The sequence below is a fragment of the Uloborus diversus genome, chromosome 3, assembly GCF_026930045.1.
Source record: "Uloborus diversus isolate 005 chromosome 3, Udiv.v.3.1, whole genome shotgun sequence".
In the NCBI taxonomy this organism is placed as follows: Eukaryota; Metazoa; Arthropoda; class Arachnida; order Araneae; family Uloboridae; genus Uloborus; species Uloborus diversus.
Window position 1 is genome coordinate 82,225,074 of NC_072733.1, and position 60,948 is coordinate 82,286,021.

The 60,948-nt window shown below is 33.4% G+C and overlaps 1 protein-coding gene across 1 annotated transcript; it reads left to right on the plus strand.

The window, feature by feature from the left end:
• The first annotated feature begins 30,914 nt into the window (after positions 1–30,914).
• On the plus strand, positions 30,915–57,978 carry LOC129219227 (apolipoprotein D-like). The gene is made up of 5 exons (XM_054853550.1): positions 30,915–31,081; positions 38,534–38,667; positions 39,388–39,476; positions 55,083–55,178; positions 57,768–57,978. Exons 1-5 carry the CDS (start codon positions 30,977–30,979, stop codon positions 57,905–57,907), a joined length of 564 nt encoding a protein of 187 aa, XP_054709525.1. The 5' UTR covers positions 30,915–30,976; the 3' UTR covers positions 57,908–57,978.
• The last annotated feature ends 2,970 nt before the right edge of the window (positions 57,979–60,948 follow it).

Sequence of the window (60,948 nt, forward strand, 5' to 3'; positions counted from 1 at the left end):
CCTGGCATCTACGACAAATCAGTTTCTGCCAAAAGAGTTGTTTCTGTTGTTGTAGTGTCATAGTAGTGTGTGTTAATAATCAGCAGTGTCACTACGGACGGGGGGGGGGGGGGGAATGCGGCCAGCCCCAGGTTTCACCCATCTGGGAGGAGGCGGGTGACTTTAAAACTTCAATTCTAAAAATTTCCCGCAATGTCTTACACTATATTAACGAGGTCCGCTGGGTGACACCCTCGCCCTCCCCCCCCCTGAGTCTACCAAATTGCATTTAAGTGTTGATACAAAATATAGATACTTCAATTTGGATCTTTTTTGAAACATTTTAAATTATGTTTAATGTCTGAAACGCAGTAGCATCACAACGGGGGGAGCATCACAAAGGGTAACTACTGGCATTTGCGCCAGTAGTTACCCTTTTAGGGTTGACACCTAAAATGCCTTTAAGAGTTTCTGAAAAATAAAAATGCCGAAATCCTGATATATTTTAAAGAATATTTAGGGCCTCATGCAAGTGAAACGTGTGCGGGTTGCGAAGCCGCAATTGACGTCATCTGCGATTTGTGCCATGCAAGCTGTAACAAATTCATCATGCGCCGCCGCAAGTTGCAACTCAACTCTGTGGCAAAAAAAATCTCGCCACAAATATTTGCGAGAGGTTTTAATGGTGGACGCGTTGTTGTGTGTTGCTGTTGTATTTTATGAACGATGTAAAAGATCCAATTCAAATGAGGAATATAGATTTGGTTAGTTGATTTCATTTATCGAAGGAAGCAGCAAGATATATACTTAATTAATTGAGAATTCTGCTCGTGTGCATTCAAACAAAATGGACTGCAAAAAAAATGCTAGTAGTACGTTAAAATCTACATACTCTATTGCTGACCTTTTTTGTTCAATAAAAGTTTAAATTGTGACGACAAGCAGGTAAGAATTGCCCTTCTCCAAGGTATTTATATTTTTTTAAAGTGCTGCTACTGTTAACCTGAGTATTAGCGAGAAATGATCAGAATATCTTCATCTAGTTCTATTTTGGCAAAAAAACTCCATTAAGAAATGAAATAACTTTCCTTTTAGTTACATGTTTTGTTCATTAAAGCCGATGGATTTAATTGGAAATCAAAAACAACCAACTGTACTAGTACGGTAGAACTTCAACTATTCAAAACTCTATGAATCAACATCTTTCTTTCCTTGAATTTTACTTGAGTAAATGTTTATAACAGTCAATAATTCTGGTTTTAAAAGTTCTACTTAATTCGAAAGTTTTCTATTCAAAATGTAAATGTTTTTTTACAATGCTTATCTCTTGTTTTGATTGATGTTTTATCTATATTTTGAATGCTTGTATGCAAAAACTGATTAAAACTCAAGGTACATTTGAATGAAGCGTTTATTGAAAAGAAGCAATTTCCTTTTAAAGTTCTCAATTTTTTTTATAATATCATGAAAAATATTGTAAGGTAGTCTGAGAATATTGATGATTCCAAATTTAAGTGAATTTCATTGCTGAAATAGTTTTATTTCAATTTTAAAATGAACTAAGAAATTTAAACAGTTTCATGCACAAAATCTGAAACTATCGGGCTAGGGAAAACGCTTTCTCCTTCTCCCGCTGGTACAGAACTAGTGTACACTAAGGTTCTTCAATTGCCTTGCATCTAGCAATGCATCTTTACAGTTACAAGTCCAATGCTTTATCGATCAGGAACCTTGTTCAAACTAAAGCCCTCACAGGGAGGAATTTTTGTGGACAAGACTGATATTGGGCCCCTTGTTTATGCACGTAAGTACTGTAGATTTAAGAATTAAAAATCAGTTAAGTAGTGTAGATGTAATAATCAGGTTTCAACTTCTTAGGCTTCAGTGACCATGTGAAGTTTGATGTTATTGGAAGGGTTTGTGAAGGAATAAATTGGAATGTCTAAAAATAGATTGCATTTGTTAAGTCAAAATGCATGCTTTTATCTAATTTCAGTCGAACATCTGATTTTTTTTTCAAGTTGAAAAGGCCGTTACATAATAGGTGCTGCCAATAGTTAGTAGTTTATTATACAGTCAGACCCCGAATTAACTGGGACCTAAACTTTTATGTTAAATCAGGGTTATTCGAAATATCCGGGTTTGAAAATTAAAAAAAAAAGCACTTACCTTGCCTAAACCCCTAATAAGCAACTGCGAAAAAATATCCATAATTAGAAAGCGTACACATTTTATTCAGCATTCAACGACTTTTTACATGCTAGTTAATTTGAAATTTTAAACTATCGAGCAATATATGTTTGACAATTTCCTTTATACTTGACTCGAAAGAGTTCTCTTTCGACTTTATGGAGAGAAGAAAATACTTTTGCAGCCTGCTGCATGTGATACATGTTTTTACAGTTTCCGGGCCATGTAAAGCATTTGAAATATAAGTTTTAATGGGATTTTCAGTATTTCTTTCTGTGTCAGAATCACTATTCCTTGGTTGCCACCTCGCCCTAATCGTCAGAAATTGGTGATTCCATGAAGCCTTCTGCTTCGAACAATATGGATTTAGTGTTTGGAAAACAATCCGATATTTACTAGTGCAAATTAACAAAGAAAATTTTTTTCGGATGTGAAAAGAATTCGTTATTTCGGGGATTATTATTCGGTAAAAATGGGTTTTTGCCTTTATATTAGTCAGGGGAAGAGAAAAATTTGTTAAAATAAATTTCATTAAATTGGGGTTCGACTGTATATATATAGTTTGTTCTAAAACCACCCTCCCTCTTCTTGGGCGCACTTGCGAATGAATCTCTTGAAGAGCAAACCACTCTAGAGATTTATTCAATTACGCAATAACCTCCTGCACCTGAAACTTTTGTACATCGCAATTCCCTGCTCCAACTCCGAAAAAACCGGTTCGCATGTAAAAAGAATTTCTTCCTGAAAAAGCAGCTATAACCATCAAGTAAAAACTCGATCCTTGTCATGCATTCTGGGAAACACCTAACATTTACTCTGGTAGGAAGCAGAGGAAGAAAGTTCCAGATTTACATGGAAATAACCGGAATACAATATAAAGCATGTTTTTTGAAGTTCCATGCAAATGCAGCAAATGGTGCAGTCAAAAAAGAACATAAGTGGAGGGTGTTCTCTCCGATATTTATCTAAAATATTCCCACTTTTTAATTTAAATATTTTTTAAATTTTAATAACTCCGAGTTGAAACCAATTAGAATCCTCCCATCTTTACTTCAAAAACTACCAATGGCGGATTAACCATATCGCAATTGTGAGGGGTTCCCACGGAACAATTCAAATGATAAATGCATTAGATCTATGATAGTTAACAAACCCCCCAACTTGTAAACTAGCACAGGGACACATAACCAATGTCTCTCATAAACCCACTCATATGATAATTCATGGACACCTTTTACTCAAAAGCCTATCATTTAACTGCCATTTACTTTTGCGAGGGCAAATAAAACTCATGGTTAGTTCTTAGTTGATTAACTATATCGTTGTTCCAGTCGAACACTGATTCAACTGCAAAAAGTAGTTTTACAGTAAAACCAAATATACATAAAACAACCGCATACAATGAAACATATTTAAGTTACTGCCCTAGTGGCTGAATGTTGCAAAACAAATCTGTCAATGTTCCTCCATATGAGGTGGCCACGTTTGGACCCAGTGACAATAACTCATTTTCAATTAACTTTGTAGTTACGTCAGTGTTCCACCAGAACAGCGATATGTCAAAGCTTAAAAGGTTCGTCAAATGGTAACTGCGGGGTCTCATTACTGAATAGGCCATGGCCTAGGACCCCTACTTTTTAAGGGCCCCAGATGGCTAAAATTGTAAGGTTTGATAACAGGGGGGGGGGACTTGTCTGGCCTAGGAGCCCTAATATCTTAACCGGGCCAGGTTAATTTGTAGAATGAAAAAGAAAATAAAAAAAATCTGTCAATGAGCGTGATGGGGCCAACTGTCAATAGGTGATTCTAATAAAGATTTTTTGCTAAGTAAAAAGAATATGATACTGGAATACGTTCAATATATTTTCAATCTAGGGACTCATTTCCCAACTCGCACCTATGGATGTAGAATCGTGCCTCGTATAACACGGTTAATTTGTTCTGTGTAGTATCAAAACCGTGTTATACGATACTTTTTTATAAATGTTTTTTACTCATATTTTAACCTAATTAATCATGTACATATCATAAATCATGTCAATATGTACCGTATTATATCAAAACCATGTTCCGTGTTATATCGAAACCGTTTTATACAAGACCTGGAAATAATGTAAATCAAGGAATGTGTACCGTGTTATATCGAAACCAAGTCATAAGGTACAAATTTTATACTAGCTGAAATTTCGGCTCAATAGAACATACAAATGAAAACTGGTAACCGGAACATGCAAAGACCCACTGATTTAGAAACAAAGAGTTGTTATAAACTATAAAACTTAATTATTTTATATATTTCAAATTAAAACTGTTATGCACAACAAGAAAGCAAATTTATAGCATAACAATTGAATTGGTTGATGTTCCTGGTACAGATACTTGCCTTCTTCGACTTTAAATCGGGGTGCAATTTCTTCCTCTTTGTCATATCATTCCTGTATGTATACAGGGGTATCCAAAAACATGGCACATATCAAAATTTTTAAGGGGTATCTTTTTCTTTACAGAGCCTTTGTGGTATTCAAGGATGGACACATAAGAGGGCGGGAGGTATGGTAAGGGATAAAATTCAGTTCACTCTTCCAGAATTTGTTTGAAATGGAGGTTGCACCTCCAAAATAAAAAGCTTAAGACAATCTTTTCTTTTGTGATGTAAAGGGGTGAGTATCTGGGGAATTTTAAATCAATCGCAAGGGTTAATCTAGAAAATGTTCAAGGAGGGAGCGGTTGATTTTTAACTTATCTCTTAGTACGTATCTGACTTACACTAGAGGGGGGGGGAGCACACCAATTTTATTTAACACAACAAAAACATAGAGAGCCAAGCAGGTCTCCAAACTAACTCATTTCCTTCTCCGTTGAAAGAGGTATTTTAAAATTGTGTTTTAGAACTTCAGTTTTGTAGAAATGCTTTGAAATCCCTCCTCGTAATATGATCTAAGGTTGTCTAAAGGCCATGTCACACGTAGCGAAATTCGTTCAACCTGACGATCAACTTCGGTTCGACTCAACCGCGAGAGCGAATTCCGACCGGAAAATCCCCGTGTGCTATGCTTTCCGAGGTTGAATGTATTCCATTCATCTTTTTATCTTCTCGACAAAAAAGTTGGATCAACCTGAACTTTCAGCCAATCAGGAGGAAGCAATCCTCTGACCTGTGACGTCAAAATACAACATGGCCGCTTGTAAAACATCAACAACGCGTGCAAGGAATGGAATAAACTGCTAGAATAACTTCAGGTGAGTTATTGTTACTATTTTTTTTGTTAAAAACAAATATAAAACGTAATATATCATAAACCTACACCTTATTATTGTGTTAAAAGGTCGATTTCTAGTTTAAAGTCGTCGTAAGAATTTCCTTGCCAAATTCGCCAATCTCGTAGTGTGTAATCTTGCCAAATCAATGAATGTTTGTAAACAATCTGAAGCAAGAGCAACGGTAATGGTCAATCCAGTAGAAATCACCCAGGCGATGTTGCTCGGCATTTTTGATTTTCCTAATTTTTTTATTAGTTAATTCTCACTCCTAGGTGAGTTCAAAAGCGTTGAAAGAAAATTTTTTAGGCTCATACTTTTTTTTTTAACCCGCCATTTTAAGTTCGTTTAGTTGCCGTTTTTTGGACCAAAAACAAGTTTTACGTAAATGCATCTAACTCGGTTAATTTTACAGCTATCAGGACAAAACAAAATCTTACATCACCAGAAGGATGCCCTAGATACGTTTTGCTTACAAAATATTATTTAAATGGTGAGAAAGTTGAAGAAAAAAATTAACAATTACAAACTGAAAATTAGCATTAAATACGAGTTTTAGTGCTACAAAATTAGAAAAAGGACGAGAGACTCAGCTATAATGTTTTTCATTGTTTAGATATAATATAGGACTACTTGTTGTAGAAATTTTAAACTTGAGAACTTCGTCCTTTTTTTTTTTTTTTTTTTTTTTGCAAACTTTTTCAAAAATGGAAAAGATCGAATTTTGGCAAAGTTTAAAGTCAAATATCTCAAACGGGACTGAGTGAAAAATTATGAAACTGATACAGGTAACACCTTTGACATGAAAATATGATTACAATTTGATGACTGAGACTGAACTGGTACTAGAGTTATAGGGCATTAAAGTTGGTCAAATATTGCATTTTCGCAAAGTTTAAAGCGAAATATTTCAAGAGGGACCGAGTGGAAAAAAATGAAATAAATACAGGTAGCACCTTTTTATGATATGAACCTGTGATTACAATTTGGTGACTGAGATTCAACTGAGTTACAATGTTACAGTCAGAGTTACAGTGCATCAAAGTTGATATATTGCATTGCACATACAAAAAATTAAAAATTAATTCATAGATAAGCTTCACTTTCCAAACATTTAACAGCAACAAAAGTTCCTCTTCTTTAATAAATCAAATTCATGCAGTAGAAATATGCACAAAAAATAAACAAATGAATAAATGAAATAAATGTTTAGCTCCTGTGTCCGAAACATTTAAGTATATACACATCATAGATCAATTGTTATTAATAATAACACATTTTTTGTGCTACAATTTATCATCTTTTGCTTAAGTTTTCTTCTGCATGTAAAATACCAAACACCCGGTTATCACATCCAGAGACTGGAGGCAGATGTTATCGCTGAGATGACATCTGCCTCCAGCTCGGTTATTCGCTCTTCCGGACTGATGAGTTCTAATAAGAACGAAACTGCAGTCTCTGGATATGATAACCGGGCTGTCTGGTAGATTACATGTGGTTCTGACTTAGATCTGGGTTAGGGGAGGTAACTTACTGCTGATAAGTTTTCTTCTGACTTGAAATGTTTGCTTGATTTTACTTGATGTTCCTAAGAACAGTAATCAGAGAAGAGACTTTTAGTTGAAATTGGTTGAATAGCTACTTATGCTTGAAACAAAACCTTTAAAAAAGCTTTTCAACTAATGTAATACATCTGCATTAATGCTTGTTCTTTAAAATGTAGCTTTTTTTTTTTTTTAACTTGAAGTTATTTCTTTATATCGCAGACACAGTGAGCTGTTATTGCAAATCATCTTTAGAATATTACTTTTAATATTAATTTAGTACATACATTTCCCTCCCCTGCCCCTAGAAAAGGTAAACGAATACTGTATGCATATTTCATCAAAATGAATAAATAAAATGAAAAATTGCATTTTGACATATTGAATTCAAATTATGCTTTTCGCAAAGACGAGCTGTGTTAGGACCCTACTCGTTGGGTTTCTTGCTTCTACTACTGGTTCTTGTTCCCGAAATCAACTTTATTTATATCCGACCCTCTCTATTTTACACAATCAACCTCTGCGAGCATGTTCCTCCTCCTGGGCGGTGGCGTAAACTCACATGATCCTGGGTCGGAAAATCAAAATATCCATCAACTGCGTTCAAGTGAAGCAATTGGTTGATTGTTTAAAAACAGCACACATACCATGCCTATACTTTACGGTAATACATTGATTTCATAAAAGCTAGGGGTACTTTGCCTGTCCTCCTTCCTGTATAATATTCATGTTACATTTACTTGTCTAATTTGTTTTCATAATTTTAGATTATGGGAGAAAGAATTTCATGTTATTGTGTACAGATGCAGTTATAGAGGTGGCAGTCAAAAACTGTTTGTACCAGGCCGAAGTTAATTATTGTAGAACTTTGAAATGTAATTGAAATTATATATTAATACATATGAGTGTATGTGTATGTAACTTATTTTAAATAAAGTTTATGTATATATTTTATGTGTCAGTTTATCTAAAGAATTGAATACTGAGAAAAATGAACTATTTTTTATTTTATTTTTTTCCTTTCTTGGTATAGATTATAAAAGATAATGTTTTTTCAGCATGCTCTGTAAAAACATCTATGAAGCATTGTTCTTCTCAGAAAACAAAAATAAAACAACTCACAATTTCTTACTTAATTGAATGTACCTGCATGACTCAATTTAATCAATAGAACCATTTTAAGTCTAATGTTTCAAACTATGAAAAGTAGTACAAACCTGCCTAAGTCAGTAGAAAAGTTAGTATTCTTACGTTCTATGTAACTTATGAACTATGCAATAAGTACTTTATACTCTTCACTATTTAAAAATTTAAAATTGATTTTTTTTAAAGTAATAAATTTCATGTGCATGTGTTGGAAAGATAAAATAGAATGGGTCATGTACAGAGATTTCATATAAAAACAGTAGCATGTATATATAAAAGTAGAAAATTTTGTTGTTTCACTTTTTGTGTATTGCTAAAAAGATTTCTATTTTAACAACTACCCTTGGTCTACATTCAATAGCAAAATAATAATACTTAGACGAGGTTGGGTTTTTGATAATAAAAAAAAACTGTGTTTTACATGACATTTGTTACCCTGTAAAAGTAGTTATAGATATTAAAACTGTTACATCTTATTTTCAACGTAGTTTTGTTTTAAAATTTTTAATAACTTAATTTATTTGTAAAAATAGATACAATTAATTTTATCAATCAAAAAGTCTTTTATGAAAGATTTATGAAATGTCTCTTTTCTTTTGAGTAAAAGTGAAACTAAGTTGATCAGCACTCAATAGTTAAGTATATTAATATCTACCCAGCCAAAAATCGACTGCAGTTAAACTGCAAAAAAACTGGTGGTATTTGGAACCGAGCAACTACAGTTCAACTGCAATACGGAGGTTCAAAAAGACTGAACTTTTTGAACTGCAGTTTTTCGGTTCCAAATACCACCAGAATTTTAAAATAAAAAAACAGCAGTATTTTTACAGTCTAACTGAAATTTTCCGAACTGCAGTTTTTCAGTTCCAAATAACACCAGAATTTAAAAATATATATCTGCAGATTAACTGCAGTTCAATTTCTGCTGTTCTCTGGTTCCAAATACCACCAGAATTTCATAAAATGAAAACTGCAGTTTTTCTTGAGTTTAAAAAAAAAGACTGAAAAAACGTTACCCATCAAATTAAAAATATTAGTGAACAATTAATAACAAATAGGATTAATGCGATAGAAATCCCAAACCACTTCAAAATTAAAGCTTAGACAATTCTTTAATAGAAATGCCTTAATTGACTACAGATAAATGTGCCTAGTGCGTTTTATAAAACATCTAATTAAAACTTGAACTCTTCCTCCGAAATACAAATTAAGATTTTATTAATTTGGAGGATATTAAAATTGAAATTTTCCAGCCTAATTTTGCACGAAAATACATTGCTATGATTATGAAAGTAGTACAAAAACTTTCGAGACACAATAACAAATAGAACTGTTTGTAAGAATAAAAAAATCATGAAATTTGTCGAAATCGACCACGTGGTGCGAAGTAATTAAGTTAATTAGACTGCTTAATATTAAGATATCATAACACAATTTTTTTCATGGCTAGATATTGATAACATGAATATTCGCTCAAAGTTTTAAGTCAATCGGTGAAAAAATAAAAATTACAAAAATTAAAATTTTCCAATAAGGTATTAAATTTTCTAGCTAACCCTAATCTGCTATGCACTAATTAAATAAAAGTTAATTACACAAATAATAACAGGTGAATTTTCAAGTGTCTTACCTTTTTGTAAACCGGAGTCATATTTCAGTCCTTTCGCATTGGATTTTGAACGATGAAACTTAAAATTGCACTAATAAATTGATTTCGAAGCGGAGCAAAAAATAGCGCGCTTTCAGGGCTAAAGTGGTTACCTTCCTTTGTAGTTCTTTGCTGGGGAACCCCGCGGCGCGGCTAGTAGTTCGGCCCCGACCGCGGTGTTCCGGTGCGTTTGTACTTAGGACATTGTTTCAAGCGATATGTGTTCTTATTTAATTTTAAATTCCTTATTTTTTTTTTCATAAGAGACTAATTTGACATTGTTTAAATCCGAATCCCTCTTGAAATTGGTATTTTTGAAAACCATATTTTCACCTACATTATTCAAAAGCTAATAAATATGGCATAACTTTACAAGTGTCAATGATAAAAGTAATATATTTATGTTTTGAGCCAGACATGCACATTTATTTTATCCTCAATAATTTAGCTTTAATGAATTTCATTAGGTGCGGCGTGTGATCAAGGAACATGAAAGAGATCAAATATCTCAAACGTCACAACAGCTCACATAAGGTCCACTCGTCATATAAAGCAATCGACCGTGTGACTCGCTATCTATGAATCATCCCGTGCATAAAAAGAGCTAAGGTCACGCTACGGTAAAAATTAGTTTATAAGTGAAATCAATCATGATTTCTCAAAAATTTATAAATAAATGATAAGAATGTATAAATAAATAATAAGAATATATAAATAAATAAATAAATAATAAAAATATGTGACCAAATAAATACAATAGAAAATAGATAAAAAACCAAGATTAAAAGTTTCAATGTTATCATTTTTTTTTTTTTTTTTTTTTTTGAATGAAATTTACTTAATAGTACTTTTTTAAGGAGTCATACAGTCAGACCTCGTTTTGCAACACCCGGATTTCCCGACATTCCAGATATCACGTTAATTATTTAAAATGACGAATACATAACATATCATTTCAATGCTAAGTCGAGCCGGATTAAACAGCAATGTTTTGTTATGAAACTCCAGCTAGCACGACACTTAGGGCTGCTTAGACAAGATCTAATTTTTCTTCACAATTGAAATCTTTTCAGTAAAAACGATAAAAACATCTGGAAAAGTTGATTGCAGGAATTTCTGAGAAGCGATAAGAGACCTGTGTTAGTATAGCCTATGCCTGTAGAATGGCGGGGCGGGTACGTAAGTTCTGCACGTGACGGATTTTAACGTTTGACATGAGGGACAATAGATAGGAATACAAAGCACGTGAGTTTTAAAAAATGGACTAAGGAAGTAGTAATCATTGCAAGCTTCTCTCATGGGAAAAGGAGAACATTCTTGAGATCCATATTAGATTTACAAGAAATACACAAAACCTTTTAACTATAGCAAAAAAATAGACAACGTTCTTCTAAGTTCGAAAGGTGGGGATTAGCTTTTAGAATATCTTCACTTAAAAATCAACTTTGTAAGAAGTACGATTGTTTGAATTGTTATTCACAAAGTTAAAAAAAAAAAAAACCTTTCTGAAAAGTTTTACGGGGAAATAAAAATAAAATAGAGGTGTTTTTTTTTTTTTTTTTTTTTTTTTTTTTTAACAAATTCAAGCTTGTCCTTAAAGAATTCAAAATTATGTTAGTTGAATTTGATCAATAATACCAAATTATTAATTAGTTTAATGAATATGTAAATTCATTAAAATATTGTTTAGGCGTCAGTATGCCTATCTGTCATAGCCTTGGTTGTTTGCTATAGTTTTGGTTGGGGCTGAGGTTCAGTATTCATGTAAATGGATAAATACATTACTTGCATACATACAATTTTTGGAATTTCGAAAGGTGGTTGCTTTGTAACACGTAACTCAAAGAAATAAATAATTAAAATTACAACTTATTTTTTCAGTTAAAAAATGAAATAATGTTACAAAAAGCAAAAAATTAAAAACACCGAAGCAATATAGCATATAGTCGAGAAAAATATAACTTCTTTTTTTACTTTCAAAAAAATGTAGTTTTTATGAAGTTGCGTTTGAAACTTTAAAAAAGTCACCAAATAGTTGGTCCAGTTTGCTTCGATAGTAAAAATCTGCAAAATAACTGCAATTGCAAAAAAAGATAAAATAAAAGCATTTTGCATTCACCAAAACAACTGCAGTATTTTTCAAATATACGCGAAAATTTCTTTTCATCTGCAGTTTTTTTGAAGTCGTTTTTTAGCTGGGTAAATATTTTGAATGGTGCTATTTACTTTTTTTCATGTTCTTATTTTTTTCTCTAATATAAATATTCTCTGTTTATAGAGGAACTAATAGTTGCTTGATACAACCAAAGACATAAGTGTCAAAAACTTAAATACCAACTCTAATAACTTTTGTGGCGGTTATCTCTAAATTCAGGATGTCTCAGAAAAAGTATGATGGGAAAGTTTTAGACAAATCAATATACCCCTGTTCAGCATCAATAGAGAGGATATTTTCCAGTTTTGAATTGAACCATTCCAAACTTAGAAATGGACAAGGTGTGCAAAAGGGTTTGAAGTTAGTATTTTCACACTGTATGCATTGAGGAGAAAAGATTTAGAGTGGAAATAAATGTAAATGTTGAATAAAGATGCAAATTTTATTAAAGTTTGCAAATTAAACTAGAAAATGTATGCATTGCCTTGCACTTTCAGCTTTAAAAAATTTAAGGAATAAATAGTTATTATTATAGTTACTATTCAATATACTGCTATTTCCAAAAAAATTTATCCTATACTAATAGTAGCTCTTTTATTCATCTCTCTCATTTTACAGACATGCAGCTTGTTGAATCAACATTCAGTTTGTTATTTTTTACTAAACATATATTTTTTTTATCTAAAGCAGTCGAAAAGTTTCCTTTAGTGTATGAAATCAAAGTATTTTAAACTGAGAATCATTTGTTGTAGTAATTTTATAGTAAATACAATTTTTTTAGTCAGTTTTTTGGGCAGATAAGTGTTTAAAAGTAATAACTTAGAAATGTCCATTTACTTAATCTATAATTGCTGTTATTTAAATTTTTGTCAGATATTTTAAAGTGGTAGACAAGTTTAATGGTTTAAAAATCACAACTTTTACATTAATAGACAAGTTATTTATAAATATCGACTCTTACTCAGGTCCAGATCTGCATGCCCGCAGGTGGGGGGGGGGGGTGGCAAAGACCCAAGAAATTGGAAAACTTTTCAAATAAACGAATACACTTAAACCTTCAACGTTGCAAACACATTTGGGACATTTCTGTAAAGTATCAGGATAATTAAAAAAAAAATGTTTTGGAAAATCAGCAAATGTGAAATAAAACATGGAATTACCTTAACATGAGCCACGAAAATGTCCGTTTCAAATAAAATTATTCAAAAAATCCTTTAAATACAGTATGAAAAGCAGCAAGACTAATCAAAGTGTAAAAAACGTAATAATCACATAAGAGTTACCTACATTTTCAAAAAAAAAACTTGCTATTAGATCCAGAAAGATGAATAAAACATATTCATCTTTCTGCATCTTTACATTTTTTCACATCTTTACATTTTTTAATGTAATGTTTTTTTATAATCCATTGATTTTGTAATGAACTTATACGTAAAATGAGAAAAAGAAAAATCAGGAGTGAAGAATTTCAAACTCTCTCAAAAGCAAAAAACGTCGAAAAAAGAAAAAACCTTTGTATGAAAATTGAAATAGCGAGGTAAAACATAAATAAATAATGATATTGAATTTAAAAAAAAGTGAAGAAAAGCTTCCATGTTTTTATTCAATTCTTATCGGGGGAGGAGGGATCAAAATTTATAGATCCAGGCCTGTTTTTACTCATAGTTATTAGGTAAAAGGGCTGTTATCGCTGTATTCAGCTAGCAAAATCAACATGTTTATAAATCACTTTTTCATAATTTCGAAAGACTGCAACTTTCAAAACTGAAATTTATTTACAGCTTTGAAATAAATTGAGAAAAAAAACCCATTAAATCCAAAAAAACATAGCTCAGAGTACATAGTGCTAAGTCGCCTAAAATGGTAGACAGAAGCCACGTTTAGGATCAACCCTTCGTTTGAGAGCCTGGCAACCCTGTTCAACTTCTCCAAGAGAAAGTTGAATGAAAGCTTGAAGTTGAACGGGTAGGTTGAGCGAATTTCGTTACGTGTGACATGGCCTTAAAACTGCGCTTTTTTGGGTCTTCAGTTTCAAAAAAAAAAAAAAAACTCTCGGAGGAAAGTCACTGCACCCACTCCTTCCCGAAACAATACCCGAGATGTTTATAATCGTGCCTATAAAACAAATTTTGTAAAATGCCAGGGGAGGGTCTCCAAACTCCACATCCTAACATCATCAAAATCGTCAGAAATTACCTTTTTTAAACTTTAATTCCGAAAAGTGTCTGGGAGGGAGATTCCTTACCTTAACGTCATCAAGGACTGCCATTTCTTGTGTTGTAGAACTACAATTTTTAAAATTGCCCGTTCAGTTCCCTCAAGGGGGAGGGGGCGATCACCCCTCCCTTGTAACACACTGACACATCTCAAAAATAAAGTTAAAAGTGTTTCTTTTTTGGCTGTCTTGAATTTTAATAGAACTAATTAAAATGCACCAGGACATCCTACAGCTCAAAATGGACAACTTTTGACTTGTGGCAGTGTTGTATTAGGTATGCGATATACTGTATCAAGATGCAGTTAAACTCTCCTGAAACGACCTGTGTTTATAAAGAAATCACGGCTACAACAAACATTTTATTCGTTAAGTTTGGTTTGCCATCTAATTACATTAAAAAGTTCACGTACAATAAACACATTAAATTGAGGGTCTCGGCTAAGGCAAGCGAAATTTTCTGACCTCTTTACTTAAAATCTTTGTTGTTCAATACTGTAATTTTTTTTTTTTTTGAAAATTATTCACCATTTTGTTAGGTAGTAGGAGTCCCATTGTGTAAAGAGAAGAAAATATAATTATTTTACATAGAAAAAAAGCCTGTACATTTTTTTACCTATGCACATTTTAATTTACTCGCTGATAAAAGTGTTCATCTTCCATTGTGAATTAAAAACTTATTCCGCAATTGTCGATTTTCATTTTTCTTTTTCAAAAACATTCATTTAAAAGAAGTAAGAATTTTTTTCTGAACGTACTAATAGTAAGAGTTCAGTGTGTGTATCAGTAGTAATGTTATTTAATACATGCACGCAGTTCCTTGTTTTTTCACAGTATTGCTCATTCACAGCTGTTGCGAATAATGGCTAATACGAACAAATTCGCAGATTTTTTACATTTCGTATTAACCAAGTTTAACTGTATTTTCAATCTCTCTGATACCCCTAAAAAGTTGAACAGGCAGGGCCCGATCAACCAAAAGTGATACCTAGGCTGTAGTAAGTAGTGGTATCACCATTCACCAGAAAACCCATAAATTTTCAACATAGCTGTTGTGCAATAGAAAAGCAGTCGAGCATTCATGCTTATAATCTCACAGGTACAATGAAAGTGGCACTGCTATAAGGGTATTCAAATTTAAAAAATACGCCTTTCATTCTACTTGTGCAATATATGTTGCACACTTATTGTGGTACAAATTATGAATTCATTGTATATTGCTATCTTGTACATATAAGCTAAAAAAAGCTTCGCACGGAAAATTAGTGCAAAGTAATATTTATCTATGTTTTTTTTTTTTTTAAATCTCTTTTCTACCGGTACCTTCATAAGGTTTTTAAAGGATATCTTTTTTTCTGTTAAGTTTATATGGAAACTTTAGCGAAGAAGAGATAATCATTTTAAATTAAAATGAAAATTAAGAGCATTCTGTAACACAGCTAGATCTATCATATCTTGTCAACATGGGATAAATGCAGTTGCTTTACTTAAAAAAAAGAACTTATTCAGTTGAAGTATAGAATTTGGAAGTATATTGTAGTCTTTGATGAAACTTTTGAAGAAACAATTTTCTGTCAATTTGTACAAGAAATAGAATTCAAAAAGAAATACATATGAAATTTCCATTTAGCTTGAAGCAAATAAAACTGAATTATGTTCATTTATACCAACACACTGAAAATACTATTTCAACAGAATCTTAAATGCCGATCTGAAGTTGCAAATTTTAGGTTTGACAAAAATATGAATTGAAACATTACATAGCTTTGACATGTCAGGCTAAACAATCAAATCATGCATAGAATATAACGATAACAAAGCTTTCAGTGATTGTTACAAGCTAAATAAAACATTTACTAGTATATCACCTTTGAATTCAACCCTAGATCTGTGTCCTTCGAGTGTAAAAATATAAATTTATTTTATTTTCTGTGCCTACATTTCGAGTTAGGATTACTGCTCGAATGAACTTATCTCTTTATCTCGTTAGTTTCAACATGTATTCAAATATGCTCCTCTAAAAGAATAGACAAAAAAAAGTTGATTCCTTCAAATATTCGGTGGATCATGTTGTCAGTTGTTGAAAAAATTAAAATGATTTAGAATTTTAAACTGAAAATGCGTTTTTCCCATTTTGCTCTCATCTGCGCGGCAACCATACAAATTGAAAACAGCATTTCGCGATTGCTGGAGATCACGTGATCCGTGAGTATGACGTCACGTGAACAGACCTCCCATTGGCTGAGAATCGTTTTCATCGGTTGTAGAGTTGCCGAGTAGGAGAAGAGACTTGCAAATCTGCGGCGGTGTTACACTTGCATTGGATAGTGGCCGCAGGCGGTGTTACACTTGCATTGGATAGTGGCTGCAGTTCACTTGCATGAGGCCCTAAGGGCCTCAAGCAAGTGGTAACACCGCCGCAGATTTGCAACTTTCTTCTCCTACTCGGCATCTACAACCGATGAAAACGATTCTCAGCCAATGGGGATCTGTTCACGTGACACGGATCACGTGATCTCCAGCAGCCGCGAAATGCTGTTTACAATTTGTATGGTTGCCGCGCAGATGAGAGCATCAGAGCAAAATGGGAAAAACGCATTTTCAGTCTAAAATTCTGAATCATTTTAATTTTTTCAACAACTGACAACATGATACACCGAATACTTAAAGGAATCAACTTTTTTTTGTCTACTTTTTTAGAGGAGCATATTTGAATACATGTTGAAACTAACGAGATAAAGAGATAAGTTCATTCGAGCAGTGATCCTAACTCTAAATGTAGGCACAGAAAATAAAATAAATTTACATTTTTACACTCAAAGGACACAGATCTAGGGTTGAATTCAAAGTTGATATACTAGTTAAAGTTTTATTTAGCTTGTAACAATCACTGAAAGCTTTGTTATCGTTATATTCTATGCATGATTTGATTGTTTACCCTGACATGTCAAAGCTATGTAATGTTTCAGTTCATATTTTTGTCCAACCGAAAATTTGCAACTTCAGATCAGTATTTAAGATTCTGTTGAAATGGTATTTTCAGTGTGTTGGTATAAATGAACATAATTCAGTTTTATTTGCTTCAAGCTAAATGGAAATTTCATATGTATTTCTTTTTGAATTCTATTCCTTGTACATATTGACAGAAAATTATTTCTTCAAAAGTTTCATCAAAGACTACAATATACTTCCAAATTCTATACTTCAACTGAATAAGTTCTTTTTAAGTAAAGCAGCTGCATTTATCCCATGCTGACAAGATATGATAGATCTAGCTGTGTTACAGAATACTCTTAATTTTCATTATAATTTAAAATGATTATCTCTTCCTCCCTAAAGTTGCCATATAAACACAAAAAAGGATATCCTTTAAAAACTTTATGAAGGTACCAGTAGAAAAGAGATTTAAAAAAAGAGAGAAAAATTAATTTAAATTTTGTTATCTAGAATTCAAATTATGTTTTTCGCAATCACGAGTGTGTGTGTATATGAAGGCGTGTGTTTGTGTGTGGGGGGTTTGTGTGTAGAAGGTATGTGTATGTGTGTAGGCATGTGTGTTTGTGTCTGTGTGCAGGGATGAGTGTTTGTGTCTGTGTGCAGGCATGAGTGTGTGGGTAGTTGTGAGTGTGTAGGCGCGTGTATGTATGCGTGTAAGTAGGATATTGACGAAACCTGGAGACGGTTTTCGCTATAGGAGCAGCATCGTGAGGAGACGGTCATGCTGCAGAGGGTGCTGGTGGGAAAATAAAATGATAGGAACGCCAAAAACAGTCAAATAAAAGCAATAAGCAATAGTGATTGCTCAAAAAAAAAAAAAAAAACATAGATAAATATTACTTTGCACTAATTTTCCATGTGAAGCTTTTCTTAGCTTATGTGTACAAGATAGCAATATACAATGAATTCAGAATTTGTACCACAATAAGTGTACAACATATATTGCACAAGTAGAATGAAAGGGTTATTTTTTAAATTTGAATACCATTATATTAGTGCCACTTTCATTCTACCTGTGAGATTATAAGTATGAGTGCTCGACTGCTTTTCTATTACACAACAGCTAAGTGGAAAATTTACGGGTTTTCTTGTGAATGGTGATACCACTACTTACTACAGCCTGGGTATCACTTTTGGTTGATCGGGCCCTGCCTGTTCAACTTTTTAGGGGTATCAGAGAGATTGAAAATACAGTTAAACTCAGTTAATACGAAATGTAAAAATCTGCGAATTTGTTCGTATTAGCCATTATTCGCAACAGCTGTGAATGAGCGATACTGTGAAAAAAACGAAGAACTGCTTTCATGTATTAAAAAACATTACTACTGATACGCACACTGAACTCTTACTATTAGTACGTTCCGAAAAAAATTCTTATTCCTTATAAATGAATGTTTTTGAAAACGAAAATGAAAATCGACAATTGCGGAACAAGTTTTTAATTCACAGTGGAAGATGAACACTTTTATCAGCGAATAAATTAAAATGTGCACAGGTAAAAAAATGTACAGGCTTTTTTTTCTATGTAAAATAATTAGTATTTTCTTCTCTTTACACAATGGGACTTCTACTACCTAACAAAATGGTAAATAATTTTCCAAAAAAAAAAGCCGTGATTTCTTTATAAACACAGGTTGTTTCAAGAGAGTTTAACTGCATCTTGATACAGTATATCGCATACCTAATACAACACTGCCACAAATCAAAAATTGTCCATTTTGAGTTGTAGGATGTCCTGGTACATTTTAATTAGTTCTATTAAAATTCAAGACAGCCACAAAAGAAACACATTTTTTAACCTTATTTTTGAGATGAGTCAGTGTGTTACAAGGGAGTGGCAATCGCCCCCCTCCCCTGAGGGAACTGCACAGGAAATTAAAAAAAATTGTAGTTCTAAAACACAAGAATCGGCAGTCCTTGATGATGTTAAAGTAAGGAATCTCCCTCCCAGACATTTTTTGGAACTGAAGTTTAAAAAAGGTAATTTCAGACAATTTTGATGATGTTAGGATGAGGAGTTTGGAGACCCTCCCCGGGCATTTTACAAAATTTGTTTTATAGGCGTGATTATAAACATCTCGGGTATTGTTTCAGGAAGGAGTGGTTGCAGTGACTTTCCTCTGCTTGTTTTTATTTTTTTGAAACTGAAGACCCAAAAAGGCGCAGTTTTAGACAACCTTAGATCATATTACGAGAAGGGATTTCAAAGAGTTTCTACAAAACTGAAGTTCTAAAACGCAATTTTAAAATACCTCTTTCAACGGAAAGGAAATGAGTTAGTTTGGAGACCTGCTTGGATCTCTATGTTTTTATTGTGTGAAATAAAATTTGTGTGCTCCCCCCCCTCCAGTGTAAGTCAGATACGTACTAAGAGATTAGTTAAAAAATCAACCGCTCTCTCCTTGAACATTTTCTAGATTCACCCTTGCGATTGATTTCAAATTCCCCAGATACTCACCCCTTCACATCACAATAGATTGTCTTAAACTTTTTATTTTCGAAGTGCAACCTCCATTTCAAACAAATTCAGGAAGAGTGAACTGAATTTTATCCCTTACCATACCTCGAGCCCTCTTATGTGTTCATCCTTCAATACCACAAAGGCTCTGTAAAGAAAAAGATACCCCTTAAAAATTTTGACATGTGCCATGTTTTTGGATACCCCTGTATACATACAGGAATGATTTAATATGACAAAGAGGAAGAAATTGCAGCACGACTTAAAGTCGAAGATCAACCAATTCAATTGTTATGCAATAAATTTGCTTTCTTGTTGTGCATAACAATTTCAATTTGAAATATATAAAATAATTAAGTTTTATCGTTGATCACAACTCTTTGTTTTTAAATCAGTGGGTCTTTGCATGTTCTGGTTACCAGTTTTCATTTTTATGTTCTATTGAGCCGAAATTTCAGCTATTATAAAATTTGCACCTTATGACTTGGTTTCGATATAACACGGTACACATTCCTTAATTTACATTATTTCCAGGTCTCGTATAAAACGGTTTTGATGTAACACGGAACATGGTTTTGATATAATATTGTACATATTGACATGATTTATGATATGTAAATGATTAATTAGGTTAAAATGAGTAAAAAAACATTTATAAAAAAGTCTTATATAACACGGTTTTGATACTACACAGAGCAAATTAACCGTGTTATACGAGGCACGTCTCTACATTCATATGTGCAGGTTGGGATATGAATCCCTAGATTGAATATATATTGAATGTATTCCAATCATATTGTTTTTACTTAGCAAAAAATCTTTATCAGAATCACCTATTGACAGTTAGCCCCGTCATGCTCTCTGACAGGTTTTTTTATTTTCTTTTTCATTCTACAAATTAACCTGGCCCGCTTAAGATATTGGGGCTCCTAGACCAGAAAAGCCCCCCCCTCTCGTTATCTAACCTTACAATTTTAGCCATCTGGGGCCCTTAAAAAGTAGGGGTCCTAGGCCATGGCCTATTCAATAATGAATGAGACCCTGCAGTTACCATAACTTGATGAACCTTTCAAGCTTTGACATATCGCTGTTCTGGTGGAATACTGACGTAACTGCAAAGTTAATTGAAAATGAGTTATTGTCGTCACTGGGTCCAAACGTGGCCATCTCATATGGAGGAACACTGACAGATTTGTTTTGCAACATTCAGCCACTAGGGCAGTAACTTAAATATGTTTCATTGTATGCGGTTGTTTTATGTACATTTGGTTCTACTATAAAACTACACTTTTAGCAGTTGCATCAGTGTTCCACTGGAACAATGATATAGTTAATCAACCAACCATGTGTTTATTGACACCCGCAAAGTAAATGGCAGTTAAATGATATGCTTTTGAGTAAAAGGTGTCCATGAATTATCACATGGGTGGGTTTATGAGAGACATTGGTTATGTGTCCCTGTGCTAGTTTACAAGTTGGGGGGTTTGTTAACTATCATAGATCTAATGCATTTATCATGTGAATTGTTCTATGGGGACCCCTCACAATTGCGATATGGTTAATCCGCCATTGGTAGTTCTTGAAGTAAAGATGGGAGAATTCTAATAGGTTTAAACTCGGAGTTATTAAAATTAAAAAAATATTTAAATTAAAAAGTGGGAATATTTTAGGTAAATATCGGGGAGAACACCCTCCACTTATGTTCTTTTTTGACTGCACCATTTGCTGCATTTCACATGGAACTTCAAAAAACATGCTTTATATTGTATTCCGGTTATTTCCATGTAAATCTGGAACTTTCTTCCTCTGCTTCCTACCAGAGTAAATGTTAGGTGTTTCCCAGAATGCATGACAAGGATCGAGTTTTTACTTGATGGGTATAGCTGCTTTTTCAGGAAGAAATTCTTTTTACATGCGAACCGGTTTTTTCGGAGTTGGAGCAGGGAATTGCGATGTACAAAAGTTTCAGGTGCAGGAGGTTATTGAGTAATTGAATAAAACTTTAGAGTGGTTTGCTTTTCAAGAGATTCAATCGCAAGTGCACCCAAGAAGAGGGAGGGTGGTTTTAGAACAAACTATATATATACAGTCGAACCCCAATTTAATGCAATTCTTTTCAACAAATTTTTCTTTTCACCCAACTAATATAAAGGCAAAAACCCATTTTTACCGAATAATAAACCCTGAAATAACGAATTCTTTTCACAGCCAAAAAAAATTTTCTTTGTTAATTTACGCTAGTAAATATCGGATTGTTTTCGAAATACTAAATCCATATTGTTCGAAGCAGAAGGCTTCTTGGAATCATCAATTTTTGACGGGGAGGGCGAGGTGGCAACTAAGGAATAGTGATTCTGACACAGAAAGAAATACTGAAACTCCCATTAAGACTTATATTTCAAATGCTTTACATGGCCTGGAAACTGTAAAAACATGTATCATATGCAGCAGGCTGCAAAAGTATTTTCTTCTCTCCATAAAGTCGAAAGAGAACTCTTGCGAGTCAAGTATCAAGGAAATTGTCAAACATCTATTGCTCGATAGTTTAAAATTTCAAATTAACTAGCATGTAAAAAGTCATTGAATGCTGAATAAAAAGTGTACACTTTCTAATTATGGACATTTTTGTGCAGTTGCTTATTAGGGGTTTAGGCAAGGTAAGTGCATTTTTTTTTAAATTTTCAAACCTGGATATTTCAAATAACCCTGATTTAACATATAAAAGTTTTGGTCCCAATTAATTCGGGATCTGACTGTATAATAAACTACTAACTATCAGCAGCGCCTATTATGTAGCGGCTTTTCAACTTGAAAAAAAAAAATCACAGATGTTCGACTGAAATTAAATAAAAGCATGCATTTTAACTTAACAAATGCAATCTATTTTTAGACATTCCGATTTATTCCTTAACACACCCTTCCAATAACATCAAACTTTCCATGGTCACTGAAGCGAAAAAGTTGAAACCTGATTATTACATCTACACTACTTAACTGATTCTTAAATCTATATTACTTACGTGCATAAGACAAGTGGCCCAATATCAGTCTTGTCCATAAAAATTCCTCCCCTGTGAGGGCTTCAGTTTGAACAAGGTTCCTGATCGATAAAGCAATGGACTCGTAACTGTAAAGATGCATTGCTAGATGCAAGGCAGTTGAAGAACCTTAGTGTACACTAGTTCTGTACCAGCGGGAGATGGAGAAAGCGCTTTCTCTAGCCCGATAGTTTCAGATTTTGGGCATGTTAAATTTCTTAGTTTAACCTTAGTTCATTTTAAAATTGAAATAAAACTATTCCAGCAATGAAATTCACTTAAATTTGGAATCATCAATATTTTCAGATTACCTTACAATTATAGAAAAAACTATTTGAGAACTTTAAAAGGAAATTGCTTCTTTTCAATAAACGCTTCATTCAAATGTACCTTAAGTTTTAATCAGTTTTTGCATACAAGCATTCAAAATATAGATAAAACATCAATTAAAAGCGATAAGCATTGTAAAAAATCATTTACATTTTGAATGGAAAGCTTTCGAATTAAGTAGAACTTTTAAAACCAGAATTATTGACTGTTGGGGCATTCCAAAGTATTTTTGACATTTATGTAGAGTCCGTAACGTGACCTTTTTTGCCATAACTTTTTAATTTACTGTTTGATTAGCATATTATTTTATTTTGATCTTTACCAACCAACACACCAGCTCAAATTAAAATAATTTGCAAATCAAACGGTAAATTAAAAAGTTATGGCAAAAAAAGTTAACGTTACGGACTCTACATAATGTCAAAAATACCTTGGAATGTCCCTGTTATAAACATTTACTCAAGTAAAATTCAAGAAAAAAACGATGTTGATTAATAGAGTTTTGAATAGTTGAAGTTCTACTGTACTTTAGAGTACAGTTGGTTATTTTGATTTCCAATTAAATCCATCGGCTTTAATGAACAAAACATGTAGCTAAAAGCAAAGTTATTTCATTTATTAATGGAGTTTTTTGCCAAAATAGAACTATATCAAGATATTCTGATCATTTCCCGCTAATAATACTCAGGTTAACAGTAGCAGAACTTTTAAAAAATATAAATACCTTGGAGAAGGGCAATTCTAACCTGCTTGTCGTCACAATTTAAGCTTTTATTGAACAAAAAAGGTCAGCAATAGAGTATGTAGATTTTAACGTATTACTAGCATACTCTTTTGCAGCCCATTTTGTTTGAATGCACCCGAGAAGAATTCTCAATTTATTAAGTATATATCTTGCTGTTTCCTTTAATAAATGTAATCAACTAACTAAATCCATATTCCTCATTTGAATTGGATCTTTTACACCGTTCATAAAATACGACGAGCAACACACACAACAACACGTCCGCCATTAAAACCGTTCGCAAATATTTGTGGCGAGATTTTTCTGGCCACAGAGTTGAGTTGCAACTTGCGGCCGCGCAGGCTGAATTTGTTACAACTTGCATGGCACAAATCGCAGATGACGTCAATTGCGGCTTCGCAATCCGCAAACGTTTCACTTGCGTGAGGCCCAAAATCTATCAAACGCAGAAGCATCACTACGAAAGAGAACGGGGGAAGGTGGGGTGCTTTGCGCCGCGTGGCCAGCCTTCCGATGGTGTGAGAATATTTGAAGCTATTTTTTATAACTGCTTGATTTGTTTATTATTATTTTACTTTTGAAGCATTTAAAACTATGATCAGTGTTTGTAAATCATTATATATAGATGTGTAATATGTACAGTGTAATATGTGTGTGTGTAAAGTACAATTTTCAAGGTTTGTGATTTTTATGTTGTGAAAATATTTTAATATTTTATGCAGCTGCTTATGTTTAAAACTTTTTATCTTCTCGAAAAATAGCCTCAAAGTACAAAATTCAACATTTTCTCTACCCCCCAAATGCTATTTCAACAAAAACTTTTGAAAAGAAAATCATTTGGTATATTAAGGCTCATAGAGATTCTAGATTTCTTCATACTCTGTAATTAAATAATGAATGTTAAACTGTTCAAAATCAAATGAAAAAGTAATTAAGTTATAGAAGACCGTGAGAAAGAAGTGCTTGGAGAAGCTCTTTCAAACGAAAAGAATTTTGTCTGAGTGCAACTATGTCCTCATCAATTTTAAAGGAGGAGAAAAAGACATACATTTTCCCATCTCCTAAGTTTTAATTTGCATTTTCCAATGTCTCTGATGTCATAAATAACTGAGAAATTTGACTTCACTCTTTTTACTTTATTTACCTACATGAATTGGTGAATATAATCAAACTATTTTTTTCTCCATAGACCGTCATAGTTTTAAATGCAGTTTCTTTTTTTTCTTTCTTTCATCATTTATTTGTATCATCTATGGTAAACATACTAGTATTGGCCAGTGCGTCGCTATCCTTCAGTCGTGGCCATTTCAAGGTTTGTATTTGAAAAAAATAGCATTCCAGGTTTGAATCCATTGGGAGATTTGGAATCCTATTTTTAACAGTTTTTAACAGATTTCAAAAAGGGAGGTTATGATTTCGGCTTGCGGCTTTTTTGTGTGTTTTCGTATTACTTCAAGAATCCTAGACCGATTTCAAAAATTCATTTTTTGTTTGGAAAGGTATGCTTCCCAGATGGTCCCATGTTAATTTTGTCTGGATCTGTTGAGGGGTCTTTGAGAAATCTAAGAAACTTTAAATTTCACACGTTGTGGCTACGTAGACCAGCTTTCGTCATTGCGCGATACGTCGCACGAGGTCTCTTGTTTTTGGCTTGAACGGTGTATTTTTTTCGACGGAGGTACAGTATTGTGGTAATTAATTGGGAAATTTTATTTTCTTCGCTTTATCACACGTAAGTGAATGAATAAGCACTCAAATTCAGCTCAGAGTTCAAATGGCACTTATTTTCAAATTAGTGGTTGTTTGTGCGCATCAGGTAAGTTGCAGGCATATAAATTCTTCCGCCAAGTGGCTAGAAGTTGGCAGTGTTAGTTGCTCGCTTGCTGTGGGAGTAATTAGAGTCATGGATATCAGCCCTGAAACACATGCTAAAGTGATTGCACTTAGAGAACACACGTCTAAAACGTTAGAGGAAATAGGCAGAATATGTGGATTGAGTAAATCAATTGTCGGAAGGATATGGCTGCGGTTTAAGACAACAGGAAATGTTGGAACCAACCGTATTGGAAAATAAGCAGAAAAAGATCAACTTAGGCTCGTGACGACAAAAGTTTACATCGAATGAGTGTTATGAATCCTCGATTAACTAGTTTTGATCTGTCCAAATCCATGGTGACAGCTGATGTTGACATTGCACCTTCAAGAGTGAGATACAGGCGGTAATTTACTGAATATACCTTGCCTCGCGTTCAATCTTCGAGCTGAACCGAACCGTTGCTTCGGTCACTCGTCTGGTCTGCTAATTCTATATTAGCTACTAGTTTGTTTCGCACTCTTGGCTTCCTTCAGAGGTTTTCCATCTCCAGCTCAGTCACTTTCCTATGCCGGGCTGATGATTGCTAATAAGCACGAAACTGCAGTCCTCGGCTATAAATGACTGAGCTGGCGGTGTATTTCACGTAGTGAGATACAGGGTTTTAGAACGTGGACGAAGAGCATGTCGACCGTAGAAGCAGCTCACGCCTCGTATGAAGAAAAGAAAAGGTTAGAATGGGCACGGAAATATTAAATATGGACTGAGGAGGACTGGGGAAAGGTTTTGTTTTCTGTGGTTCAGGGATTTAGGTCCAGGTTCGTGAGAAGGATCAAACGAGAACCTTTTCGTCCGCACCAATTAATCAGGCACCCAAGTATCCACCCAAAAAGACGTTTTAGGGTTGTTTCTGCGTTTCAGGGACTTAATCCTTTGTTCCCGTAGAAGGAATGATGAACAGTGCTAGCTAAGAATCGATATGGACCCAAAATGTGCTTCCAACCATGTCTAAACTTTGGCCGAGCGGAGATTACGTTTTTCAATAAGACGGCGCGATGTCACACATAGAAGCAAATTTTTAATTTCTGCTCTAAAAACAAACTTACTGTACTGGGTTAGCCTGGAAACTCCCCGGACTTAAATCCGATTGAAAATTTGTGGACTATTGCTAAAAAACGTCTTCATAAATTTGACAGTACTACGATGGAAAAGTTAATTTCGTCTGTTTTTAACATATGGTATAATGACGTTGAAATTAAAACTATATGTACCAGTCAAGTAAATTCTATGCTAAAACGTGTCTATAATGTTCTTAAGTCTCGAGGATGTCATATTAATTATTAGTTTCAAATGTATTCATGAAAAACTTGAATAAAACTGATATTTTTGAAAAAAAAATGCATTTTCCAATTAATTGCCACAATACCGTATCTTGTTTTGAACAATACGTATATAATTCTCTCGCATTGGGGTTTGATTTTCACGGCGCCGAATGCTAATTTTAATTTTGTCTTACTAATGTATTTCTTACTGTTGTAGCAAATCAGTAAATTAAATGCATTTTGCTACGAAAATAAGTGAATTAAGTAGTTTATTATACTTTTTTTGGCTAATAAATAACTTCATTTAGTCATCAAAGTTTTGAATATTTCAATTTTGAAATATATTTAGTGTTAAATTGAAGGGAAATTTAAGACGAAAATCCCCACGCCGCTCCCTCCGAAGATTAAATTTATGTTCCCTAATAAATATATCGTAACTGACGTCCGATTTCTGAAGTTTGACTAGTATTCTAGATTTAATATTTCATGACACCGTCAGTTTAATTTACAGTTAGGGTAATATTAATTTACAGACTTAGTTGGAATTTTTTTATGTACTATGCTCCCCGATTACTAGAAGACGTCTGTACAGATTAGGAAAATTCTTTTTCTGTTTCAAACGGTATACTTCTCCTTGTCGTCTAATGGTCTTCAAGTCCGGGTATAAGGGATCGTGGAGAAATCGAGGGAGAGGATAGATTAACTCAGGTGGGTTGTCAGTTACGTTATGTAGTAGTTTATAGGAGGCCCCGATTTCAAAAGGATATAAAAAATTAAGAGATCGTATATAATTAGTTAGGTATTAAAATAATTCATCGTATAGTAATTAAATATATGTTTATTTTATAACTGGGAGTTTAGTTTAGTTGATTTTTGCACTGGAATTATAAAATTTCATACTCGCGCTTTGTTTGTAAACTCATAGCGTCTCACTTAAAGAAACGATTTTTATGTTTTTTTTTTTTTTTTTTTTTTGTTTAATGCATAGAAGGGATCTAACTTAAGACCCAAACCTTTGCTTCACCATATTTGTTCTTTAGAAAAAAGTTATGGGCAAAAAACAATAAACTTCATTCAATTTCAATATCAAACGATTAAATGTAAAATCCATTGTTAAAGAAAGTGCCCCCCATAAAACAATGGTACTTTCTTTACTCAGTGTAAAAGAAAGTACCATTAAACATTAATATTAGTCAGGGGTTCCCCCTTATGGGCGAGGGAGGGTGTTTTGAGGGGTATTTTTCCTTTTTAGGGGCCCTTCCTTTGGGGGGAGTACCCTCCCCCCTAACTATTTACCCTGCATTAATCATTCGTGGTCATATCGCAATTTTTGAATGGAGATTCCTCTGAAGCAAACAGGAAATTTATTTAGTATCATTGTTCTAGTAGTATTTTGATCTCCATATATACAACATCACCGACTTAAAAAAAGGAGGTTATGATTTCGTATTGCGACTTTTTATGTGTGTTTTCGAATTATTCCAACACTACTGGACCGATTTGAATTTTTTTTTTTTTTTTTGTTTGGAAGGGTATACTTCCCAGATGGTCCCATTGTAATTTGGTCTGGATCTGATAAGAGATCCAGGAGAAATCCAAGGAACTTTAAATTTCATACGTCATGGTCACGTGGTGTTGCTGTGATCGGTGTATTTTCACACCTAAGGTTTTGACTTTCTCTTAAACGATATTTAATTCTCGCGGCACATGGATGATTAATTTTCTCAACGCTGCACCGCTTGGTAATTTTTTTATTATAGGTGTTACTAATGTATTTATTACTGCGTAGCAAAGCAGTAAATTAAACATATTTCGATACTTTAATAGTTGAATCAATTACCTTATTTTTTATTTACTAATAAATAACTTTATTTAGGCACTAAAATATAAAGTTCTTTATTTAATATTCCAATTTTTAAATATATTTAGTGTTCAATTGAGGGGGAATTGAATACAGAACAACACTCCCCCACGATTTAATTTATATTCTTTAATAATATACATTATAACTGTGTATGATTTCTGAAGTTTGACCAATATTCTGGATTTACTACTTCACGATGCCGCCAGTTCAATTTGAGATTAAAGTTATATTAATTAGCAGGCTTCAAAAAAAGGAGGAGCTTTTGAACTCGTCGGATTTGTTTTTCCTTTGTACAATACGTTCCATAAATACTCGAAGACACCTGTACACAGGGAGGGGGGAGGGACACCTGTTGGCCCGGGCCCGAGCCTGGAGGGGGCCCAATATTTTTGTAACTAACGGTGAAATATAGGGGTAAACAATATGGAGAGGGGCCCGGAAAAGTCATTTGTGATGGGCTCCAAAATTTCTGTGCACGCCCCTGCCTGCACCGATAAGAAAAAGTCTTTTTGTTTGAAACAGTATAGGTCCTCGGCGGTCTAATGTTAATCAAGTTCAGGTTTGGTGAAATTGAAGGAACTCTTCAAATATCATACTCACATTTAAATCGGTTTGTACTTTATTAACTTTGTATATCGTCTCACTTAGTAAACCGGTTTTTATGCTTTTTTTTTGTTTAGTGGTGGTTTTGTTTGGGGGTGGTCTAACTTAGGTTCCAAATCTCTGATTTACCCTATTTGTTCTTTAGGGAAAAGTTAAGGGTAAGACAATAAATTTCGTGCAATTTCCCTCACAAACGATTAAATATAAAACCCATTGATAAACAAAGGCCATAAAACAAAGGTTTATACTTTCTTTACCTATAGTTAAAGAAAGTACTAAAAATATATATTATTAAGACTAATGATAATGAAAATTTTGAATTAAGGATTCTCTGAAGCAAACATAAAATTCATTGTAGTGGAATTTTTAATCTTCATCTATAGTGAGACCATGTGAAGAAACATGCGACTTTTATCACGAGTTACATGACACTAATTGTGAAACATAAATTACAATTTACAATTTTACAATTCTAACATTTACAATTTTACAAATTTAAACTTAAAGCGATTTCTTTTTTTTTTTTTTTTTTGTTTTCTTTTTTTTCTTTTTAGTGACTCGTGCATTTGCTTTCGCAAAGCAAACTTTGATAAAAATGAACAAATGATGAAGACAATTTTTTTTTGTACATTAGTTACGCATTCGAAAAAGCCTTTCTTCACAGTCGTCGGAAGTCTCCGAGACGCTCGCCGTGTTATTTACACCATTAAAAAGCAAAAAATAAATTACTTTTAAATAAAAAAAAACGCTTTCAAAAAATACCCAGGAACTAAAAAGCAACAAATAACTGATTACACTTACATTCTATTTCCTACCCAAACATAGAAATGAAATTTATTTTACAATTCCAGTACAAAAATCAACTAAACTGAACACCGAATTATAAAATAAACACTGATTTAAATTGCTATACGATGAGTTATTTTAAATACCTAACTAATTATATACGATCTCTTAATTTTTAATAACCTTTTGAAGTCGTCGGGGCCTCCTATAAACTACTACCTAACGTAACTGAGTAGGTTTAGTTTTAAAGACTAATTTCGCGTATGGTTAAATTAGTGTTTAATTCAGGATTCGGTGGGTTGTCAGTTACGTTATGTAGTTATGTTTAGTTCCTGGGTTTTTTTTTTTTTTTTTTTTTTGAAGGCTGTTTTTTTTTTTTTAATGTAATTTATTTCAAATATAAACCTAGAAGTGGCCACTACTGGTGTGTTTACCTAATATACTTTCAATGAAAATCCGAACTAAATACATAATAATGAATTTTTTGCATTTCTGAAAAAGTTGTTTTGAATATTTACATGATTTAGTGTAAACTTCACAGAGAAAATTTGATAAGTATTCCTTCAGAGGTTTCAAGAATTCCCTATAACTGAATTAACGTTTGTTCCAGATGTTAATATTTTCGAACAACGCTTATTACAGATTTCGAATGCGTTCAACGAATAAACGAATACACCGATTTAGCTAAGACATCTGAAGCAGATGGCTGAGTTCTCATCCGATGAAATAGCTATGTGATGCAAAACATCTGTTTTAACCCTGTAGATATCATATCGATAAAAAATCGCATAAATGACGCAGGCGATAAAAATCAGACACCTAAATTCTGCAGCTTCCTTCAGTACGCTGAAAAGCATTGTACAACTAAAAGGTATTCCAGACGATATGTTTTCTACACTCCTGCTCCTTAGCCTTTCAGCTACGGTATGTCTAGCTGGTATGGGCCCATGTCCTACTCCTGAAGTGATGAAGGACTTTGAACTAGAGAAGGTAAGTTCATTTATTTACAGCTGTATTTATTATGTTTCTTCAATACAGATGAGTGATTCTATAAAATCCTTACAATGTTACACTGGTGAACAATTGCTAAGGACAGATGGCAATAGCAACCACAAAATGGAAGGCAAGGAAATGTGGAAAAATAAGTATAAATTCGGGACACAGTAAAACGTGTTGTGAGTAAGCAAATTTTAGACTCACGACGTTGCTGGTCACGTGATAGCGCTGATAAGCGATATAAAGAATTGGGTGCTTGATGACCATTGTTGTTCACAATCAAAGTTTGATGGGAAAGAAGCAATTGACGAACTTGCATTTTTCGGTATGTCTTACCAACATTCCTCAGATGATTTTATCGGCAACCGTGTGGTTGACAACATCGACGAAGGGTAGAAAAATTTAGATGTTGCCAGGGATATTGACGTCAGCTAGAGAGTAGTTTCAAGAGTTTGGAAATCAATTCAAAAAAAATGGTATGTGTAAAAAATGTCACGAGGGAGGTCGTGTACGCAATACGACATCAGCAGAAGATTGGTACTTAGTGCTAGCAACAAAAAATAACCAGCGCATCACAGCTACTGAGGTAGCAAAGCAGTTCCTTGCTGCAACTAGCAAGCAAATATCCCGAAAAACTGTAACCAGACGTTTGAATTCAGTAAGACTATACGCCCGTTAGCTTGTTTTGTACATCACATTGTCTACAAGTCAGTGTTTTGCTCGCTTGTTATGATGTCTTCAGCATCGCAATTGGAGAGAAGTTGACTGGGCTTGTGTACAATTCTCAGATGAAATCAGGTTCAGTCTCTCGTCTAATTGTGGACGACAATCAACCTGGCATGAGAGTGGTACAGCATACAAGCCGGCAAAAACAAGGACTAGTATCCTACAAGTTGTGTCATGGTACGGGTAGGATTATGATCAATGGCCGTACGTCGCTCGTGTGCTTCCAAACAAGACTATGACGGCTAGTGATACATTAATGTTGTTCTACTGCCTCATGTTCACGTGTTCTGTGGGCGATCAATTCGTTTTCATGGATGGCAACTCAACATATCATTAACAGTCACTGTCCAGGAGTGTCTAGCTTACTCAAAATATTCAACCCATCGGATGGCTAGCACTTTCTATAGATCTGTATCATATTGAAAATGTTTGAGATGCTTTGGGGAGCAGTCTTGTTGGTCGACAACGCCCTTCAATAAGCAAAGACACCCTTATCCGTGACTGAGAGAAGAATGGGATGAATTACCCCAACAGCGGCTGGATAATGTTGTGTAAAGCATCACACGACGTATGGAAGCTTGCATCCCACTCCATGGTAGCCATATCCCACATTGACAACTTACGCCGGAGCGCCTGGGGGCGGAAATTACATTTATTCACTTTTACGAATACAGCCCAAAATGACTGTTTGGCTTTTGAACACTTTTAAACGCTTTCTGGATTTCAGAGCAAAATAAATTATCGTCATTGCAATGTTCTAGAGTTCTAGCATTAGTTTATTTCATTTAGCATCGAATTACACTTACTTTTTTACATGTTACATAGCCCATTGGAATCCGTCCTTAGCGATTGTCCACCAGTCTATGTCCCCGTAGCCTAACACAAAAAAATGTTTAACACAGAAAGTGTTTTAATTTTTTTAATAGTTAGAAATAACTTATCTGATGTTATTCTACTCTTATTAAAACAATAACTCATTTAATTTTTTCTACAAAGTTTTTGAATAACCAGAAAGTCACGCTTTTGGCGTGTCCCTATCCGTTTTTCAAATGGACTTTAAATTATTTAAAAAATTTATTTCAACATTCCACAAATTCAATTTCTCGTACAAAATTAAGCATACTTAAAGGTGCAAAAAAGCATTCTTTAAATAAATTTAATTATTTAAATCATCAAGGTACATCGTTTTAAACTTTGTCCCCAGGTTTTCATGTCATTCTCCTGTCCTGGGAATGAGTTCAATTATTATAGATAAAAAAAGGAATCTTTAATCTGCTGTTCTATAAAACTGTTTATTATCACCATTTTGTTGGATTCCTGGAGTATTTTGTTAAAATGATTTGTCTGCTGTTCTCATTAAAATTTTGAAGTTCAAGAATAGGGTATGAAAAATTTTCGCTGTCATTCTCCTGTACAATGTATTTCTGTTTTAAATAAACAAAAAATTTTAACTCTACTCGTAGTGTGTGGTTGAATTAAGAAGTTAGAATAGAAAAATAACATTAATTACCTTAAATATAATCCTGGGCCTACATAACGGGCAAATTGTATGGAATTTGTTATAATCCTGGCCTAAAAAAAGTGTCGTGCTCCTCCATTAAAAAAAAATTATCAACTCCTGTCCTAAAACAATCACTCTCCTAGCATTATTTCTCAAGCATTGGTAATGCATTTCGTAGAAGAGAAGGATTTATTTATATTACATTAGTTTGAAAATAAGATAAAAAGTGTATCAGTGGAATAATTCTATTTATTTAATTTTTTTGTTGTTATTCAGACGAAGCGTTCTAAAAGAGATTTATTGGTTAGACATTTGTTTATCTAAATATTGCTCGAGTAGGTAAGTGAAGTTGCTATAAATTTCGCAGTTGCTTTAAATTAAAAGTAAAATATATATTATTAATATTGCTGATTACCTTTTTTTTTATGTTTGTTTTTCCTGAACTTTAAAACGATTCGCAGCTAATGAGAAGGTAAATTTTCTTTTTGAAAATTTTATCATACTGTGCATGGCTAACTTGAAAGTTTTAATGTACTAATCGATTTTTTTTTTCTTGTTGAAATGAATGTCGTTATTCGTAGTGTAAGCTATTCAAAGTGAATAATTTGGAAAAACCTATATTGGACTTGTACTCTAAGAAATTGGGGGTGTCCGTTAAGGGAGGTTTTACATTAATTTTGTTTTGTCATTTAATAACCATACTTTTTGATTTAGGCTTCAGTTATTTCTTTATTACTATAGTTACATTTTAAATAACCCATGAAGAAATTCATTTTGTAACTTTCCTGGTGCTGCTTGTCAGTCTCTTGCTGTATGAAAATTTGACCCCCTCTTTTGAGGGTGTAGCATAGTTAAAGTGAGTTCCCTCTAGTTTACCCTTAATAAGTTCTTAACAAAGAGTAAGAATAATTTTTTTCAGATTTTTTCAGGATTTTTATTTAAAAAAAAAATCTGACTGGAAAATGTCATGTTTTTGGAGAATCACCCAAATGTCATTTCTTGATAAATTTTTGAAGCATGAACATAAATTCTACTTTGTGTAGTAGTTTTAAGAAAATTTATAGCAGCAGGATAAGGAACAAAATAATTCATAAATAATGAAAACTCATACCTCGCTGTAAGAATAATTCTTGAAGATATAAGTAAACTTATTTGCATACTTCTCAACTATCGTTTAAAATCACTAACTTAAAAAGTATATAAGCATATATACGTATATACACTGCACCAAAAACACTTTTTTTTGCTTTAAATGCAATGCTTATCAAGTTTATAAATGAACTTTTATTAATCATTTATATTAAACTTTATTTCGGCTTACACGTAATTCATATTGCATGAAAAAAAAAAAAAAAACACTGCTATGTTTCATCATTAGCTTGAACCTTTTATGTCCCTAAAAATTATTGTTTGCTGACTAAACTGTTTGCAGCCATTTCTGTACTTTTACACATTTTATAAGTTATGAAATTTCAACATTTTAACCGTAAATTATTCTCAACCAGTTTATCTTTTGAAATTTAAAGTAGATAGTTGTTTCGTGAAAATACCATCTGTGTAGTCTCGGTTTCTATGCTTATCTTTACAGACATTCTTCTTACAAACTGTCACAACTTTTTCTACAATGGATTGCTTTAAGTAAATATAATTTTGTTTGATTAAGTAATCACTCAGATTTTTTTTTATTTTAAAATAGCAAAGGTAAGTGAATATGGGGCAAAGTGAAATGGTTACGATGACTGAGTTTTTTCAAAATGAACAAATCGGACATTTGTTTTGAAAATTACAGTACATAAAAAAGAACATTGTATTTTATGATAAAACTTGCGTTGAAACAATATTTTTTATTTTTGGCACTAAATTTGAGTTTTCAAAAAAAAAGTGGAAAATTTTCACCTTTTTTTATGGGGCAAAGTGAAAAATAAAATATTTTTCTAATGAAATATTTTTTGTTCGATTATAAAACATATTTTTGATCAAAAGAATGAGTAAATAAAATTTTAAATGAATAAATGAAAAGATAATAAAACAATAAACGAATAATTAAAGGAATAATTTAATTAATAAAAAGAAAAATGAATGAAACGAGTAAAAGAATGAAAAAATACGAAAATAAGTGAATAATTGAATAAATTAGTGAATGAATAAACGAAGGAATGTAAATGAATTAATTAATAAATGAAAACGTGAGTGATTTATATTAAATGATTGAGTGAGCGAATGAAACAAACTATTTCACTTTGCCCCATCCACTTTGCCCCGCATTTATTTGAATAATAGTACAATTTATTTAAAATAAAAAAGCGTAATGTTAACTAAATTAATACTGCATTGAATATTAGGAGGACTCAATTAATATTTAAAATGCTAATACTAACAAGAACTTTATCATTTTATAGTAACAAAAATAATTTTTGACTTACGACAAAATATTACAATATGAGTATCAATTTTTGAAAATTGCCTGTATTATCATATGCTTTAATTTTCGGCTGTATTTTTTCCTAACTGGAATAGAATACATATGGTATTATATACTTAAAATAATAACAGATAGGTGGAGTTGAAAGCAGAGTAAATATTTCACCATTTCACTTTGCCCCGCTATTTCACTTTTCCCCATATTTCCCTACATGTCTATTAGAAAAAGAAGGAAGTGGAAAAGAACTGTGTAATTTTTAACCTCGCACCAGGTGTTGTTTGTTACACAGTCGGAGGTAGATTGTGACTGCAAAAAAACGAACCGATTCTCAAATTTTAAAATGAGAACAAGAACAGTTTCTTTGCTTAATTTTGATAAAAGACTAACTTTATGGAGCATTATATACCACCATTGAAACAAAAAATTGTTTTACCCATAAACAATATTATGATCTTAAATCGAACATAAACTTCGTTACATTATTTCTTTTGATAATGTAACGTTATAATTCCTCATCATAACATAAACTAACAATATTCTGAATTGAAAAATAATTAGAGTAATGTTAATTCTTTAGCAAAAACTTAATAAAATTATTAAAACATGAATTATGCCTTATCAATGACTCATAAATTGTGCCTAATTCTTGAGCCAAAAAATTTAACCATCAAATAAAACTGAAACGCATTACTTTAGTCTTCGTAATCTGAAGAATCGCTTTTACAATTCAAGCACACAAAAGGTACATTTCCCTGGGAAAACTCACGTGCGACCATTTTTTACACGCTAAATCCATTCACAACAACTCTGCAAACGGTTCACAACAAATAAAACACAAATAATAACCATACTTCTAATCTTTCTTCATCTGAGTCATGTAACACCTTCTTCTTTAAAGCTGTCCTGTTTTTAGAGGTTTTACTTCTCTTAGCTGTAATTTCTTGCTCTGTTAACTTTCGTCACTGATTTTCTTTCCTTAATTAGTGATATTTTCTTCTTTAGTGCCCGTTAATTTTCTATTTATATTTTCCTGTTTTTTGTTTTGCTTCTTGTTCTAGTTTCAATGCAATTTTCTCTGGTGTAACAGTCAAAATTCCTGATTTGCGATTTTAACATGGGATTTTGTTGATCTTGCAGCAACTTTTTGATCAAGAAAAAGTACATTTGTTGTGAATAACACATGTACAAGAACAAGCAACTACTATAGTAAAAATCAAACTTTTGAGTTCAGGGAGAGAGATAGCCAGCCTTTTAAGACAACTAAATTAAAGCAGTTAGCAAGAATCACTACGGGGCAGGTAGTGACATTTCACACCTTGTCTCGAGCAAATGTCACTTTTAGCTTCAACGTCAAAATCGATCATTCAAGGTGCTTGAGAAAAACATGAACCAAGAAAATTGAATATAAGTGGACGAATCTCGTAAAGAAAGAGCTAGAACACAAATATCACATTAACACACAGCTATGATTTTCTTAAAACACGTTTCAGACCAATATTACTAAAAACTGAAAATTTTACAGACATGAAATTTTGACATGACCTTTCTCTGACTTCTCTCACAAAGTGCTAGCGTCACTGGTGATTGCTATGTAATGGCCGTTGGGTAGCGGGACCTTTTTTCTACTTTCAGTTCTTCCACAACATTATTTGTCGCCGCTGTAACAACCTACCCCTGTCACAACCAGTTCCAGCCTCCCATACTATGTAAACTTTAGAGAAAATTTGCTCTGTCTTAAAAGTCCGTTAAGTAAAATTTCGTTCATTAAACCTATACCTATCCACTTTGAGAGGAAGTTCAACGTGTACTTAATCAATTTTAAGCAATCCAACAAACAAAAAAAAATTAAAATAAAATAAAGAAATATCTTTGTGCAGAAAAATAAAAGGAAATATAATATCATTTAATCGCACAAAATAGCAGAACTGCAGGATAACTTTTAATCCAAGATCTCACTTCTCTACGTTGTAAAAGGACTTCTTTGAAACCCCGAAACACGTGCTAGCAGTTCTCTGCAAATTTGTGCGATTTAATGTTTTTATATTTCCTTTTAACTCGACTAACAGAATACAAAAAGTGTATCGGATGTTTATTGAGTATTATAGAGGTTTTATTTACGGTTCTATGTAATGTGTGATGCATATTTAATGTAAAACATGCCTTTTCTGAATATTTAATTTGTAGTTTTTTTGAAACTGAAGGATTTCTAATGTATAGTTCAAATTTGACCGCTGACGACAAAAATCTCATTTATGGTTCCTACTTGCGTAAAGACTTTGCATAAACATAGTGGGTCAGATCATTGAAGAGTAGAAACAACTGGTCTAGAGAGCTTTACTAAAGGGCAGTCTGTATATGAAATGGAGATTTTCCGTTAGCGTTTGCGAATAATGTGATAGCAATGAAATTTTCACTGATGCACTATATTTTAATGTGGTAACTTGCTGTTGAATTAAATATTACGACAGTTTTAAATTAATCACATGCGGCCATAAACCAGCAAACTGGTCTGTCTCTAGATACAAATCAAGTTTAACAGCTTACTTATTATAAATCATTGCGGAAATACAAGAAAGTTAAGGAACCACTTTTTGCCTATTTCAAGCCTATTCTGTAGATTAAATTTCCTGCAAATTTGAAATGGTTTGGCAGGATTTACTTTAGGAAAGTATTCAAAATATCATATATTTATTCCGCCAAAACACTTTTAATGTTACTTATTTAATATTGTGTATAATTATTTCATTTCAGTAGCTTGAGTTGTCTCAGTATTTAAAAATTTCTCATTATTTCTCAGCTTGCTGGAACTTGGTATGAAATTGAAGGAACTGCTGGAGTGGACTTGCTTGCTAAAAGATGCTCAAAATACGTATTGGAAAGCAAAGGCAAACTCAAGGCCAGCCTTCTTCATAAATATGTATCCGTTCTTACGTAAGTTAGGCATAGATTTAATCTGAAATCTGAAAAATGAGGGCGCATGATTAGAACTTATTACTCAGATTTAAACTTCAGCTTTTTAACTTCCATTTACAAACAAAGGATTAAGTTTTCTCCATTAATTTTTACCAATACTCAAACTTACCAAAACCCTAATCATAAAACACAACTGTTTTACACTTGGCACTTTTGGATTTCATAAACATACAATGCCATAAAGATGTCATTCAAATATAACAAACAGATATGAGAAAGGGCTAAATATCGATTAAGTTTTGAAAGAAGATAGGGTTAGTTGGAGAAGATGGTAACAACTTTCAATGTTTTAACTTTAGATTCTTCGCCTTCTTTTGGATGAAAAAAGAGATAAAAGTTTCTACACTGCATCCAAAATATAGTTCCAGACAGCAACTCTGTACGGACCCGAGAGACTGGAGGGCAAATGAAAACAATGAGCAATCAGTTTAGAAAACTAAGAAGTTCTAAGTCTACTAATTGTAGATTTGTGGAAACAAGAGTTAAACAAGCACTAATGTCATCTAATACACAAAAAATATACGAATCTGCTTACTAAAATGCTTGCTAGTTAATTGTCAGACAGAAAACGTTGAATAACATTCGATCTATTCGGTTCTGTGTTTTGCTAATATCCGTAAGAGTCTTAAACAAAGGAAATCGATGTGTTATCAAAAAATGTATTATTTCTCTTTACAGTGGCAAATCTAAATCTGAGTTTTCGGAGCTGATTACCCCTAAATCGTCTGAACCAGCAAAACTCCAGATGAACCCTTTGAAGGGCACAGGTTAGTTATTATTTCATTTCTTTTAACAACATGTCCCCCGATTACGTTCAGTCTATATCATCATATTTTCATTAAAAATGTTTATTAATTGTTAAGCAGGCTTTAGTTATGGAGCAGCGTCCACAAAATTTCGTCTCAGATATTGTTGTATCGATTTTATATGATTTTATTACTTTTTATTACTTTTATTTTTATATGTTATATGATTATATTACTTTTTTTTTTCGCATAATGCGCGGACGAAAATTGTCAGCAACATGAATTTTGTTGCTGTTGCTTAAAATCAGTAGCTAGGTTTAAGGCTGAAATTGCAGCTTCACTTGTACTGACTTTTAATTTCCAATACTAAAAGCAAAACAAGGAAACAAATATTTATAACAATGTTTTTTTTTTCCCAAAAAAAGGGCGGTTTTCGAGTGAATTAAATAATAAATAAATAAATTCATAAAGTTTTTTCATTTTTTTTTCACATTGCGAACTTTTCACAGGAAAGGAAAACGAATTATAAAATGTCAGTTTATACAGAGTACGAAAGTATAAAAGTGGCTGTAACAACATGTAATAACAATTCAAGCTATTATTAAAGTATAACAATGTTTACTTTCAACGTTCCAGGATAAACGGAAATGTTACTTAACGCTGGTTTCAGTAAGATAATCTTCAGTGTTGTTAAGGAAACAATTTATTTCAATTCACTGTAAAAAACACTTATACTTTTCAGTGAAGGTCATAAAAAGAAATAAACACTCTCCAAGGCAGGTTTTAAGTTACTGAATCCAAACAATAAATGTTTAAACTTCGTATGACCATTAGTTTAAACCTCTCTAAAATTATCCCTAAAAAGTGAAGAACTGCACGTCTGAAGTTGAATAACGCTTTCAACACTAGGGACTGGTACCTCGTCTTCCAAAAATTTTTCGCTAAGCTCTAGATGTAGGATAAATTGTTGTTTTTGTAATAACATATTAGGCATATTGTTTCAGTATGTCCATACAATTAATTATTAGTTATTTAGTGCATCATAGCCGCATTATAACATTTTCAAAGAGTTTCCGATTGAGGGGTCAAGGGCAAGTCAATGTTTAAATTCATGTGTTCATTCACACAAAATTAACTTTTCGTTCAATTCTTGATCTAGCGCTTTTATGCTAATCAAAAAATTCTAGACCGATTTGGTTAAGATTACTTGCTATCCAAGAGCTTCCAATCCGAGTTTGAAAATCAGTTGAGCTAGAGCATTGAAATTCAGAGGGCCGTGAAATAAGAAAAGTATTAATATTTTCTATACTTCTTTGTAGTTCTATAAGAGTTTCTCACTTTCATGAGATCTTTGACTATATATCGGATGACAGAGCTCTAATTATAATATTTTATGCTAATTTGATTAAAATATCCGAGTAAATTTGCAGTACACGTAGTTTGAAAATATGTAAAATAAAAATATATAAATTTACATTACATATGTACTCTTTGACAAACTACACTGCCGCACCAAGAGGGAGTTGTATGACTAAAATGAAATTTTATATGCGTGGGAAATACATTGACATAAATCAATGATTATAAATGAAAACAAAATAATCCTTCATTAAAGGAAACATCTCAAATAAATGTAGATTTTAATATTTTATTGGATTACTTCTATAGTAAATCACGGGACGCGGAAGCGTCCCGGACGCCAAGGAAGCCAAACGTCAGCAGCCAACAAAAGCAAATTCACCGCCAAGAAAGACGAAAGAAAATAAACGCGACCAAGTTTACAGTTTACACGACAGAACATGTTCGGGTTTTCTGGGTTTTTCACCACTCTGTATCTCAGCTCCATGAAAACCCCTGGAGTTGATCTTTGGTATATTCAATCTCTAGTGGCCCCTAACGACGTAAACCAAAAGACGATCCCCCGGACCATAAGGGGGAGGGAGAATTTAAGTTAGAAAATCACTGTTCAAAAAAAGTTTTCGCTTTCTTCAACAGGGCTACAGACTAGACGAAAAAAGGAATCAAGCTGAAATTTTGCACGCACATTCCTTGTGCCCTACTGATGTGCCATTTGACCCTCTCCCCCTCCCCCCTCAAATTGTACCTTCCCGGGGTTCTGTTACATCCCCCGGGGGGCTATGGTACTGATTTTTTGTATACATATTCTTGGAGGACCATTAAGTACATATACAAAAATTCAACCCCCAGGGTAATAATGGGCCGGAGTAATTAAAGTTTGAAAATCACTAATTTCCCCTAAATTTTTATGTACTTACTCTCAGCTCATAGGGTCTGTTAATCTCTGACTGCAATTGCAAGGTTAGAACAGATCTAACAGTTACTCAAAAGTTGTCTTAGGAAATGAAATTCAATCAAGACTGAAACAGATCCAACAGTTGCAACTAGACGTTAAATCGCGGATATCACAAATTTGTCACAGCGACTGCGCATGCGCGCGGACTTAGCTCATTGGGCTTTCTGTTTTGAGATTCCATGTTTGTTTATATTTAAGCAGAGAAACAAATTAAAGAATGAAATTAGAATGCCATCCTCCCCCCCCCCCCAAGTTTTGCCGATACAAAATTTCCATCCCCCTCTTTTTCAGTTTTGATACATACATCAAACTTTATAATTGAAAGCGAAAGACAGCGCTTTTTTATTGGTTTGCTTATTTTCTAAATTAATGCATTTTTCACAAACACATTAAGAGTTGAAAATATATGAAATACGTGTGTGGATACTTGTTAACAGACAAAATTTTTGCAATTAATTTAAGCAAGATTTTTAATGAACTAAGTCCGCGTGCATCATGCGCAGTCGCTGTGGCAAATTTGGGATATCCGCGATTTAACGTCTAGTTGCAACTGTTGGATCTGTTTTAGTCTTGATTGAATTTCATTTCCTAAGACAACTTTTGAATAACTGTTAGATCTGTTCTAACCTTGCAATTGCAGTCAGAGATTAACAGACCCTATGAGCTGAGAGTAAGTACATAAAAATTTAGGGGAAATTAGTGATTTTCAAACTTTAATTACTCCGGCCCATTATGACCCTGGGGGTTGAATTTTTGTATATGTACTCAATGGCCCTCCAAGAATATGTATACAAAAAATCAGTACCATAGCCCCCCGGGGGGATGTAACAGAACCCCGGGGAAGGTACAATTTGATGGGGGAGAGGGTCAAATGGCACATCAGTAGGGCACAAGGAATGTGCGTGCAAAATTTCAGCTTATGGGGAAGTTGTAGTAGAATTTTAAATGTAATTGTTAAAGAACTTAGATTTTTGCGTTGTGTGAAATATGTATGTATAACCCATTCGTATCACGATCCTCCCCAGTTTGTGCACGTGCATAGAAAAGGTAATGTATCCATGGTGACTTATCATCTGGGATTGGAGATATAAAAAAGGTACCTGGAGAAATGAGGACACAAATTGTAGATAAAAAGACGATTCATTTACTGTTACTTTGGGGACTTGACTGGCTGGTGCGGATGCCGGCGATCTCCTTCCACTAACTCCACATATATCCTGACTCCCGAAAAAAAAGGACGATCACACAATGGAACGCTTCATATACATCACTTTGGGCATGGTTCAGTTCGCATGGCTCAATTCGGATCCCGGTGAGCAGCGGGCAGCCCTGCCCGATCCATTCCTAGAGGACATCTCTATCATTCACGAAGCGCAGTTGAAGAGTCCATACGAAATTCCACGCTCGCGGATCATTTTTATCACTATTCAGGACCGTAGTGGAGCGTTCAGGCGATTCTTACATGTCCGCAGGTCATCTGATGTAGAACTTATTTTATAGATGTTCCATTTTTATAAAAAAAGACACGGGTGATGATAATTGTTGAAGAAGAGAAAAAAGAGACACGACGATACAGGCAACGGATGTGGCTCAACTGACTTTTTCCCACGTGCGCCACAGCCGAGCTCAACTCTGTGTTGCCATACACATTTTTAAAACATTTCGACCGAAGTGCTTCTTCTTCTGTCCGAGAGCAATGGAGGTCAGCGTTGCGTACATAGAGATCAAGGATAGTGGAGAAAGAGAGGAGATCCGTAAAATATATGTCGAGCTTCACGACATATTCTCCCTCCTCACACAGTTAAGAAAAATTTAAAGCCAAACAAACAAAAAAACGAAAACCCCCAAAAAAATTTTTTGTATATGAAACCCTATCACTAACCAACATCTCGCACCAACCAGTCACTTACATGGGTGCTTACATAAACCAGTACCTCAGACGGTACCTTTGAAAAAGCTTGATTAAACAATCATAAAAATATACATGATATACAAAAAAGAAGTATCTAGAAATTCATACATACTTATATGCATCAGAACAGTATGTCAGAAAATAATTTGTTGATGACAAATTATTATTATTATTATTATTTTTCCACAAGCATATACCCTCAAGTGATACCTCGAGTACTTCACTCAAGAAGGTTCAACTCGTTGTACTTAATCTTAATCCTGATTTTTTTTTTTTTTTTTTTGATTCTTCAACAGAAAAAACATATTAGTTTCAATTTAAAAAAAAAAACATGAGAAAATTTTTTTTTTGAAATCTTTACAACCAAACATTTTCAAATGGTGAAAATAGTACGTAAAATAGTGTATAAGTTTAACTAACATTTAATCAAAGTATATTCGACTATGCTTCACAATTGTTATGAATGTATACTCCTCCTTTGTATTCATTTTAATTGCAAAATTTGCATTAGTGGCAAACACTATCTTGACAGTTCACCAAAAAAAGTTCTTAGTTTCAGTCACTAAAATTTTTTTGAAGAAAACAAATTTTTTTTTTTTGAAAAGTTCATTTGGCTTTGATGTTGAAAGATGATTGTCACAATTGCTCATAATTAAACTGTCATCTGATTGTAAATTACCAATTTTTTTTATACACACTGTACTTCAATCAAATTTTGTAAAGACACATTAAAAATTATACACAAACAATGCAAATTAAAATATTGAAAAAAACTATGTACAAAATATTCGAAGACACCAGTTTTCAGATCACTCCAACACAGCCATGTGTATTTGTAAGTTCAAACTGATTATGTGTGAACACAAATCACTTCAATCCTTTGGAAAACATCACAATATCCTCCCCTTAAAAATTTTGCAAAAGAGGTAAACTAAAGTGTATGAAACAAATATCAATCCAAATAATAACCAAGAAATTACCTTCATAATGAAAATTTAAGCTGCCATCACCAGAGGGAATTTTTTTTTTAAACAAAAAAAAACAACCAAAATTCAAAACAAACAAGATCTGTAAACAAAACAAATATGATGCCAGCATCAAAATAACAAACGTAAACAAATAAAGTTTGAATTGAAGAGAAAACCTTAACCTGATCAGTGTGCACCCTGACTCAAGAAAAGTGAAAAAAATATTGACAACTTCTTAAGTAATACCTTGTTTTATACACTTGAGTTTGTTCCTCGACATTAGAGCTATTTCCCTGATAATGTTGTTTCCTGTGGATTGCAGGTCTTAATCTATCAACATGAACTTTAAATGTATTTGCAAAAGAGTTGTTGGCAAACTTAATTAAATAATTCACTGCGTTACATCTTTTAATAACCTGATATGGCCCAGTAAATTTTGGTTTAAATTTGTCCTTAGATCTTAAGTACACTATTTGCCCTTCCTTAATATCCCTGAGCTTAGCATTTTCATGTTGCTTCACATTTTGCTCATATTGTTTTCTCTCTAAATTCGAAAAGGCTGTGGTATACTGTTTCTGTAAGGTTTCAAGGACAAGTGCCATATATTGAGTTTTGTCCAATTGAACACATTTTATATCAGGGTTATATGTGTCAAAAATCAAAGCCAATTCCCTACCAAAGTGAAGAGCATTAGGAGTAAAACCCGTTGAGCTGTGTACAGAACCATTATACAAATTCTGGTGAATTTTTAGCGCATGTGAAAAATTATACCCTTCTTCTTGCATTGCTAAAATAGTGGCCTTTATTCCGGTATTTATCCTTTCACTTTTTCCGTTGGCTTGTGGTCTACCTGAAGAAGTGTGTCTTAGTTTAATACCCAATGTTTTTGACGAGGTCTCACACATTTCAGCTGTAAATTGTGAGCCTAAATCTGTTAAATTTACAGCGGGTCTCCCAAAAATACTTATATATGTAAACAAATGCTTTGCAACAGATTCCGCAGAAATGTTCGACATTTGGTATAATTGCATATGTCTACTGAAATTGTCAAGCACAGTAAGTACATATTGTCCATTCCCTAGGGGGCCCAAAATGTCGCAAGAAATTTGATGACCTGGTTCATGAGGAATAAAATTTTTGCCTAAAGGAGCTTTTTGCATAGCATAAGGCTTCAATTTAATGCATTTATCACAAGAATAAACCCAATTCAATGTTTCAGCATACATTCCTACCCAAAAATATTTTTGTTTAATTAACTCATAAGTTTTTGCTAACCCTTGATGAGCCAAGTGAGCAATTGCCATAACCTTAGGTCTCAGTGACTTAGGAACAACAATTTTATGTACTACTTCATTATTTTTCTTGTCGTTGAAAGCATACATCAGTACCTTACTTGAAGGGTGGATAAAATATTGGTCCACTTTTTTAGTTCTACGTTTTGACGACATTTTTTGTAAAATTACAGCTAATTCAGAATCTTTTTGCTGTTCTTGTCTAAATGACTCATCAGAAATTTCTAACTTAGGGTCATGTGGGTTCCGATTAGAAACATTTAGCTGATTTACAAACTCATAGGTGTCATTATTTTCCTGATTGTTATTACTACAATTTTGAGTTTCCCTAGAGCTACTAGTCATACTTCTAAAATTTTCCTGCCAATTATCTAGACTACCCTCGGTTTCGTCCTCATCCTCTATATTTATTACGGGTAAAATTGCACTAGAATTTAAAAGATCTTGATTTTCTTTTAGACTTTCATTTGGTAACTGTTCAGAAATTCTAGAGATAAAATCCGAAAGCACATTTAATTCCCCTTTTATGAATTTTATAGTAAATGTATATTCACTTAATTGTAATAGCCATCTAGTAGTCAAATCAGCAGGGGATGAAATCTTTTTATAATGCTGTAGTGGTAAACTATCAGTCAATATACAAAAATGACGTGAATAAAGATGGTACTTAAATGCCTGTACCCCTTTTACAATTGCCATTAATTCAAGTTTAATTGCAGGATACCTTTTCTCATGTTTGGAGAGCGCTTTGCTAAAATATGCAACAGGGTGTAATTTCCCGTCATGTTCCTGCATTAGTACCGCAGCAATCGCTATGCCACTAGCATCAGTATTTAGTACGAATTCTTTATACCAGTCAGGAAGTTTTACAAAAGGTGCAGCGAAAAAATTTCTTTGCAACAAATTAAAGGCCCTAGTGTGTTCAGAAGTCCACTTAAACTTATTTTTATGAGATGTTAGTTCGGTAAGTGGTTTAGTAAGTTCCGCATATGAGGGAATCAAATGTCTGTAGTAACCACATAATCCCACAAATCTCTTGACTTGTTTTGAAGTTTTGGGAATAGGAAATGAAGTTACTTTTACTATGTTGGATTTAACTGGTGACACGATACCCTGTTTATGCTAAATCCTAGATAATCTATACTCGTTTTATGAAAAATACATTTTTCAGGAGATAGGGTTATGTTATACTTCTGAAAAATGTTCAAAACTGCTGTAATTTTGTCTACAGACTCTTGGAAACTCTGGGCACAAATTAATACATCATCCTGATATGCAAACAAAGCTGGGAGATTTAATTCCTCTAAAATCGAGTCCATCAGAGATTGAAAAATCGAACTCGAATTTTTCAGACCGAAAACTAATCTCTTATTTTTAAATGTACCAAAAGGCGTAGTAAATGCCAAAATATCTTGGTATTCTTCAGGGAGTTTGATTTGCCAGTAAGCATTCTTTAAGTCACATACAGTGAAAAATTTATATTGAGCAATATTGCTAAGTATGGTAGCTATTTTTGGAAGAGGGTAAGACGATGATTTTAAAATGCTGTTAATTAGCCTCAAATCCATAGCTAGTCTATATTTAGGTGGGTCATTTTTATTTGTACACTTCTTACGAACAAGGAGCATAGGCGCCGACCACTCAGTATTTGTTCGAGCAATCAAATCTGCGGCTTGTAACTGTTCAATTTGCTCTAAAGCCTCCATTTGTAGAGCCTGCGGAATTGGGAAAGGTAACGTCTTAATTGGGTTCTTGTGAATAAAGTCTAATTTTGGTACTACCTTATCAGTACATCCCAGTGTATATAAATTCTTAGAAAATGCAGCCGAATGTGACATTAAAATGTCCCTTAGGTGGTCTTGTTGTTTACTATCTAAATGGGTTAAGTCAAAATCAGTTTCTTTTAACTCCTCTTTCGTTTCTGTAAAACCTCCTCACTAGCTGTAATTAAATTCAAATATTCCCTTTGAACATTCTTATCATTCCCTGCTCCAAATTCAATGTCTGAAATTATGTTTCCAATAACCTGTCCTTTATTTAGGTGATTTTTTTTTTGTTTTCGACACATTTTTGATATACACATAGATTTGCTTTGATGATTTATTTACATTACCAGAGTTCAATTTGTTCGAAGAATTTGAAATTGGAAAAGTAGCATTTTGATCAATTTGTAACAAATTTAGATATTCATTAATGTTATTGCCATTTGAAGAGTAAATAGTAGGATCACATTCAAGATCAACGGATTTTAAAGACGGGTCAAACAAAAAGTTTTCAGCAGTCACATTTTCAGACATTGAAACCAAAGCATAGCATGATTCATTTGGGGGAATTATGAGTTTCTTAACAAGACGAGCATGAATTTCTTTTGGATGGTATGCACCGACAAGTGGAATATCTTTATTATTGATGGAAATCAGATATTTATCTATGTGCATACATACATTATGGCGGGACATGAAGTCAAAGCCTAAAATTGCTCGATATTTAGATTCTTTTGGAAGTTCAACAATATAAAAAGTGTGTCTGAAATGTATTTTGTTCAATTTAAATGATACTTCAGCACATGCTGAGAAATCCACCGAAGAGTTTACAGTAGCAATCGACACTTTACGAGAAAGAAATCTATATTTTACCTCAGATTTTATGCTTTCAAATGTGTTTTTAGCCAAAATTGAAATTGTCGATCCTGAATCAATCAAAGCTTTGTGATTATTAAAAGAGCCTTCAATTAAGGGCAAGTTAACACTATCATGATCAGCCACATTATAAATAAACTCATCTTTTGTGGAAATTTCAGTCTGTGAATCCGCATCAGTTTTCTCGATGGCATTAGTTGAACTACACTTTTTTTTATTTTTAGAAGTTTGACATGCTGATGAAAAAAAATTTTGAGAGCCTGACTCATCAGCCAGTGCAGGTCTCTTTTCTAGTTTAAATTATCCCCATTAGGAATATTTTGAGAATTTCCACCCCAATTTCTATTATTTCCCCTGTTTTGCCTAAAATTACCCCTTTCCCTAAAATTTGAGTGATTTGAGGAATTTTGATGACCTGAACGATTTTGATAATTTGAAGAATTTTGGTTCAAACTCAAATATTCCCTACAAGAAAACAAAGTGTGCCCTTGACGGCTACAAAATTGACAGAAAATATTATTTCGAAATTGTCCCCTGTGACCAATATTCTGCCTGTTTCCCCTATTTTCAGAACCAAAATTTTGTTGATGGTTGTTATACCTAATTCCTAACATTATATGGTTCAGATCTAATTCTGTTCCCATGAAATTTTTCCCCATTCGAAAATTGTCTTTGTTAGCCGCGACATTGTTTAGCTGAATGACCTTTCTTTTCGCATAATTGACATTCAATTTGATTTTGCGCCTGTAAATTGTTAATCTGCTCTTGCATTGCCTTAATTTGAGTTTCATATTCATTTTGAGTGGATGTATGTGAGTTTACTGACATACACGCAGACAATTGTGCATCCTGGCATTTCTGTGCGAATGTTACTGCCTCCTCATACTGAGTTACATCCTTTTCAAACAGCTTACATTTTATATCAGAGGGCAACGCATTAGAAAACTGCACAAACTTTATTTGTGATAGTGCCTTTTTATCACAGTTGTAATAAACTTTTACCGCCATTGCATCAATCCTATGAGCTAAAGACTTAATTGATTCCGCTGGTAACAATTTTATGTTATTAAACTCTGTAACTGATACTATTTTGTTATTTGAGGAGAAGAATTTCTCAAATATGATCTTAGCTTCTTTAATGGTCTGAATTTCTTGGAATTCGGGGCACTCAAGGAAATATTTTAAAGCATTACCAGTTAATTTTGATTTCATCAAACTGATCATCATGCCTTGGGTATAATTATTATAAGTTTGGACATCATTAAGTTGGGAGAAAAAAAAATTAATCATATCCTCACTTCCGTCAAAATTTTGAATTGATATATTTAAGTGTGGGTGTACACCTGGCCGGTCGGAGGAACTGGGTGTCCCCGAAGAGAGAGTCACATCCGTTGGCATATTATCCCGTGTCTGATTTCTAGTATTAGGCATATTCTTACTTAAGACTTACAAGTCTTATAAAATTTTCCCCTTTTTTTTAAAAAAAATTTAGATGAAATACATCGTACTCAAAACACACTCCTTATTTAAAATAATATTTAAAACATATCACATGTAAAAAACATCATATATCACATTTAAAAATTCTCGATGACATATAATACTGATAAGATCATTTTCATTTAAAAAAAAATATTATCATAGAGTTCTTTCATTTTACTATTGTTAATTATTTCTATAAAAATTCATTTTCTTTTCCCGTGCACGCAAACAAACAGGTGAGGAAGGTCAACGGCACCAAATTTATATGGGGAAGTTGTAGTAGAATTTTAAATGTAATTGTTAAAGAACTTAGATTTTTGCGTTGTGTGAAATATGTATGTATAACCCATTCGTATCACGATCCTCCCCAGTTTGTGCACGTGCATAGAAAAGGTAATGTATCCATGGTGACTTATCATCTGGGATTGGAGATATAAAAAAGGTACCTGGAGAAATGAGGACACAAATTGTAGATAAAAAGACGATTCATTTACTGTTACTTTGGGGACTTGACTGGCTGGTGCGGATGCCGGCGATCTCCTTCCACTAACTCCACATATATCCTGACTCCCGAAAAAAAAGGACGATCACACAATGGAACGCTTCATATACATCACTTTGGGCATGGTTCAGTTCGCATGGCTCAATTCGGATCCCGGTGAGCAGCGGGCAGCCCTGCCCGATCCATTCCTAGAGGACATCTCTATCATTCACGAAGCGCAGTTGAAGAGTCCATACGAAATTCCACGCTCGCGGATCATTTTTATCACTATTCAAGACCGTAATGGAGCGTTCAGGCGATTCTTACATGTCCGCAGGTCATCTGATGTAGAACTTATTTTATAGATGTTCCATTTTTATAAAAAAAGACACGGGTGATGATAATTGTTGAAGAAGAGAAAAAAGAGACACGACGATACAGGCAACGGATGTGGCTCAACTGACTTTTTCCCACGTGCGCCACAGCCGAGCTCAACTCTGTGTTGCCATACACATTTTTAAAACATTTCGACCGAAGTGCTTCTTCTGTCCGAGAGCAATGGAGGTCAGCGTTGCGTACATAGAGATCAAGGATAGTGGAGAAAGAGAGGAGATCCGTAAAATATATGTCGAGCTTCACGACACAGCTTGATTCCTTTTTTCGTCTAGGCTGTAGCCCTGTTGAAGAAAGCGAAAACTTTTTTGAACAGTGATTTTCTAACTTAAATTCCTCCTCCTCCTTATGGTTCAGGGGATCGTCTTTTGGTTTACGTCGTTAGGGGCCACTAGAGATTGAATATACCAAAAATCAACTCCGGGGGTTTTCATGGAGCTGAGATACAGAGGGGTGAAAAACCCAGAGAACCCCAACTTGTTCTGTCGTGTAAACTGTAAAGTTGGTCGCGTTTATTTTCTTTCGTCTTTCTTGGCGGCGAATTTGTTTTGTTGGCTGCTGACGTTTGGTTTGAAGTTGTATAGATCTCCTAACACATTCAAACTCAAAATATTTAACGGCTTAGTTTTTTTTCTTTTTTTTTTTTTTGCTTGTTAATAACATGCGTTATTTCGTCTTTTCAATGAACTTTTAAACAAAACTAGGCAATAAATAAGACAAAGACTTCCATCAAAAGAAAGATAAATCTCCAAACAATTAAAATTATCCCACATAACGTAAAATAATCCAAGATTTAGGAAAAAAGTCATTAAATAAAAAGTGAAAAAGCTAGATTAAAATAGCCCGCAAGCTGTAAAACATTTAAAAAACCTTCATGAAAATGTTGAATAATCCGTCAAAAAAGAAACTAATAGAATTTATTACGAAGTTGTAAAATACTAGAAAACAATATAATTTAAAATATAGTATTTTATTATCCAAGAAGTTTTCTTTGCAAAAGAGAGGATACAAGGATAGCAACAAAATTTAAACGGCCCAATCCTCGCAAAACGAACATAGAATGTAATTGGTCAGAAAATATCTTGACGTAAAATTACTAGTACCGTACGATATCCTACGTCATCTCGTTCCACATTTACTGTATTTTACATGCAGGTGCTGGCGTTGCAACAATTATAGAAAAATATAATACGAAGTATAGCAAGTGCACACACACATTACACGTTTTCTTAAATAAAGTATAATTTTTTATAATAAAAATAATTAAAGAAAAACAAAAAACCCGACTGCGTAAAAACGAAAAAGAAAAGAAAAATGTATAAGCCCAATAGTTTAGAATGTTATTAAGTACTACTGAATAACTACACCTTTAAAATAGTTTTATAATCGTACACAGGTAAGATAAATCATAAATTCAAAAGCAGAATAGAAGGATCAAAAGTCGGGGCCCATTCAAACTTTACGGGGTTCCTTGATTCAGAAAGGAATGGACCCCGACTGTTGATCCTTCTATTCTGCTTTTGAATTTATAATTTTTCTTACCTGTGTACGATTATAAAACTATTTCAATGGTGTAGTTACTCAGTAGTAGGATTCGACCGATGCATCGGCCTGGCCGATGCATTGGCGCCGATGGTTCGACAATTTAGCCATCGGCATCGGCGGCCGATGCTAACTTGCATGAAACATCGGCCCATCGGCCTTAAAAAACATCGAAAAGCCGATGGAATTGGCCGATGTTTTTGAAAAAAAAAGGACCTTTGTTGTTTTACTTTTTAATACAAAGTAAAGGGAGTTATTGTTTTCATCGAAAATTGTTCACTTAAATTTCAGTATGAATTTCTATTTTAATCACCCCTGAAAGAGTTTTTAATACTGCATTCAGGTACCAAACAAGTTATTTACTGCGTTGTTTCTTGCGGCTGGATGTACGTATGTATCTCTCATAAGTCATAACTCAAAAATGGTAAGCTGCAGAAGTCTAAATTTTCGCATATGGGATGTGCGTTCGTTCCAGTTGTGCACTTCCCTTTTTGTTTTCGATCGGGTGTTCTAAAAAGCCTATTTACTCATTTTTTGTGGCTATTAATTACTTATTTCAATGGAAAGTTAATATAACGTCTCAGACTGACGATCATTTGGTGATGTATTGCCGAATTGGAGGCCATAGAAAAAATATGAGATGGCGAAACCGGTTTAGTTTCATTTTGTTAGACTCCCGATAAACCGACGGTAATTTTTAATTTTTCGATATTTGTAATATGAATCACAGTAATGCAGTCTTTTCTGTATCGCTTCGGCGGAGCTACAAGTTTGAGGCCCGTCGAAATACATTTTGGGGCCCTATTTCTCTATCACAGAAGTTGTAAAACATTTATCATAAGCATTTTTGTAACTCCTACAGTGCCCCTATGGTTATGGGCCTCTCGCGCAATTGCAACGTTTGCTATTTTTTAAATCCGCCACTGCACGTCAAAACAAACTCGGGTGCAAGTTTTAAAAGGGTTTTTCTGCTCAATGTTTGTGATTGTTTTGAAGTCTATTTTTATGACTATTTTTTGTATTTCCGAGAACACTTGCGTGCCCCTCCTCCCACTCCCTCAATTTCTGAAATTAAACTCTAGGTTGTACTTCTTAGTTGTTTAAAACTAACACCATTCTTAAAATTAGATTTTTTTTCAAGCTTTATATATTTAGGAAGAATTTAGAACATTAACCACTTCAGTCGGAATTATGAAATATTGGACCAAAAATGTTGATATTTCGTACACAGTGTACTATGGTAATGGGTATCTTATTGACAAAATTTTGAGTTTGTAAGAGAAAAATTAAAAAAGTTATGTCACGTCCAATATTCCTGACTTATATTTTTGAAATCAATATTTCATATACAAAAACGATAAAATACCGAACAAACTTCATTATAAAATGTTCTACAAACAATTATGAAAGATAATATAAGCGTTTGAAACAATTAAAGATTGTATACTTTTAAAAAAATCAGGAAAAAACCTCGCTTTTCAAATGAAAATTTATTGTTGGAAAAATGAGCCACTCTCTATCTCTCAATCCTTATATGTCAGTGTTGTCAACCCCGAAACGAAAAATTACTTCAAATTATAATAAGTAGAATGTAAAGAGTCAACTCCAAAAAAAATCAACTAATTAAATCAATTATTAAATGATTAGCAGCTGTTCAAAAGTATATCCGGTATACCGGACACCAGGTTTGAAGGGGTTAATGTAAGAAATTGATTAAAGACGTTTTGAATGGTGACATAATTCGGAAATCAAAGGCACTTTTGAATTTTTTCTTCGGAAGTGCTGAAGTAGATTCAGAAACTCTTCCGAGGCGTTTATGGTAGCGATTGTGTATTAAAAAAATGAGACTAAAGTTGGGGCGTAAGTTTAATGTTGTGAGTTACTCCAAAATCAGAGGGTATCCCCCCAAACCCACCCTCGTCGTTTCAAGCATTTCTTAAATATTTAGCGATTGTGCACAGGTCTACGCACACACAAGCCTACATATGCATGCGCGCCTACACACACACACACACAACTATACACACGTAACCGCCCAGGAGAAGGGCAGGTTTGGGGGGTCAGGAGCAGTTTCTGGAAACAATAACTCCAATAAGTAGGGTCCTGTCGCAACTCGTGATTGCAAAAAACATAATTTGAATTAAAAATATCAGAATTCAAATTAATCTTTTAATTTTTTTTTTTGCCATCGGCCAACGGCATCGGCAATCGGCCATTTGGAGGAAAACTATCGGCCATCGGCAATCTTTGAACAATCGGCCAACAATCGGCATCTTCCCATCGGCCAAAAAATGCCATCGGTCGAGCCCTATTCAGTAGTACTTAATAACATTCTAAACTACTGGGCTTATACATTTTTCTACTAAGTTTTTTTTTTTTTTTAGTTTTTTTTAGTTTTTAGTTTTTTTTTTAGTTTAGTGACACTAAAAAGGTTAAGACAAATCGATTGACTTAAGAGTTACCAAAATTGGCCAAGGCGGTTAGCCCCTACAACGCCGCATAGAAACATACATTTCATACATAAACTTATAAACACATTATCCTCCTTTGCGTCACGCACGCGTATCGGTTGAAAAGATGACTATTTGTTTGTTTTTCTTTCAGTTTTGGCCAGGAGGAAGCCTGTCTGGATCATAGATACTGATTATGAAAACTACGTCCTTGGGTACTCTTGCGTTCACAAAGTGGTGTCTCATACTGGTAAGATACGTAGATCATTTAGTTTGAATTTTCGTACTCAGCTATGGTGTTAAACTTTTTCTTTCTTGCTGAGATCATTATTCTAAAACTGAATTTAAAGCAGTGCACTCAGTTGTACTGAACTTAGCTATACTTAGTTCTAATTCCTTTTATACTTAATTGATCAGAATTTTTCGCTAAACTGAAATTTAATTTTTAGACAACGTCAAAAAAGTAACGAAAACAATAGAAAATAAGTGGAAAAATTCTGCACATTTGCTTTTGTGGGCAACCCTGCCTCCCCCCCCCCCTTAAGGTAAAGACACCATATTTCGTTCCCCAGTCAATTTTTGACCTCTGAGTACTATATATTACGATCAATTATTCCAAAAATGTTTATAGAACACCACCGACTAAGTCCACACATGTTGAAGCTTAAATACTTGAAAAATATTTTTTTCTGAAAACAAATTTTGAGAGAAAAAAAAGGTGGTTGTGCCAAATCAGAAGATGTAGACCAATAAGGTTGAAATTCATTTTTCGTTGTAGGATGGGGAAAATTAGCTAGATCGTGATTTTATCGTCGTCAGTAAGCTCAGCAAAAGATAAGCATTATCAATAAGCATGTTTATCAAGAGACAAAAGTGTAGCAACAGTTATTGCAAAAGAATCTTTTCAAATTGCTTGATCTTATTTACAGTAAATTTTATTTCTTCATGGTACACTGTAGTTAACAAGTATAAAAAAGGTTGTTAATATTTCAAGAAAGTCTAATTTATGTAGTTGATGAATTTTAAAAGTAAAATGTCGCTGTGTGTATGCCGTCATTTTTTTTCTTGTGACATGATAACTCTAGATTAGCCAAATACGAACATGATAGGCTTTATTAGGACTGATGTGTTCTTATTAAGACATTGAAGAATTGGATAGAGGATATGGTACTGTGCTGCATATGCTGTACACATGCGCGTGAACTGCGCGAAGGAGTTATGAAAAAGCAGAAAATAATGACTTACCAGTGCCCTGGTTGTGACGATTGACCTCTCTGCTTTCCATTGTAATAAATACGGAATTTTTGATGAAGATTTGAGTTTATTAAATGTGGTTTAAAATATTTTTATACTGGCAATAAAGAATTTTTCAATTTTCTTTAACAACCAATTTTATTTATTTATTTATTTCGTTTTATTAGACTTGGTCATATTGGGGACCCATACTCCTAATTTGGTCAGGTTGCCTTTCTTTGTTGAAACTGCTGAAAAATATTATTGAAACCTAAATTTTCACATGGAATACCTTTGTTCTTATTTTTTATTTATTGTTTGATAAATGTGCGAAGTTTGGAGACGGTTAAATCAGCAATGAGTGAGAAATTAGCACATGAACTATAAGTTGGTCTAAGTAGGCTCATTTACCTTACACCTTTACCAAAATTTTAAAAAGTTTCCCTCTTTTCGTCCGCCCTAATACGTTTCGTAAAAGAGGTTGGAAAACAAGGTAAAAATATTAACAAGGTTTTAAAAATTGTATTTATCTAAAAATTAAATCATCACAGGTTGCACATTTTTGGTTCAAAAAGCTCGATTAACTATAATATTGCATTAACAATAATATTTTTAAGATTGTATTTTTAAGCTTCAACAACTTATTTTTTGACACCGAGGAGCAACGCACCCACACATTTCTCCATTCTTGTCTTCAGGAAAACGTTTTAGGCATGTAGGACACTGCATTAAATGATTATCCTCACTTTCACTCGAATCTAGGGAGGGGACCGCAATATTTGCATCCTATCTTAAACAAATCATCCTTTTTTAAACAAATATATCAATTTCAATCAAATAAACACTTTCTAAAAAATCAAAATGAGCATTATAGTATTATAGAATTATAAGAATTCTTCTTTTCAAAAATCATAATAATTGCTCTCTGACAGCAACGCAGTGGAGTAGACTCGTGGAACTTCCACAACTAACTATTGTTCTCGACTCAAACTAACAAAAATTATCCCCGGGCGCGAAATCTAGCGTCATAATGGAGAAACTAAGAGGGACGAAATAGAGAACGGGGTAAAGCGCCATCATCCAAGGTCCGAATGATTGCTTTGTTTGATTTGCCCTGAATGACGTACGTAATTATTGCTTTAAAAGAACACATGAAGTGATCACATGACTTTTGCTTTTGGTTACATAAATACGGTTACATTTTTGTTATGATACAAAATACAGTGTAAATGATTTAAATTGAGCAACATAATATGTTCACATACCATTGTCAAAAGATACGTCCATTGTACATACTACGAAATATGCCGCTTTTACCTCATTGCTATACAGCTTACCGTCGCATATACCAGACATTGCTGAAAAAGGTTTCGCTCCTTTCCCCATTGACCTCATGTCACTCCCACATGTGTTCCAGCTGGAGTCGTTCCTTCCCCCCCCCCTTTATTGAACGATGCTTTTCCCGCTCATACGCAAGTATACGCTTGGTAACACAAGGCATCATCAAATCATCACTTATTCGCTCATTCTTTATTATAATTTTTATTAAGAAATAAATAACCTTAAAGAACTCTTTTTACAAATAACTGCATATACTTTTTTGCAGAGGAAGTAAATATTCTTGCTCGAACAAAGACTGTAGATGACAAGGAAATGATGAAGTATTATGACATTCTAAAGAAGAAAGATATTAACCAGAAGAGTCTGATGAAGATTGATCAAGAACACAAGGACTGCGAAGAATAAGTTTAAGAAAAATCGCTATTGGTCATCCAATTTAAAGCAAATAAATCATTAATTGAAGTAATTAGTTTTGTACTTTATTCCCCATAATAAATTATGTAGACGAAAAATTCTCACATAGAATTATGAAAATATTTGCGCACTTGTTAACCCATTATTTTTTCTGGAGGAAAGAAGATGCTTGGTTTCGCTATAGGTAACTTTTTTTAATGTGTCCAAAAAATATATTTAAACAAGCTAATATCGCGTGTAACTAAATTTCGGTCAACTGTGTTGCTCTATCAATTTGCAATTAAATCAGACCCGATAGCGTTCCTTCTGGAGGCGTAGCACTTCCGAGAAAGTCTTCTTCCGGAATAAATTACTTTTAAATTTAAAAAAAAAAAAACGCCTTCAAAAAATACCCAGGAACTAAAAAGCAAAAAATAACTGATTACACTTACATTCTGTTTCCTACCCAAACATAGAAATGAAATTTATTTTACAATTCCAGTACAAAAATCAACTAAACTAAACACCGAATTATACAAAAAAAAAAACACTGATTTAAATTACTATACGATGAATTATTTTAAATGCCTAACTAATTGTATACGATCTCTTAATTTTTAATAACCTTTTGAAGTCGGGGCCTCCTATAAACAACTACATAACGTAACTGAGTAGGTTTAGTTTTAAAGACTAATTTCGCGTATGGTTAAATTAGTGTTTAATTCAGGATTCGGTAGGTTGTCAGTTACGTTATGTAGTTATGTTTAGTTCCTGGGTATTTTTTGAAGGCGGTTTTTTTTTAATGTAATTTATTTCAAATATAAACCTAGAAGTGGCCACTACTGGTGTGTTTACCTAATATACTTTCAATAAAAATCCGAACTAAATACATAATAATGAATTTTTTGCATTTCTGAAAAAGTTGTTTTGAATATTTACATGATTTAGTGTAAACTTCACAGAGAAAATTTGATAAGTATTCCTTCAGAGGTTTCAAGAATTCCCTATAACTGAATTAACGTTTGTTCCAGATGTTAATATTTTCGAACAACGCTTATTACAGATTTCGAATGAATTTTTTGAAAAAAAAAAGCGCCTTCAAAAAATACCCAGGAACTAAACATAACTACATAAACTGACAACCCACCGAATCCTGAATTAAACACTAATTTAACCATACGCGAAATTAGTCTTTAAAACTAAACCTACTCAGTTACGTTATGTAGTTGTTTATAGGAGGCCCCGACTTCAAAAGGTTATTAAAAATTAGGAGATCGTATACAATTAGTTAGGCATTCAAAATAACTCATCGTATAGTAATTTAAATCAGTGTTTTTTTTTTGTATAATTCGGTGTTTAGTTTAGTTGATTTTTGTACTGGAATTGTAAAATAAATTTCATTTCTATGTTTGGGTAGGAAACAGAATGTAAGTGTAGTCAGTTATTTTTTGCTTTTTAGTTCCTGGGTATTTTTTGAAGGCGTTTTTTTTTTATTTAAAAGTAATTTATTTTTTGCTTTTTAGTTATGTAAATAACACGGCGAGCGTCTCGGAGACTTCCGACGACTGTGATGAAAGGCTTTTTCAAATGCGTAACTAATGTACGAAAAAAATTGTCTTCATCATTTGTTCAACTTTATCAAAGTTTGCTTTCCGAAAGTAAATGCACGGGTCACTAAAAAAAAAAAAAAAAAAAAAAACGAAATCGCTTTAAGTTTAAATTTGTAACTCGTGATAAAAGTCGCATGTTTCTTCACATGGTCCCACTATAGATGAAGATTAAAAATTCCTCAAGAATGAATTTTATGTTTGCTTCAGAGAACCCTTAATTCAAAATTTAATCACTACTCTTAATAATATATATTTTTAGTACTTTCTTAAACTATAGGTAAAGAAAGTATAAACCTTTGTTTTATGGTCTTTGCTTGTCAATGGGTTTTATATTTAATCGTTTGTGAGGGAAATTGCATGAAATTTATTGTTTTACCCTTAACTTTTCCCTATAGAACAAAAGAATATAAATTAAATCGTGGGGGAGTGTTGTTCTGTATTCAATTCCCCCTCAGTTGAACACTAAATATATTAAAAAATTGGAATATTAAATAAAAACCTTTATATTTTAGTGCCTAAATAAAGTTATTTATTAGTAAATAAAATATTAAGGTAATTGATTCAACTATTAAAGTAGCAAAATATATTTAATTTACTGCTTTGCTACGCAGTAATAAATGCATTAATAACACCTATAATAAAAAATTACCATGCGGCGCAGCGTTGAGAAAATGAATCATCCATGTGCCGCGAGAATTAAATATCGTTCAAGAGAAAGCCAAAAGCTTAGGTGTGAAAATACACCGATCTCAGCAACACCACGTGACCATGACGTATGAAATTTAAAGTTTCTTGGATTTCTCCGAGACCCCTTATCAGATCCAGACCAAATTACAATGGGACCATCTGGGAAGTATACCCTACCAAACAAAAACAAAAAAAAATCAAATCGGTCCAGTAGTGTTGGAATAATTCGAAAACACACATAAAAAGCCGCAATGCGAAATCATAACCTCATTTTTTTAAGTCGGTTAAAAAAGAGGCAGCGTCCAAGTGTACTTCAACTGGTGTAAAAGCTTAAAACGTGAGATTATTATTATTATTGGTTCTCAAAATAGGGGCTTTCTGTGAAAATTTTGCTTGAAACTGAATTAAAGTGAAAAAGCAAGTTTAAAGAAAAAAAAATGCTGTCAGGCGTGCACCCAAATGATACTAATGAATATTGTGAAAATGTTCATGATTATAATGATGGGAAAATAAATTAGGCCAAAAGAGCCGAAATTGTAAAAGTCAAATCAAATCGGACACAATGACAAAATACTCCCAAGATAAAAGAAAGATAATAAAAAATGACTGCATATTGAGGGATCGCACTAGGTTTGGAAAAAAGCTGAAGTCCACTTCCGCAGAACCATTGAAGAAAGGAGTTTCAATAACAAGCTTCGCATTTAACATTTATTTGATACGCTTATATGGTGCTTTTTCTTTGCTTTAGAGATTAAC

Coding starts and splice junctions, on each gene's coding strand:
- LOC129219227 (XM_054853550.1), top strand. CDS start 30,977: ATGTTTTCTACACTCCTGCTCCTTAGCCTTTCAGCTACGGTATGTCTA. Junction 31,082..38,533: donor AGGACTTTGAACTAGAGAAG/GTAAGTTCATTT, acceptor ATTATTTCTCAG/CTTGCTGGAACTTGGTATGA. Junction 55,179..57,767: donor CAAAGTGGTGTCTCATACTG/GTAAGATACGTA, acceptor ACTTTTTTGCAG/AGGAAGTAAATATTCTTGCT.